This window comes from Rosa chinensis, chromosome 6, assembly GCF_002994745.2.
Source record: "Rosa chinensis cultivar Old Blush chromosome 6, RchiOBHm-V2, whole genome shotgun sequence".
Lineage (NCBI taxonomy): Eukaryota > Viridiplantae > Streptophyta > Magnoliopsida > Rosales > Rosaceae > Rosa > Rosa chinensis.
The window spans coordinates 64,033,116-64,089,783 of record NC_037093.1 but is presented as its reverse complement, the minus strand read 5'-3'; the positions used below and the strand labels follow the sequence as shown (position 1 = coordinate 64,089,783).

Below are 56,668 nucleotides of genomic sequence, written 5' to 3'. Positions count from 1 at the left end.
TCCAATTTTTCACATTTTGGGTCTCCCAAAACCCTAGGCTGTTTACATATAACTGTTTGATATTGGGGCGTCTTAGAAATAGGGATATGAATAGTGCTTTTAGGGTTCTTAAGCTAATGTGTGTGATGAGGGTTGTGAAAGAAATGTGGTTCATTTAATAATTTAGTACAGGGGCTTTGTGAGGCGGGGGAGGTTGATGAGGCTTTGGAGTGGTTCTCTCACATTGGGGAAAATGATAGGTTCTGGAATGTGAGAACATATAATGTTGTTATTGATGCATTTTATGGATTAGGAAGGAAATCGGAAGCTGTAAAATTATTTGATAGAGATGTTGTGAGCCGGATGTATGTACTTGTAATGTGCAGCGTAACATGTGTAACGGAACTATGCTGGATGACGCTAGAAAGTTGTTTGATTTGATGCTTGAGAAAGGGCTGATTTGATGCTAGAAAGCTATCCGATAATACATAGATTCATGCATATTGCAAGAAAGGAATGGTTGAGACTGCATTTGAAAATCTGGATTTGATGTAGTCGAAAGATTGTTGCCCGGATGCTAAAACGTATAGTATGTTGATTATGGTTTTGTTAAGAGGAATCAAGTACCTCAGGCAATGGGATTGCTTGATAAAATGCTTTAAAGAAAGCTCTCACCAGATGTGAATACATACACCTCATTGATACAAGGGCAGTGTAAAGCAGGTCATTTCGATAGTGCTTATAGGCTGCTTGATTTGATGAAGCATAGTGATTTGGTTCCTAACCAGTGGACTGCTAGTGTTATTATCGAAGCTTTTTGTAAGAGGGGGAGAGTAGAAGAAGCTCAAGCCTTCTTTGATTCTCTCTAGGAGAAAGGCATTAAGCCAAATAAGGTGATATATAGTTATATTATATACTGCTTTGATTGATGGTTACTGTAAGTTTGGGGAAATCGGTGATGCTCTTTCTTTCTTCCATAGAATGCTTAGTGAGGATTCTTTGCCAGACTGTCACTTACAATGCGTTTATACACGGGTTTTGCCAAAAAGGCAACACAACAGAAGCAATGTCAATGGTGGGCAAGATGTCAAGTAGTGGTGTGAAGCATTGGAGTCATGCAAGTTGCTTCTATGCGGACTTTTTGATGAACAAATGGTGGCTCCTATCCAAAATTTTCAGCCGATAGCACACATGGTGGCTCAACCTCAAGTGTCTATCACCACGAATGCTGCTGGTTCATCAAAAGTTCAAAACAGTTATTTTCTGAAACTCCTTCAATTCGGTGAAAAGGTAATGCATCCGTTCTTTAGTTAATCTCATTATTCCATAAAATTGTGCAGGTGTTGCTGGCTATTTGGAGCATAGGAAGAGGTGAAGAAGAACTAACATTGAGGTAGTTAATTATAGAGCTTTTTGTGTTCACTTATCGATTGTTGGTTGTTTACAGCATTTCACATTTTCACTATTTGATGGCAGGACTTGTTAGTGGGCAGTGTAAGCACAGTGTTCACAGAAGAAGGAATTTTCAGATTGCCCTAAGAAGCAGATGTGATAATAAGGATGATGTCAAATTGCTGTATTGCCGGTTCCTTTTCTCAGAGGTGTTAATTTCATTTTCCTTGTACTAGGACACAGATTCTTTATATAGCACACTGATGGTTATTGGCCTCTCTTTTCTTACAGTAAGCGTGTGTGGCTGAAGATGAAGGGGGTTCTTGCGATGCGAGCATAGAAATCATGTTGTCTGTGTAAACCAGTGGCTGCCGCAGCAGTAGCGTCACCCTCACCGTCACCACCGTCTCCGAAACTCTATTGTTAAGCCTTTCAGAGGAGAGATAGAGAAAGAGTACATGACTACATTCCTCTTTGTACAAACTTGCTTCTCTTCCTTCTTTCCTATTAGTTTTTACCCTTTTTTATGTACAGATGATTTCACTTTCATCTCACTGGTCAATAAACCAAGATTATTAGTTGTGAATGTTTCCGTTTGGTTGTTCAAACTTTAACGATGACCTTTCTTCTCTAGAATAAGAATTCCCATTATAGTTCACTTTTCGACTTTTACTGCGATCATTATTTTATCCAAAGGAGGTTACAAATGCCCAAAAAGGAAAGGTATACAGAGCTAGCCTGTATTTTCTCGGATAAAATTTCAGGAGTGGGGAAAGGGGTTGGGACCAAAAAGTTTCCAAATCAAAACTTGAATAGATTGACTGACTAGGTTCCGGTACAGACTGAGCATAATTCTCACGAGCCTTGGAATAGTGACGTGTGTAGGAACTAGGATGGGCATAAAGTTAAGGTTTGGTTCGATTGAAACAGGTAAACGTGGCTCTACTTTAAGGATGTCCCAAACCGTACATACGTACGATTGTGGAACATGCTGCTCATCATTCCTGCACAGCCGCCACAGAGACAGACATTAGAAACTGAGTTCACCGGAAAGATGATCAGAATCTTCAACCCGGATGTCAGAAAGGGACCCACATGTGCCAAAATGTCAACCATATGTGGGCCCCTGCTCTCCCACAATAGAAGAATCACAATCACAATTAGTGACCTGAATGTTAACAAAGCCAGTGTTAATGATAATGAATTAATGGAACCTCTCCAGATTCCGAGCTAACTAACCTAACCTGACCGTGGAAGCGGTCTCATATCTCAGAAGTCAAAGCAGAGATGAGTGCAGGTGTCATCTTCCCCGGCACAAAATGACGAGGACAGCGACGCTTACCAAGACAAGTGAGGCTAGGCTAGGCTAGGCTAGGCCAGTATCCAGCAGACACATCAAGCCCCAACATTTCGTTTTGTCTCTGCAACTCTGTTTAGTTCCATAGTCCCAAAGAACCAACAATGATATAATACAAAGAATATGCAGCATCCCAACTCTAAATTCTCTGCTTCTTATGAATCTGAAGAAGCTCCCTACCAATGGCAGAACAATTCAGACTTTAAAGAAGATGCAGAGAACTAAGCCTTGGGAACTAAAACAATTATTTTTTGTTCAAAAAGGAAAAAGAAAAAAGAATATGTCTATATACATTTATATATCACATCAATCTTCCATCATCTGTGAATCCACGGTTCCTTCTTCCACTTTCTAGAAGCCTAGGCAAGAATGTGGCTACTTTCTAACTAGCCTTCACCAGAAAATTCTATATTTTATGTAAAGAAAGAAGCAATAAATTGTAAAACAAACAGAAGATATATCATAGTTCCATTATCCAAGGACTTTCCACAGACCTGGGCAAGATATATGGTACCATAACCTATTTATAGGTACGCTTAAATGAAAATAGTTGAAACAAATCTGTATGTTATTTCCTAAAAGTTTCAAGGTTGACCACAATCAGGTTGGGCCTAGGGTCAAAACCCACTCAGAAACAACAACCCAGATACTTCTAAGCTGCAGTTCCAAGAACAGCCTATCTTTAAGCAAACAATGAAATAGAGAATAAAATAATCATAAGAAAAAAAACTGCAAGTAGAAATATGTTTACAGAGAATTGAGCTCTTCTTGCCTTATTGGTTACCATGAGAAGTTAGCACAAAACCTTGACCAAATTAATTTTTTTTCTTTATTATCAAGAAAGTTGTTTTCTTTTATCAGAAAAGCATGCTCAAGGTTCAAGCTTGAAATGTGACTCTGCTCAGACACCTAAACCTAAGCAAAAATTTAAGAAGTAGGAGAACGAGAGTAATGCATGTAAGATTATTTGCCTATACACAGATGTACAAATAAGTGATATACACAATTGTACAAACAAGTGAAGTATGTACAAAGAATTTGATCTTCATGAACATTAATACCATCATGATCAAAGTTCAAGCTTGAATTTTAACATCACTTCGACACCTTGCCCTAACCAAAAATCTAAAATTTAAGGGGGAAATGGAGGAAGAGTGAGAGTAATGCATGTGAATGAAAATTTTGGCTCATACATTATACTTTTCACATATAATTCAATACCAAAAGTATATCAGAAGCATCCTATAACATTAGACACTAAACAATGACAGTAAATCTGCATGTATATCCACTCTCAACTATATAATCCTAGTGTATATGCATGAATGTCAAACCACAAGTGCCCATCATATTTCATGGAGAGAAAGAATCTATATGTGATATTAAAGCAAATCCAAAGCTCTAATCACCTACAGAAAAGTTTCAAATTATGCAAAGAACTTGATGTGGATGTAGTAACAGTATTTGCTTATTAACAATTGTTGCTAAGTTACTTTAACTTTAGTTGTGTGTGTGTATATATGTTCTACACATTCTGTGGCTTCTTATACTTCTTATTTTGGCTCATACTCTTCTGAAGCCCAATTCACCACTATGAGTTCAACAAGCTGAGTAGTGAAACTCAAAGGCTAGTTTTTTGAAAAGAAAAAAGGTTAAATTTGTAACACATTACCAAAAAGAAGAGACCATGGGTTGGTATGAGTCATGAATAATGTGTGTGTGTGCCCGCGCGAGCGTGTACTTGCTTGCTTGCTGGCTGAAATATAACCACAGCATAATAGTGTTATTTAGTTGAAACACTAAATTCATGCTATCAAGGACAGTCCAATGATGTCAATGTGTTATTGTTATTGAAATTCCAATCAATTCTCAGATTTTAAAAATACATACAGAGCATACTGCAGCTCTTACACAAGGAATTGTACCTCACACCGAGCTACAGAACAGTATCCCTGCAAAATTTTCTTATATTTCCTCTTCCTTGGCTGCAATTACACTGAAAGCTTGAGATCTTGAGTGATTGCAAATACAGCAGCATCTATGTTAAACAACAACAGAACAACCAAACATGGGGGTTTAATTTCAAAGCACCCCTTGATTGGTTGCAGTTAGATCTGGATCGGTCCTGGCTCTATAGCAAGCAAATACAGCCATTTGATGCTTGAACAGATGATTTCATTCTGGAAGAACTGGAACTTTACCCACTTAGGAACCATCTGGTCCATCCTGACAATGTGAATGGAATTAGTTGTATCAATGATCTCGAACAACCATCGTCAGGACTTCGAACTGGAACAGACCGACCCAACCACAACTTTGGGATGAAGGGTATCTTTTAATGATGTTTCATTCCTCAAATGACTGCATACAAATCTTCTCCAGCAGCAATGGCCAGTCTTCTCCAAGTTGCTGTGGATTTAGCTCCATTGCAACCTTAAAATCAAGCAAAGATATTGAGCGCTGCAGTCTTTCCTCCTGTGAAACTTCCAAGGGCCCATTGCTGCCCTGCATATGCGGGTGATTGCTTGGCCACATGCCATTAATAACCTTTCCTTGAATCTGCTGCTTTGGTGCAGCATTCTTTCTTGGCTCTAAACCAGACTTTGATCCCACCAGCTCAACACAGGATTTGATCAATTGCTTTAAGTACACATCCAACACATTATTTAACATATTGGCACATTCCATAGAAACACCTCCAACACCTTGTGCTGCAGCAATCTGCTCCATACGGTTTCTCAGGGTCTCCGTATCAGACAAAACCCCACTGTCATAATAGCTAACAAAATCACAGCTGCTACCCACCGGAATAGCTTTGCGGGCCCCACCTACACTGGCTGAGTATAATGGGATCCCAAGTGGAGCAAGAAGAGGACTTCTGGAGAAACTCAAACGGTTTGATTGTTCCGCCTCTTCCCCATCTTCCATAACTGCAAAGTTGGCCTGATTGCTGAGTATCTGTGGTTTTCCTGTGGGTCGCCTGACTGCACCATCTCTTTCACGTTCAGGTAGCTCGGCAACTGGTTGAAGATGCTGCATTGGTCTCTGATAATCAAATGGATTTGCATCCCCATTCTCCGTGATAATCTTACTGCCACTATCCTCTGAACCTGTGGATGGATGTGACACACTGTCTACCTTCCCATTTGGTCCAAGTGGGCTAGGCCTATCCCTTAGCTTCCGCTCACGTATAGCGGACCTCCCCTTCCTTGGGGACACAGGCAAAACCCCATTAGACCAAACAGACACATTTTGATTCTGATTTGGGAAAAGGTTCCCACTTTGTTCGTGCCCATCTTCTCTACTCGGAGAACTGTTTGCAGCTTGCAACCCAGGTTTTGCAGGACCTGATGAATGAACTGGTGGCGGGATCTTGCCTTGGCATGCATTCTTCAAGATTGACAGTATAAAATGATTGTGCAGCGGCAAGTTCTCACTTCCTAACACGCGGTGGCACAACTTATCAAACTCTTTCTTGCTCAGCTTCTGACTCAACAACTTGTTCAAGTAATAAAAGTATCGTTTCGACTTCTCAGGCCCGATCCTCTTCACTAACTGAGCTCTCAAATCACCCAAATCAATCCTCGACAACTGCTGAGGTTGCATTTCTCAACAAACAGATTCATACACCATCCACAATACTTTACAAATCCCCCAGCAACCCCCAAATTACTGTTACTCCTATCTCGAAAAAAACCAGAACTTGCACTCCCCCATATCATTCATTTCAAATCAATTCCCAACACCCTGCATATCACACCAAACAGAGCCACAATCCACAAACCCCCAAAAATTAAAAAAAGTACAATAAAATATTTAAAAAAACCCCAATCTCAAATGAGACTACCGTTAACCTTATTTCCAAACAACCCCAAATTGTCCCGCCCACAATCCACACAATGCAAAACCAAATCCCATCTCCTCAATCCCAAAACCCTAAAGATCAAACCCACTACACACCTAGCTCAATTCATCCAAAACCAATACAAATCAAAAACCCTAAGTCCGAATCACCACAAATTCGGGTCCGGAGTTCCTCCCAAACTTGAATTGCACCGCCGCGCCAATGCAAACCCAGTATTGAATTCGCGCAATTGGCGAGCTCCGAACTTCAAGACTCGAAATTCGAAGTCCGGGGAATGAGATCAGTGAGTCCGGCGAAACAGAGCTCGAATTGCAGAGAGAAAATTGGGATTGCAGATAAACAAATGAAGCGCCAAAAAAAGAAAAAGAGAAATTGAAATAGTGAAAGGGTTTGGGGGGAGAGAGAGTGTGAGAGGGCTTTTGGAGATTGATTGAACTCTGACCTTAACGAGCTTGACGAATTTGCAGAGGGAAATCGAACCTCACTGACTTGCGAGCTTTGCCTTTCGCTTTCTCGCTCTTCCTCTTTTTTTTTTTTCTTTTTTTGAAATTTTGGGTTTTTTTTTTTATCTAATTTTGTTTTTTTGGTGCTGCTGATTTATATTCGAAGTTTCGAACACAGGCTCTCTCACCTCTCTCTCTCTGTAGCTCGATCGCTGCTCTATTTCTTCCTTCTTTCTTTTGTTTTTCTCTCTCTTCCTTCTCTTCTTTCTCGGTTGCTCTCACAAGGTTTCTTTTTTCATTCCATTGATGAACATAATACCATGTTCATTTACACTTCATTTTTTGTATTCTTTTTTTTGCCAACAAAAATCGATAAGCTAATCAAGTGATTCACGGTTTATAATTTAAAGTTTATGAACTTTAACGTGACTCGATTGATAGCGGACCGTATAAATTAAGTTGGTTGGATTTTTTTATTGCCATTAGGGTGGAAGTCATCTCTTGCGCTCTTGTACTAGTGTCACGTGCGATTGTTGTTTAGGGGGGTGTATTCAATTCAAATTTTAGAAGACTTTGTTTGAGTTTTTATAATTTTTTTTTTTTTTGACTTTGTCAAGGGGAACCCAAAGGCTTCCTAGGCCCAAGATAAACCCCTTCGGCGCATAATTTATAATTTATGGATTTACTTAATTCACGGATTGTTTGAATTCTGTATGGACTCTGATTGATTCTAATGGATTAATTTACTAGTATTTGTTTAGATTTTACAACTCTTTATGATGTTTTCGGTAGGTTAATTTTTTTTTTCTTCTTCTTCTTCTTTAATTTTGCAATGGATGTATGGATCCAACTATAATGTTATATCAATGACAAGAAAGTATGGCAATCTACCATTTTTTATGTTGTGTATAATGATATATGAACAATAAGAGAAAACTAACCAGCCAAAATGTTACACAAAAAATAAAGTAGTAAACTAATGACATAATTTGTTTCATATCTAATTTACAAAAAAATCATGTGTGTATGTATCATCTTAATAATACCATTGAAAGTGAGCTTCATTAGCCAGAAGAGGGATTAAGGCTTCTAGAGCTATAGTGATAAAAATAAAATAAAAAATTATTAGATGAGAGCAGGGGCAGAGGAAGATAGTGGGAAAATAGATCTAAAATGGATGAGTGTCACCTATTGAGACCTGTTTTTTTTTTGGTGAAGAGGTTCTTCATTTTTTGAGTGAGAAAGAATCCATCAAAATCTTTTGGGAAGTGGTTGGATTGTTTTTGAGTTTTGATATGTATAAAAAGCACTATAAAATCCTCCAAAATCTAGCATTTAATAAAATCTTTAAAAATCCGTATACTTTTGAATATCAGCAGATTTGAATGGATAATTTTAAATCTTAATTGAATACATCAAGTCATCAAGATTTTAAAGGACTGTTTAAAATCTCAGTTAAATACCCATAGACTTCTAAAATACAAAAAAATATTATAGACTCTTAATTGAATACACCCCCATTAGTTTTGTCAGTAATAAAATATTTTTTAACCAAGGCTCTATAGCTTGAGAGGTTAAAAAACGCGGTTGGATTGTTACAATGAGACTTTCCGCCGGTGCCTAATATGGTTGATGGCTCATAGGTGGCTATGATTATCAGCATTTGGAACGGTTGGTGGCTTTTTGAGTTTTTGTGTGGTGTATTGGTGGAGTACACCAGCTCTTGGGTTAGTACGACCATATGAATTTCGACCGAATGTATGTTTTTGCTATTGAGTAGCAAAAATGTATATCGCTTTTCATGGTTGGTGTGACTAGAGTTTGTTTGTGTTATTCTTGATCACTATGGCGGTGTGACTAGAATTCGTTAATGATATTATTGATCATTGATCAATATGGTGGTCTGCATGATTTGTGTTGAGCCATTACCATGTTGATAAATGATGACTCGTTTGTGCACGTTGTAGATCACTTATTTTGTTCGTATTGTTAGCTCAATTTTGAATTCTTAGTGTATAAAAGTATTTTCACAGTGCATCGCTTAATACAATGGAATTTGATTGTCTCTAGTTACATCTCTACATGGGTATAGAAGAAATATAGGTTGTACTAGTTTCAATATTTGTAACTTATAGTTTCCGATTGTTCAACTTGTTTTACAAAACAATTTAGAGTTAATTACATATAAGTGCACCTTTGAATATTTTTTTAGCCATAAGGCCACCAACTAATTTTTTCCCTCATAAGGCCACTAGATTAAAAATAGTGTTATATTTTGGATATAAAAACTAACATATTTACATAAATGCCACTAGAGTAAAAAGTCAACAACTATTCTCTCTATTTTCTCCGGCGAGGTCTCCGGTCAACTCTGGCCGACCTCCGGCGGGTCTCCGGCCAACTTCCGGTGGGTCTCCAGCCGACTTCAGGCCAACTTCCGGTGGGTCTCCGGCGACTACAAAAGCTACTGTCACTAACACTAAAAGCTACTGTCACTAGCAACAAAAGCTACTCTGGTGAGATTTCCGGCAATCTCCCGCGAGGTCACAAAAACTACTATCACTAGCAATAAAAGCTACTGTTACTAGCAACAAAAGCTACGCTGGTGAGATTTCCGGTAAGGTCACAAAAGCTACTATCACCAGTAACAAAAGCTATTGTCACTAATAAAAGATACGCTCCAAAAAATCAAAAAACACTAACACGATTAACAAAAGCTACTGTCACCGACACAAAAAGATACTCTCACAAGCAACAAATGGTTATTGTCACCATCACTAGTAATAAAAGCAACTCTCACCATCATCACAAGCTACTATCAAGCAAAACAAAAACTACACTAACCAACACCAAGACCTACTCTCACAAAAAACCAAAAACCAAGTAGGAAAAAAAGCTACTCTCATAGGCTGATAAAGCTATGATCAAAAGTCTAACAAAGCTATGAAAATAAAAAGCTACTTTCAATGTGCTAAAAAGCCATTATAACAAAAGCTACTAACATCAATTTAAAAAGATACTAACAGAGACATTGAAAGCTACTATCATCTTGTTGAAAATCCACTATAACAGTTATAAAGAGCTACTAACGTGAAATCTATCGATATTGAATGCTTCAATTAAAACAAAAGAAAATTTTCGTTTCTTCTTTAAGATCACTCAAACTCATACGAGGAAAAACATTCAAATGAATATCCAAATGAATCTAAATCTACACAAACATATGAACATCCAAATGAATCTGAATCCACCATAAACCAAATGAACACATAAAATAAAAAACTCAATCACCACAAAATATATGAATTCGTACCAGGAAGAACATTCATCATCAACCAAAGAAGAAGAGATCACCAATCCTCATACAAAACAAAACAAATCTTAAACAAAAATAAAAGAATCAAGGACATGTTCGTGTTGTCAATTATTCCCAAAAAAAAAAAGAAAAAAAAAAAGGATCATATGGCAAGTTTCTTGCCAGAGAAGAGCAAGGAGGCTCAAATCCGCCATAAGGTCAAGAAATGAACAGTGTTGTCGCCGCCGCCACTGAAGGATAATAGGAGAGGTCGAGGCCTCCAGCGCTCAGCAACTTTGACCACTAGAATTCCAGATTTTAACCGGATCTGCGAAGCAGTTAAAGAAGAAAAGCTCCGGCATGCTTTGACGGCGATCGGAACTCAGCTTCGGCTTCGACCTGCTTCGACTCCAACAATTGGACCTGCTTCCCCGGCCTTGCCAATCAGACCTCCGTGAGCCGTCGAATTCAATTGTTGTTGCGGCGATTCGAAATCAGCTCCGATTCCGGCCTACTTCGACTCAGAGAGCTGCACCTGCTCCGACTCAGCAATCGGACCTCAGTGCTTCGTTGTTTGATTTTCCGACGCAGCAATCGGACCTCAGATCCCTCACCGGACGGCTCAAATTGAAGAAAACCCTAGAAATTTAGAACGAGGAAAAGAAGACGGCTCTGAAGGAGAGAGATGATTTCGCAAGTGAGAGAGAGAGAGAGAGAGAGAGAGAGAGGGGTCGAGCGGTTAGTTTAGGTGGAAGGGTAAAATCGTCAGAAAAGAGACAATTTGAACATTCAAGTGGCCTTATGTGTACAAGATAAATTAGGTGGCCTTATGACCAATTAAAGTTTCAAAATGACACTTGTGTGTAATTTTCTAAGCAATTTATAGCTGAAAGTGATGTTACATGGTTACTAATCTCCTTTCCGGTTTTCCCAAACAAGAACGAGTTATTGTGTACATAATTCGTTTACTTACATTTGTTATGAATATAATTACCGTTCATAAAAGCTTATTTGAAGTAAAATATGAAGTTAGGAGAAATAAATTCCAATTTTTAAGAAAATAGTCGAAAATTTTCTCTTGAAACTGTTATGTTGTCCAAAAAGAAATACAAATAAAAAAAATTTGGTATTGTTTTAGGGAATCAGAAATTGAGAGATAATCGCTGTGTATTCTCATTGATAATAGGGGCCTCTTTATATAGAGGATTACAATGCATAGAGTTAGAATCATACAAGGAAAGAGAATCTCTAGATTCTTCTAGTTGAACCCTATTACCACTAGGTCAAGTAACCTAGAGTTTGGATTAAACACAAATAGAGATATCCTTAAACACTCCCCCTTGTGTTGTCCAAAGGCGGTGCTTCTCTTGTTGCCTCGTTAAAAAACCTTGCCGAGTAACAAAAACCCAATGGGACAAAAATAACCTCAGTTGAAGGGAAAAAAGAGCACAACACACCCTTCACTATTCGAGGTGAACATGTAGACATCTCCCCCTGATGTCTGCGCCTCCCCCTGATGTCTGCGATCATGGGAGTTCAGATAATTTCCGCAAGTCAATTCTTGCCACATGTTTCTCGAACGTGGATTTGGGCAATGAATTAGTAAACAAGTCTGCCTCACTGTCATCAGATCGAACCTAGTTGACTTTGATCTCGAGGAGAGTCTGTTGTTGCTGATTATGCTTGGTGTTATCACTTTTGATGTAGCCTTGCTTCATTTGTTCAAAACAAGCAGCATTATCCTAAATACTCGTAGTCTCATCTATGATAGACTTCAAACCACAATTGTTCGAACATGCGTAATTATGAATCCAATCCATATTCATTCACGAACCACTTCATGAAGAGCAATGATCTCTGCATTGTTCGAAGATATAGCGATTAGAGTCTATTCTGTAGACCTCCAAGATGTCACGGTCTTTTCCCATGGTGAACACTTGACCGGATTGGGAATGACCATTGTGTGGGTCAGAGAGATACCCAACATCAGCAAAACCTTCCAAAACACATGTCGTTTTGGGATGGGGATAGTGGACGCAGGCCAGTGTTGGCAGCGTACCTGGTGTGTGATGGGTCCGAATCCATCATTTCTTTGTAGGGATAAAACATATCCATATCAATCATACATCTCAAATATCGAAAGATATCTTTTACACCAATCAAATGGCGTCGCGTTGGCGCACAGAGCCGTCTCAAACTCTTCGGAGGCCCTGTACGAAAGTTTAAAATGCGGCCCTCCCAACTTCAGTCTTATATGAAATTTATACTTAAACAAACTCACATATAAAATCAAATAATCAATGAATGATCAATATCATTAGAAGAGCCTACAAGAGGCTAAATATTCAATACAAACGTAAAGTTTGCAGCAAAAAATAATTACAGAAAGATACTTGATCTGAAACCCTCAAAATAACACATTCTAGCAGGGTTGATTGATATTCATTTGAAAATCCATCTCCTTGCCTTCTTACCTGCAAACTGATCAATTAGCATATCACAATTGATTTTTCCAAGATATTCGTTCTCAATTGAAATCAAAGCAAGTCCATTTAACCTTTCTTGTGACATAGTTGATCGCAAATAAGATTTGGTCGAGAGGATAAGCTTTGGTCAAGAACTGAGGAGGGGAGAGAGAGAGAACACTCAAAACGAAGGAGATGATAACTTTTGGTCGGATGGGGCTTCTTTGAGTGAGATCGATGATAACTGAGGAGGGAGAGAGACAGAACACATGGGTCTTCTTTGAGTGAGATCGATGATAACTGAGGAGGGGAGAGAGACAGAACACATAAAAAGAAGGAAAGGATAAGTTTTGGTTGGATGGAGCCTTTTTCTTATTATTTTAGTTTTTAATATTTATTTATTTAAAACAAAGCCATAAAAAAATGAAAACTAGGCCCTCTCATTCTCTCAATCAAAAAAATGTGAACGCAGAAAGAAGAGTATGTTCAACATCCGGGGCCCTATTTTACATTCTTTACAGTTTTTAATACTTATTTTAATACACATAAAACCTTTAAAAAAAAAATTTTGGGCCCTCTCAAATTTGAGGCCCTGTGCTTGTGCACTTGTTGCACATGTTCAGAGCTGGCTCTGTTGGCTCAGAACTATATCTAGCTAACGAGTTCACAACATATGAGATGTCTGGTCTTGTGCATTGGGATAAGTACAATAATGCGCCTATTGTACTAAGTAAGACATTTCTGCCTCTAGCACATCTTCGTCATCATCCTTTCGACGAAGAGGATCCTTTTCAGGATCAAGACTATGGACGATCATGGGGGTGCTTGAAGGCTTGACCTTGTCAAAATGCCTAAGCATCTATCGACACGATGCTCAAGTTCTAAACCGAGACATAATCGTGTTCTCCCAAAATCCTTCATCTCAAACTACGGATTTCAAGTGTTCAGCGGTTTCCCTTAACTCTTTAAGGGCTTCTAATGAAGATCATGTCCAACATGAACCTCGATAGAATCCGAAACTTGTCATAGAAACGCGTGGGCATATCCCTTCCCAATCAAGTAGTCACTTTAGTGAGCGTTTCAACCTTATTGTAAACGCGCTCTGTGGTCTAGAACCTCTTGACTTGGGTAAATGAAGTTCGCCATGAACCTTCATGTATATTCCGTATCTAGATCCTTAGAGAGATACGTAGTGACCACATTTGTAAGCTGCATGTTCAGTTATTCGGAAACTATCAAACTGATAGGGTAGTGGAGTATAATGACATCCAATACGAGAGAATCTGTCTCATCGTAGTCGATTTCAGGGCGTTTTATGAGAAGCCTTGCTCCATAAGGCGAGATTACCATATCTTTTTCTCACTATGCTTTCTAACGAAGACCCATTATTCAATAGGTTTTATGTTAGGAGGTGTTGGCATCACTAGCTCAAAACCTTCCTCTTCGTTAGATAATCCATCTTAACCTGGATCGCATCTTTCCATTTAGTCCAAAAACTCTCTACGTTGGCATTCATTCATCAACGGAGCGTGGTTCAATATCATTGAACTCAACAAACTCATGCGCAATGAAATACGCAGCTACATCATCAATTATGATGGAGTTTCTATCCCACGTCTCATGTACACTAGTGTAAGTTTCATAGAACTCTGTATTCTCAGGAATAGGTTCTGACGTTGAGGTGTCCCCCAACGATAACCATAACCCGGAAGATACTCATGATACAGATTTTGAGTCTTGATGATCAAAGGATTGGAATGTGCCAAAGTATCATTCGAACCCACGGGCCTCCCACCCATCCTAGCTGGGGCCATGGCCTGTAACGCCAGAGTGTCACTCTCTTTGGCATTGATGCCATGCCTACCTCCGTGTAGGGTGGCGCTACGTCCTCTCATAGGGACGACCTTCCTTGCAGGTATGTTTGCAGCATATTTATGTGATCTCGTCACTTTAATAGGGATCAAGATGAGACATAGTGGGGACAGACCACGACAATTCCTGTCGTTTCTGTTGAACATATGTGTTCTTATCTCCCCCGAACGACTGGAAGACTGTCTCATCAAAGTGACAACCCGCAAATCTAGCGGTAATGAGATTGCCTGGCAAGGGCATTAAGTGGCGGACGATTGTTGGAGTCTCAAATCCAACGTAGTTGCCCATTCGTCTGTAAGGACCCATCATAGAGCGTTGTGGCGGCGCAATTGGCACATAAATGGCTCACTCAAATATGCGTAAGTGTGATACTTGTACCCAGTCACTAGCTGTAACGTAGAGGTACATTGAGTGGCGGTAGGTCGTAGACGAATTAGCATAGCTGGATTTTGCATCACCCCAAGCAGATATAAGGAGATTTGTGCGCATTACCAATGTCCGGACCATCATCGTAGTCGTTTCCGCAAGACCATTTGGGTGTGTACATGGGAATGTGATGTCCAACATCAAGCCCATTATAGTATCCATCGAAAGTCTTTCGATGTAAACTTTCTAGCATAGTCAAATCCAATTGACTGAATAAAATGATCTGGGGAGTGAGCCCGTTGTCATATGATATGTGCTAGGAGTGTAGCGTAAGCAGCATTTATAGGTGGACAATGGCACAACACGTGATCAGCGTGTTTGCGTGTCAACAAATATCATGAAATATTTAAGAGTCCGCAAGTTGGTTGAATCAATCCACAAAATCCCTACGGATTCTTTGTAAGAACATAATGAGTATTGTCATATCCTCTGCATAGGACTGTCTCAGTCCTAGTTTCCCTAAGGAACTGGCTTTGTAAAACGAGCGAGAGGCCTTAGAAGCAACCATTGAGTATTTTGGTTAGGCCTGAGCGTCTAAAACGCTATTTGAAGCAAGTTGGTGATTGTAGCATCACCGGGGGCGCCATCACCATTATGGACGCCATCCATGGCGTTATGGATAGGGACTGCGCCAGCCTTAGGCTGGTGGTGGACGGAGGCAGCTGCGTCGGTTACACTTAGTCCTGAAATCAACTTTTGATTCATGCTTCATTTCGCTCGAGAGAAAGGATGTCCATGTGAAGTCTGTATAGACGGATCATCATATCATGACCAAGATGATCTATCCCTTCTTGACAAAGCCAATATGTGTCTAAATCCAAGAGATCTTCTCTCATAACTGTATTGGATTAATAACTCGAATAGTGATATAGAATCCACTTGAGAGACACATAAACTTCTCTAAGATGCGTCTTTGTTCGCAATCATTAGAGGTAATGAAAAGGAACTCATTTCCGTTCTCTACATGCATTTTCGCATGGAATTCGTTCGCTATTCATAGGGTACGATTTGCCCTAAGAGCGTAGAGAGTTTTTGTGACAGCTGTAATCAAGGTGCCATTTGGCAAGTGAAACTTGGGCTATTCCATGTCCTTGAATTAATATTGATAGCCCAGCCATCGTAGTCACAAAATAATATGCTCATAATCAAAATTGAGTCATAATGAAAAGAACTCGAAATTTTATTCATAAGCCAACAGAGTACATCATTATTTCTTTGATCAAAGAAAATCTAATCCAATAAAAAGTAATATAGCAATCGCCTACATCTCTTGGAAAATAAAAAGACTTAATCAAAATCGCCAGTTTTTGGGTCTTGATCCTTATAGTCTTCCACCCTTAGATCTAGATCGCCATCTTGATCTTCTTGTTCCATGTAATTTGCTTCCCTTGCTTCACGATACGTCTTGTATGCGTTTGCAACATTCTGGGGTGCTGTACATGCTTTGGCCCAATGTTCAGTTGATCCACATCGAAAACAAACATCATTATGGTTAGGCTCCCTTGATCGAGGCGCCATTGGGGCGCGATTTGGATGACCTATGCTTTTGGTGGCGTTACCACTATGGTCGAAGGCTCTGCCTCTTTCTCTCTTCACACGTTGACCTCCACGGTTCTGTGCACGCCTCTCTCGGCGATTTCCTTCCTCTTTAGGGCGAACATATGGACCAGAATGTCTAGAATTGTCCCTACTGTTAGGGTTTCGCTCCTTGCGTCCTCCATTGGGGGCGCGACTATGGTTAGATTCCGGAATAGGCTTAGTTCCCACGGGTCTAGCATTATAGTTCTTCACAAGAATATTGTTGTGCTTTTCAGCTACGTTCATGGCGCCAATGAGCTCATGAAACCTTGTGATACGTCATGCATTTACATCAATTCGATAATTCTTTGAAATCATCAGTGCAGAGACGGGGACGGTAGAGAGAGTCTTCTCGATCAACATCGTATCAGTTATGGCTTGGCCACAAAACTCCATCAAAAACTTGATACGAAGAGCTTCCGAGTTATAATCAAGTACAGACTTGAAATCACAAAAGCGGAGGCTATGCCATCGCACTTCTAAATCAGGAAGCAGAGAGTCACGAATGTTGCCAAATCGCTGCTCAAGTTCTACCCATAGCTTTCTTGGGTCTTCCTCATTGAGGTATTCATTTTGGAGCGCGTCATTCATGTGCCTTGTCATGAGAATTATGGCTTTAGCTTGTTTTGCTTCAAAAGCAGTAGCTTGCTCAATGGAAAGCACGTTCTGACTAGGCTCTTGGATGGCTTCCAGAAGTCCATCACCTTAAGATGTTGGCGCACATCTCGGACCCACCTATGGTATCCTGCGCCAGCTGTCTCTAGTGGAACAAAGTTCAACTTGTTCAGGTAACACATCCTGAAAAACAACACAAGATTAGGGTTAGTTTCGGAGCGAAAAAGGCTACCATGAAAAACTATTAAATTTCTGAACGTAGTCGCTTCCAAGAAATTAAGAATTTTCTGAGCGTAGTCGCTTCCAAGAAAATCCGATTCCAAGAGGGGTTTTGGATTAGATCGAAACAACGATGTATGTGGTCGATCGTTTTCTTCTCAACAAACTCTAAGTTTGGAGGAGTCTACAAGCTCCAAGCTTGGAGTGAGCACGAACCTCCACAGTTCGGTTTTTGGTCTCCCCTATGTAGAGAAAGGGGGTAGAAGAAGGGATGTTGGAAGTCCCCGAAAAAGAAGAGAAATTCAATTTAAAACTCTAAAAAAAGGGGAACGTTTAATAAAAAATACATCGAAATAGGTCGCCGGAAAATTTGACCTGAAAAATGTCGCCGGAAAAGTCTCCTGAAAAGCGTTGACCGGCTTTGACTGACTGTTGACCGGGGTGCTGACGTGGCAGATCGGAGCTGAGTGGCAATGAGGCGCTGACGTGGTAGGGCTGACTGGATGCTGACGTATGCTTGCGTGGTAGCTGACGTCAGTGGGCCGCGTTGCTGGGCTTCTTCTGCTTCTGGGCTTCAGGGCTGCGGCTTGGGCTGCCTCTTCCCCCCCTTTTTTTTTTTCCTTCTTTTTTTGCCTGTTTTTTCTGCCGGACCTTTAGTCGGCCGGTTCAGGCGTTCAGCAAGTTTTAAGTCGGTTTTCAGGGAATTTCTTCCGGTTCCGGTAATCTGGGATCAGGTTGTAGCTTTTGGGAGTATGGCTGCAGGAGGCTGGGAAGAAAGCTTTGAACCGGGCAGAGGGACTTTCGCTACTTCCGGTGGCCGGTTCGGTGGTTTTCCGACCGGTTCTGGACTCCTGGAGTTGAGATCTTGAAGGTGGGCGGCAGTGGTTTCTGGGATTTGAAAGCTACGAATTTAGGATTTCAGGGTTAGGGGTTCGTGCTGATAACGTGTTTTAGGGAATCAGAAATTGAGAGATAATCGCTATGTATTCTCATTGATAATAGGGGCATCTTTATATAGAGGATTACAATGCATAGAGTTAGAATCATACAAGGAAAGAGAATCTCTAGATTCTTCTAATTGAACCCTATTACCACTAGGTCAAGTAACCTAGAGTTTGGATTAAACACAAATAGAGATATCCTTAAACAGGTATTTATTTTCTTGCAGAAATTTATTTATTTTTTATTTACCTTGTTTTTTGGCAATAATTTTTAATTAAAGGAAATAAAAGTAAGAAAATAAGGTGGTTCTTCTGTTGCTACTAATTTGCCTCGTATGGGCCCAGAGAGAGACATAGACCAGTTTCACTTGGCGGCCCTTTCATCTCAGTTTCGGATTCGGGTCAAAGTCAAATCACCCGACTGCAAAAAAGCCCTAATTTCCGACCAAAAAAAAACACAAAGCCCTAATTTTGAATAGGACCCGTTTCTGAGCAATCGGCAATGGATTACAGCGACACAGACGATTCGCTGCGCCGGAGGTCCAGGAAAATCGCTTATCTCGGCGAATCCGCTCGCAGGGTCAGTTTCTCATTCGTAATGAATCGCCTTCGTTCACAAATTTTCCGACTGTTTCAATTTGATTCATATATCAATTTATCGATCATTGCTTTCGTATCGCTACGAACCTGAGTTGTTATGGACTGAGGAGCTCAATCTGTGTTGAATAATGCAGCAATTTGAATCGCCAAGTGGACGTTCCTATGGATTAATGGGAGAATTGGTAACTTGTTATTGCTTTTGAATGTGTTTCTGTGCTTCGTAGTCTGAAATGTGTTATTGTGATCTTGTTGCTATTGGTATTCTGCAGGTATATTTTGATAATTTTAGTGTAATTTTTTTTTTTTTTGTGTTGCTTGTAACAGAACTATATGCAGGAGGAAGACATTCGGCTAGAGGCGACACGATCTAGATGTAAAACCAATCTCTTTTCGTGTTTTATTTATCTTCGCTTTGCGTTTACCGCCTGTGTTTTGTGCCTCTTCCTAGTGTCTGAAGCTTTTTCTGTACTTGGCAGTGTCGAATGCTTTGAAGAGGCATGGTGATTTAGCCGAGCGTATGTCTAGGTAAAACCTTTTCGGAAATTTTTTTACTCTTCCTCATGTATTTTTGGTTGATAGTTTGCATTTTATGGAGCTGTCATTGCCTAAAATCTTTATTCAAGTTATCTTGTTTTGAAATTTGTTTTTGAGGGACTTCAATACCGGCTGTTCTCTTGTATCTCCTGGCACAGTAATATATCTTCAATTTTTGTATACTGTAGTTACCCTTGTTTTCCTTTTATGTGTCATACATGTGTCCATAAAATGAATGCTAAAGTCGTTTCTTTGAGTCCTTCAAACTAGTATTAAAGATATATCATCCAAATATCAGTAAGGGTATGTTATTATCACGGATGGATTTTGCCAGTACAATTTTGCTGGCTGCAAAAGGAATTCAAATTGAAGACCTCGGGAGTTGTACTTCTTGGCCTCGAGGTTATTAAGAAGTTATGTGCATCATTTTCAAGAGGATGCATTCATTGAAATAGGAGAAAAATGTTGTGGAGTAGTGGAAGAAGTCAATGGCTTTAATAAATTATCTTGTATTACCAGCATCTATATATGCAGAAATAATTATGTGTCCAGTTGACTGTATTGGTTTAACAGGGATTCTGACAAGACAATTTACGAGCGTCTACATAAGGAATTTGAAGCTGCACGGGCTTTGCAAACTCAAGGTAGCTCTGAATAGATTTTATAATGCTTCATTTTAAAGGTATAGTTGCATCTAGCTTTAGGTCATCATGGCAATTGGCAAGTTTCTCTTTCTCTGCTTCACTTGTTTCTAAAGTTGGAGGTAAATCCTTGGGTGTGGAAACTTGAGTCCTGCATCTTCTGTGAACTGCAGTGGTATTAAGTCTATATAAGTCTAAGGAACCCAACCATGATTAGGTTGTGATATCTAAGTTGACGATGAGTCTTGTGGGTTACTGTGTGATTGTATAATATAACCCTCTCTGAGGATTACTGTACAATGCCCCCCTGGGTCATTCAATGGGTTACCATGCAGTGCATATGTGGGTCTAGGGATTGAATCATCAACTTCGGGCTAGTTGCTCTTGGTACATGTCACGAAGAGAACTACAAGAATTAATAATAAACATTTAGAAATGACTGGGCAGAATTTCATTTTTCTTCAGTAGTTGTGTGCTTGTGCATCTGCTTTTGACTTGCAACACTAATTGATAACACCAATTTACAACTAATTTGAATTAGTTGGGTGTGTAGAGCTCTAGTGGTTGATATCATTAATCATTCACCAAAGGCCCAAGTATGAATACTGAATACTCTCTCCCTCACTCTATCATTTGTCAGAAATAAGTGATTTGAAGTAGTAACCAGTTGTCTGATTTACAAGTAAAGGGGAAAAAGAGCTGAGAAGAAAATCCGTAAAGCAAAATTTGGTTCACTCAAATTTTTGCTGGGAGGCGCAAGTTTATTGATTGCTTGTTTAATGGCTCACCTGTGTTGGAATTACTTTTGGTGCTCACACTCTTTTGATGAAAGCCTGTCTACTGGCATTTTATTTGCCAACAAAATTATGGTTCTAAGTGCTATGAATCTTGAAAGTAATTAAGCTGAACGTATGAAAACCAAGTTTGTTATTATGCTGGATTTTAAGCTTAGAACAAATAAGTCATCTTATCTAAATTCTTTTTCGCCAAGCCTTTCTATTCTTTCAGGAGAGCAAGCTTTGTTTCTATTTGACTATGAACTAATTTTTTATTTTCTTTTTCTTTCTTTCTTGTAGAGATTTATTTAGATGGCGAACAATGGAATGATGGACTGCTAGCCACAATAAGAGAACGGGTATGGTTCTGTTGGATATTTTAAAGTGATTGAGATTTGTGGCTCTCATTATTAGTTAAATGTTAGAATTCAATGATTGAGTTTTTATCTGATTTTCCTTGTGCTGTTCCATGTCTCATGGTAAGCATGAATACATGCCTAATCTAATTGATTTAGACTTTAATCAGGTTCACATGGAGGTAGACAGAAAGGCGATGGCGAGAGATGTAAGCACGTTGCACAGTCCTCATTTCCAAGAGAGAATCACTTACAAAGTTGGGGATAAGGTAATTTTCAGAAGATTTGTATTTAATTAGTAATAGGGGTGGAAGTCATTATGCCATATCATAGCCTGGTTAGAAAATTAGGACATATTGTCCCAATGCAACCAAGATCCTTTCTAGTCCAAGAATAATTATGCACTTGTGCAGGTAGTTAATCAGGTCATTAGGACTGTACTAACCTCTTGCTGACTTAGTTTCCAAGAACATAAATACAATTTATTATAATTAAATAATAAATGCAAATATACGGGAGGTTGATGACATAAAATTGGTTATATTTATTTTATTGGATATTGGTTGTAGTGTAGGGGAGAAGTTTCCTGACTATTGGCCAAATTATTATGTGAACAGGTGATATGTTGTTTGGAAGGAGCAAGAATTGGCATACTGTATGAGACATCTTATGCGGGTATGCTTTGTATTGTATTTTCAACCAATTACTAATTTTAGTGTTAGCTATAGTTCATGACATGTTTCTATGCTAACAAAGTAGAAGTTTGATGTTAGCAAGAAGGGACTTTTTTTTTTTGGAGGATTGAAATTGGCACACCCCCACCCCCCCTTTTTTTCACAAAACACCCCACCCACCCCCCGGCTCTCTCTCTTTCCAATGTGGTTTGTAAAAAGGGTGTGCCAATTTTACCAACCTCTTTTCTGTTGGTGACATTAGCAGACCGAGGTTGAAAGGTAAACAAGATTAAGGGGTCATCTCTCTCTTTTTGTGGCCTTATAGGTTTGCTTAGGGCTTATATAGATTGTCAAAATATTTAGCGGTTGAACACTCACGGGCCTTTTGCCTTTAGTACTGGTAAAGCTAAATTGTTTCTGTACTGGTGCAGGAGAACCTTGTGATATATACCATTTAGTACTTGAGAGCAAGTCATTTCTAGAGAAGATGACCGTCCTTGAACACACCATTCCATTTTTTTTGCCACTAAGAGAAGCGGAAAATGATCTTCTTTCCTCCAATGCTATGGTAAGGTTTGTTTCCTGCATTGGCGTTGCTGACTCGATATTATTACCTGGTCTCATATTTTATCCTGGATGATCTGCTTTCAGAAATTTATAGATCATGTTGGAGAGCTTTTGCAGGCTTATGTGGACAGAAAGGAACAGGTACTTTACTGGCATAGCTCAACATTAAAGGGGAATCAAATGACTTTAGAATCCAAGATGTGTGTGCACATAGAGAAGGCAAATTGTAACTATCAAAATATAAAGAGGATTATTATATAAGCATACTCGACCTGCTCTGAACCTGAACTAGGTTAAACCAAGTCCCATTCCTTGTGGTTCAAGCCCAATTCTGCTCCATTAGATTTGGGTGGAGGATGGGTTACCTGTACCATCCGTACATCCATGAAATGATGATAGTATGAATATATGTGGAACTCAGAGTAAAATTGAAGTGTTCAAAAGATAAAAGAATTGCTGGAAGTAACATGCAATGTGTGATGGATTTGTGTTATTAGGTTTCTCATATTCAATTTAGATATTAATAACAGGATTTAATTTGATACTGCTGCTACTTCACTGATTTTGCATGCAGGTTCGGCTCGTCAAGGAGTTATATGGGAACCAGATTAAAGAAATTCACTGTAGCCTGACCTACCATTTGATTTTGTTTGCAATTGCTGATTTTGGCTGGTTGGTATTTTCCTTTCTGCGTAATGCTTTTGTTTTTTTGTGTTGCTTTCGATATAGTATTGCATTACATTTCGATATACTAAACACGTTAGTAGTCATCTGTCAGGATTTTTTTCTTTTGGTGACCACATATAATTTGTAGGTCACATGGTTTTACATAGAGTCTTTTCCTTATGAAGGTTATCCTTTGAGATCAGCAGTTTGTTTTTGTTGCTGATCTGCAAATATCCTAAGTTGCAATCATAAACTCGCCACTTCTTTTATTTCTTTGAGAGACAAATGTAGCTGGTACTATCTGTTGCTTTTGATATCCGTTGTCACGTGATAATAGATTGTTTTCCAAGTCATGAAACTAAATTACACATGATTTTTCTAGAATGTGGTAAGCATGAATAGATTTATCTTCTGAGTAAAGATGTTTATCATCACGCTGAAGGGTGTAATTTTTTTTTTTTGCAGCAAGGTAATTGTTAAGCTTAAATATGCAGATCTTGTTTCCGTACTTCCAACTAATGTCAGTGTGGTAGCATGGCCCATTCAAATCCGGAGATTCAGTCTAAATACATCAACCATGAATACACTGGAAGGTCCAACTTGTCTCCTCTATGCAGAGGATGCCTTGCGAACTATGAGCTTACCTGAAGGTATACTTGTAATGTATGATGTTTTTCCTTGCATAGTACTGTCAATAACAAACTGTTTCCTGATGATATGAACCCGTGACCTCCATGATGTTCATGTATAGTCTTCATATGCATCTGCATTTTCTAATATAATTCTGAGTTTGTGTTTTTGGCTCCTACACCAGCATATGCAGAGATTGTCTTGAATTTGCCACAAGCTCTTCGGGAAATGCACGAGGAGTCCCCTTAATATCACACCTGTGAATGCATCTGGATTTGTACAAAGCCATAGCAAAAATTGGTTTCGGGAAAAGGATAGCTCTAGTTGTTTAGTTATAGGCCAAAATCAGTAGATTTTTTTTTTGTTCATCTCATCATTGTATATATGAGACCACCTGCCCATTATGACCTTGAAATATTTTTATCAGGAGTCTGGTGTATCCAATTTGTCCATCACTATAATCCAGACCTGTTTATACTTGAATAAATTTTGTAGCAACTTGCATTAATTTATTTACTTCGTAAATTGAGAAATCTTCCTATAAAGATCAATTACACTGTCAAACAATCCAAAAATTGGTAATATTTAGGGTTTCTCAAATTTAGGTTTCAGACAGTAAATTGCGAAAGTGTTGGTTTCTCAAATTTGAGGGCCCTTCTAAAATTTGGGAATGCAGGTTGTTGGTTTCTCGTAGTGTTTGGTAGTGTTCGTTTCAGCTGCCAACAATAAGGATTGGTCCATATCCAAGGATATATTTCCCCTCCCGCGCAATTCAAAATCAAGCACTTGAATCATACACTCTGGAATGGGCTCCGAGTCCTTGTAGCGGCAGCAGAAAATGCGTATATATTCATGTCCCAGATTCTAAGAGTGCTAGTTCAGTTTTGTCTAACTTCCATGCCCAATTTGATTGCTTGCAGAGGAGGAGAGAGAATAGTCCTTTCTATTCTAAAGCAAAGCAAAGAAAGAAAAGCATAGCAAAGAAAAGAAAAGTGTTCTGAAGAATCTAAACTTTGGAAAGAAGGCAAGTTTAGAATGAAAGGGAGTGTGGCAAACGAAAGGGATCAATCCCATTCTAAATTGTCCATAATGTGTGCTCTGTTAGTTTTCTTGTGTTGTGTCTAATTTTCTCCGTGCTCCAAAGATCTTTGCATTTTGTTTCTCAATCTGGTTTACAAACATTTCAACAGATCGATAGAGAAAGAGAGGTACGCCTTGCACTTGCAATATTATTAATCAATCTCACTTTCGTTGCTTTCTTTCTTTCTTTCAGTCCCTTCGTAACATATTGATCCTGTATTGCTTCACTTATTGGTCCTGTATTCGTGACAAAATTCGAAAAAACAAAAAGAAACTCTGTTTTGAGTTCATTATCTGCACTCTTCTTTCCATTCTTTCTTTCAACGTGTTATTGCTTCATCAGTTGCATCCGTGAATCATTCACTCTCTGTTCGACTTCATTACCTGCATTCTTCTTTCCATTCTTTCTTTCAACGTGTTATTGCTTCATCTGTAGCATCTGTGAATTATTCACCCCACGCAAAACCGAAAAAAAAAAAAAAGGTTAGTGCTTCCTTTGGTTGTTTCTCTCTTTCTCGTCTTTGGTATATTGCTTCATTTATCATTACATTATCAATCTATTCTATTCATCCAGAAAACAAGAAGAAGAAAAAAAAAACAAAAAAGCAATAAGAACAGTGGTCCTTCATTTTTCTTTAGTTGTCTCTTTCCTTAGTTTCGTTTCTTCATCTTTGAAACGTTGTTATTCCAGTCAAAAAAAAAAAACCAAAAAACACAAAAGATTAGTAGTGAAAGAAATGGACGTTATTCTGGCATTGGTACAACCATTGGCACAACCATTGGCAGAATGGGCAGTGAAACCAATTCGGCGACGCTTGAGTTATGTGTTTCACTACAAGAGCAACATTGAGCATCTCAACGAACAGGTTGTGCAGCTGCGTGAAAAGAGAGAAGGAGTGGACCTGGAGGTGAAACCTGCGCAAGATGCTTTAATGACTATTGATCCCAGAGTTGATCGCTGGCTGGGCGAGGTACACAGAGTCTTAGAAGAAAAGGACAAGGAGACGTGTTTCAGTGAAGAAAATGTAGCGGCAAAGGCAGCGTGCTGTAATGGGTGGCTTCCAAATATCAAGTGCCGTTATTCTTTGGGAAAGAAAGCTAAAAAGATGACTGAGAAAGTGGATAATCTTCTTGCTGAAAATCTCGGGACTATAGCGCATCCTGCTTCTCACCCAGAGGTGGAATTCCAACCCGGAAGCAACTTCCATGAAGGTGCCAGCTCCTCTGCAGGAACATCAACCCAAGAACAGCCACCTGCATCTGTAGGAAAGATTATTAATTTTGATTCGAGGATAACAACCATTAGAGATGTGACGGAAGCTCTCAAGGGGGATCAATTCAATCCGATTATCATTTGCGGCATGGGCGGCATCGGGAAGACAACATTGATGGGGCAAGTCTTTGACAAAGCAAAGGAAGAAGGTCTGTTCGATGAGTATACAAAGGCAACCTTATCTCTTGACAAAGCTCCTGACGTGATTCAGATTCAAGGCGAACTTGCAGAATATCTAGGCAAGAACATCTTTGAGGATGAAAAAGAGAGAGGTCCAAGAGCAAGTAAGCTACGTGCAAGATTATCCCAAGGCAGCAAGAAGATCCTTGTAATGTTAGACAATGTTTCCACAACAACCCCAGACTTTTTGTGGGACATAGGGATTCCCCTTAGTTGTAAACTTTTGGTGACATCAAGACAACAAGATCTATTCAAGGACATGGACACAAGAAAGAATTTCCCCATTCATGGTTTGCCGGATACTGATGCATGGAGTCTATTTAAGAAGACAGCAGGAAGTTCTATCGAATCTGATCGAGAGTTAGAAGTTGTAGCAAAAGAGGTTTTGAAGGAATGTGCTGGGTTGCCCATTGCAATTTCAACTGTTGGAACGGCACTAAAAGGTGAAAACATTGCAGTTTGGACGAATGCACTGAGTGAACTGAAGAAGGCTAGCCCAGAAAACGTTCCAGGAGTGATAGAACATGTGTATGGCAAAATCAAGTTCAGCTATGAATGTTTACCAAGCAAGGAAGCCAAATCATGCTTTTTGCTGTGTTGCATATTTGAAGAAAGCGCTTATATAGAGATAGAAGATTTGGTTAGATATGGGCTCGGTCTCAAGCTCTTTAAAGGCATTGATTCAATGGTTGAAGGAAGAAACCGTATGGAGACATTGGTTCAGATACTCAAAAATCGCTTTTTCTTGTTAGAGAGCGATGTGCCAGAGTGTGTGAGAATGCATGATGTGGTGCGTGATGTTGCCATGCATATAGCTTCTGAAGAGTTTGTAGAAAAGAAAAATGATGGGGTTGAAAAGAGAATTGTGGTGAGAGACAAAGCAGTAACTTTGAAGTTGATGGATTGGCCTAAGGATAGTGCTTCTGAGCGATCTATTTATTGCAGTTCACTGAGTATCAGTGGGCATTGTCAGCTTTTATTGTTGAGAAATCTATCTAGAGTTAAATCTCCATTGGAGCCTCCATCCTCAATTTTCAATAGAATGGAAGATCTCAAGGTTCTAGCAATAATTGAGGAGGACAAGTGGTCTAGTTTTTTTCAAGAAACCAGCAAAATGCTTATGTTGTCACTAGTGTCATCAGTTACAGTTTTGAAAAACTTTCAAACACTGCGTCTGGAGGGGTGCGATCTGGAGTGTGATGTATCTGTCATTGGTGAGCTAAGGACACTCATGATACTCAGTTTGCGAGAATCCAACATCAAGCAATTGCCTGATACATTTAAAAATTTGTCTAATCTGAGATTGCTTGATTTGTCCGAATGTAGGAAGCTTCAAATAATCCCACCAGGTGTGATATCAAGTTTATCCCGACTAGAAGAATTGTACATGTCGGAAAGCTTTTACAATTGGGTGGTTGATAAACTAGTCTCGACCGAAACAACCAATTGGATATCTCAATTGGATGCTGAAGAAAGAGCTGGATCCGAAGAAGTGGACAAGTGGAAGAGAACCAACACATTGGCGGTTGAACAACCAGCCAACCAAGAGGAGATTAATGGGCTTCTTGAAGAATGTGAAGAGAGGAGAAGGTGGGCCAAGTCCATGGACTGGACAAGTGGGATACTTTCAGAACTACTTTCCTTGTCCGGTTTGACTCGTTTAACTGTTTTTCTACCACCGCTTGATATTCTGCTGACAACCGATGTACTGGGCAAGAAGCTGGAAAGATTTCAGATCTCTTTAGGATGGACTAATCCATGGACTAATCTATGGAGATTTGAAGTCCCGCCGCCTTCTGAGAACTACTTGAGAGTTGCCGATCTTGATGCAAGCTCACTCGTGGGTAGTAATATCAGTTGGTTGCTAAACAAAACTAACGAGTTTGTGTTAAGCATGAAGAATTTGACAGATCCTCTGAATGTCTTCGATTTTGCAAACTTGAATTGTCTTGAACTCTACGGCTGTGATGCTCTGGAATATCTGATTGACGTGACACGTGTAAACCCCGCTACTCCACGCAGTACCGTCTTTCCCGGCTTGGAGTCACTGGTAGTCATTGGTGCAACAAGGCTCAAGGAGATTTGTCATGGTGAGCTGCTCCACACCAAGGTACGTTTTTGTCCTCTTTTTACTCTCTTGGTCATAATCTTTCTTCAGTTTCTCTTTACTCCTGCTTGTCGGTTACACTTCAACTCTTGCTTCATTTAGGCCATCAATTTCTTTCGAGACCGAGAAACACATTAGTTCACCTAGAAAGGCCCATATTAAATATTAGTGTCATGATACACAGCATTATTTGCTGATCACATTACATTAGTTTAGTTATATATATATATATGTTTCTATCAAAAGAAAGAGAAAAGACAAATGACTATATACTTCACCAGACTAACAGACTTCGATATACGTACTTGCAGATTCCAGTCTTAAGAAGTCTAGTAGCGATGTCAATTGGGGGTTGTCATAGTTTGAGAACTCTGCTCTCTCCTTCAATCGCCAGAGGTCTTGTGAAGCTCAAAGCACTAAGTATCTTTGGCTGCGAGAAGATTGAAGAGATAGTAGCAGCAGCAGCAGAGGGTGATGAAGAAACAGAGGATGACAACATCTTCCCTCAGCTGACAGAATTGTCGCTTAAAAATCTACCTAATCTCAGAACTCTGCTCTCCCCTTCAATCGCCAGAGGTCTTGTCAAGCTCGAAACACTAGAGATTGAAAACTGCGAGAAGATTGAAGAGATAGTAGCAGCAGCAGCAGAGGGTGATGAAGAAACAGAGGATGACAACATCTTCCCTCAGCTGACAGAATTGTCGCTTCACAATCTACCCAATCTCAGAAGCTTTTCGCAAGGCAAATGTAATTTCAAATGGCCGCTAGTGAAATTTATAAGAATCAGGGGATGCTGCAATATGAAGAAGTTTTGTTTCGGATCCGTCAGCATACCATGGGAAGTGCGATTGGACGTCAGCGATGTTGGTGAGAATGTTTTGCAGGAGCTGAAGAACAGTAGAAAAGAAAAATGATGGATCAGGTATGCGATTGCGTTTCTACTCTTAATTGTTTGTGTTTTTAATTGACGGAGCATATATATATATGGCCATGAATGAATGTGTAATGTTATGTAATCTATTAAATGTTTGTGTTTAGGGCCCTCTAAAATCTAACTAGTTCAATAAGGATTGGCCCATTTCCAGCCTTCCCGCGCAGACAGGGACGCCTGCTTCTCCTTCTTCAAAATCACGACTCACCAACCGGAGTGTAGACATTGCCCACCAGGTGTTCGATGAAATGGCGCTTAGGGACTACTTCAACTCTCATGGATGGGCCATCATGATAGTTGCTTATGCCCAAAATGCCAATTCATTCCCCAGAGGCCTTGCCGCACCAACACCAATACCATGTCAGTATCCAATTTCTTCTTTTACTTGATTCACTTTTATCAACACCGCTTTAGACTTGAATCAACTTTCCCTAACTTGCATTTTAGGGCTCATCAACAAACTCCTTTGCTAGACAATTGCTCTGCTGCATTTTTTGCAACTTTGGTTTTTTGAGTTTTGATTATTAGTATTTCAAAGTTTCGATTTTGGATTTCAACATATAAATCTCCCAGGACTGCTATAAAAAATTTGTTTTGATCGTTTAGGCTCTTGATACCATAAAGGGTTTGAATAAAGTGTTGTCAAGCACACCCAGAATAGTGGCTGACGATTGTATATATATTGATGAATAACTTACAAAGTAAAATTGTATTAGGAGTGAGACTCTACCTATAGGAAAGATAAACAGAACCTATCTACTTGTACGTCTAGGATAAGAGAGAATAATTACAATGATGAATATCATGCAACAGAAGATAAGACATGCAACAGAAGATAAGCCATGCAGCTTGATCAATTGATGTTTGGTTTATCACTCCCCCGCAAGCTGAGTGCTCTAGGAAGAACGGGAAGCTTGGAGACAAGAAAATGAAATCTGGATGAGGACAGACCTTTGGTAAAGATATCCGCTACCTGATCTGTAGTAGAAACAAACAAGACTTGAAGTTCCTTATTGACAACTTTTTCCCGAACGTAATGGTAATCAACCTCAACATGCTTTGTGCGAGCATGAAAGACGGGATTCGAAGCTATAGCAATTGCGGAGAGATTATCACACCAAATAGTAGGACACTGGAGGAATAAACTAAGATCACAAAACATGGAACGAAGCCATGAAATCTCAGCTGCAGTAAATGATAGTTGACGGTACTCTGCTTCGGCACTCGATCGAGAAACAGTTTTATGAGTCTTTGAACTCCATGAAATCAAATTCGAACCCAAATAGACACAATAACCACTTCTAGATTGGTGATTATCGGGATCACCGGCATAATCCGCATCAGAGTAGGCACTAATGAATAGGGACCCAGGTTGATATTTTAAACCATGATGAATGGAGTACTTCAAATAACGAAGAATACGCTTCACAGCCGCCCAATGAACAGTGGTTGGGCAATGCATGAACTTACAAACTTGATTCACCGAGTAGGAAATGTCAGGGCGGGTTAAAGTAAGATACTGGAGAGCACCCACAATACTTCGATATTCACTAGGATCAGAGAGCTTTTCACCATCATAAAGGCTCAGTTTTTGTCCAGAAGGAGCTGGAGTTGTACAAGGTTTGACTTCATGCATATTTGTGCGACGAAGCAAATCAACAATGTATTTCTTTTGGGTCAAATATAGAACAGGGCCATCATATGAAGCTTCAACACCAAGAAAATAGTGAATAGAACCAAGATCCTTCATTGAGAACATCATCCCCAAATCAGTAATAAGCTTGAACAAGTGAGTTGTGCTATTACTTGTGATGAGGATATCGTCCACGTAAATTAAGAGAATGAGGAAGACACCAGCATTACTATAAGTGAACATAGAATAGTCAGAACGTGATTCTTGAAAACCCAAGCTCTCTATGTAATCCGCAAAGCACTGGAACCAAGCCTGTGGAGCTTGTTTGAGACCATAAAGTGACCGTCGGAGTTTGCAGACGTGATGTGGAAACTGAGGATCAGTGAAGCCTACTGGTTGCCGCATATAAACCTCATCACTGAGATGACCATGAAGAAAGGCATTGTGCACATCCAATTGACGAACATGCCAACGATTACTGACAGCCAAAGCAAGAATCAATCGGATGGTGGAATGTTTAACCACTGGGGAAAAGGTCTCAGAGAAATCAATGCCCTCTTGTTGGTGAAAGTCGTTGGCGACAAGTCTCGCCTTATATCGTTCAATGGAACCATCTGCTTTCTTTTTGATCTTGAAGATCCACTTGTTGGGAAGGACATTCATGGAAGGATTGGGGGGAACAAGTTCCCATGTTTTGTTCTGTTGTAAGGCTCCAAATTCCTCTTGCATTGCAATGCGCCAAGAGGCATGTGTAACTGCTTTCCGAAAGGATGTAGGCTCTGTCAAGTCATTAGTTAAGGAAGAGTGGAGAGCATATTTGGGATTGGGCTTCTTAATGCCATCCTTTAGTCTAGTAACCATGGAATGGGAACGAGGAGCAGCTTGTGTGGCATGGGAGTTCTCAGCAGGTTCCAAAAGTTGTAATGATTCTGAATGTGATGGTATAGGTGTACTAGGGAGTGACACAATAGAGGTAGGGTTGGATAAGGAGACTGGGCTAGGGGACGTGGCTGTTAAGGAAGAGTTAGATGGGATTAAATGAGGGCAAGAGTTTTTTGGTGGAGGTTGACTAGATGAAGGAAGAGGCGGTGAGATACTTGAAGGGGGAGACAAAGATGATGTAATCAAAGGTGGAGAGAATTGTGGGTTTTGGGGTGGATGTGGACTAGATGGAGGAATAGACGAAGGTGGTAGACTAGAAGTAGGAGACGAAGAGTGTGGAATTAAAATAGGAGATAATTGTGGGATTTGTGATGGACCTTGATTTGAGGAAGGGAGTAGTGTAGTTGAAGTAGGAGTAGTTAACGGAAAGAAAATAGGAAGAGAATATTCAGTACCTTGTGATGAAGAGGCGCTGGTGGAAGAAGTAATAACAGTCTCTGCAAAGGGAAAACAATCTTCATCGAAAAGCACATGTTTGGATAGATAAACACATCCCGTATTTAAATCTAGACAACGATATCCTAAATGGTTCAAAGAATAACCCAGAAAAACACATCGTTTTGAACGAAATTGTAATTTAGAATTAGTATAAGGGCGAAGGTATGGAAAACATGCACAACCAAAAACACGTAAGAACGCATATTGTGGAGCTCGATGAAATAGTTTTTGATACGGGGAGAGATGATCAAGAATTTTGGTTGGAAGACGATTAATAATATAAACAGCAGCATTAAAGGCTTCAACCCAATAGCATGTTGGCATTTTAGAATGAGCCAAAAGGGTAAGACCAGTGTCAATAATGTGACGATGCTTTCGTTCTGCAAGTCCATTCTGTTCAGGATGTTTTGGGCATGAAAAGCGATGATGAATACCATTGGAAAGTAAGTAGTTACGAAAATTATGAGAAGTATATTCACCACCTTCATCAGATTGGAACATTTTAATTTTCCTTGAAAATAAATTTTCAACAGATGTACGAAATGTGACAAAGAGAGAAAGAACATCACTTTTAGCTTTCATAGGCAAAATCCATGAATATCGAGAATAGTCATCGACAAAGAGTACATAATACTTGAAACCTTGAACTGAAAAGGTAGAACATGACCAAACATCCGAATGAATAAGATCCAAAGGATAATTTGATACAGAGTCTGACAATTGAAATGGTAACTTCATACTTTTTCCTAAAGGACAGGACTGACAAAAAGACATGGATGAAGTGCCAGATAATGGCACAGTTTTATTTTCTAAAACTCTAGATAAAATTTTGGGTGATGCATGACCAAGGCGAAAATGCCAAATCTGGGCTGTCACTCGTGCACCAACAAAAGCAAAATGTCCTCCGGGATCAAGACCATGTTATTGATGAAAGCGCAGTGGGTACAGACCATTATTACTTCGTCCTCTAAAGAGCGTCCTCCCCGAAGTGAGGTCCTTCACAAGAAAGTGAGTGGGATATATTAGAAGATAACAATTATTATCATTTGTGAATTTATAAATGGAGAGGAGATTAGTAGAAGCAGAAGGACAATATAAGATATTGTTTAAGGCAAAGGAATGAGAGTCAGTGTTGAGAGTAGAGGAACCAATATGAGAAATAGATAAACCTGTGGTGGTACCTATACCATTAATATGATCGGAACCCTGATATTCCTTAGAAGTCTGCAAGTTGCTCAAATTGGAGGTGATATGAGCGTTGGCACCACTGTCTAGAAGCCAAGTAGATGAGGATGGAGAAGAGGTAGAAGCTGCCATAGCACTAAGCTTCTTTGTTGGAACACGTCCTTCAAAGGAGAGGTTTAGACGATTGTAACAGTCAAGAGCAGAGTGACCCATACGATTACAAATTTGACATGTAGGGCGACCTTGAGGAGAGGCATTGGTTGAAGAGGGATGAGGGCCTAAAATAGATGAGCCACCAGGGAATCCACGAGGAGAGCCAGAGAAGGAATGAGACCCACGAGGATTAGAGACACCACGGCCAAACATAGATGGAGAGGGACGGGTGCCAACATGGGACATATAAGACCGACCACGACCACGACCGCGGGTAGAGATCTGAGTAGCATGGAAAGCAGTGGTCATGGAGCTGACATCAAGAGAAGCTTGTTGTTGATCCTAGAGTCTGCGCTCAGCAGAAAGTAAGAGGGCCTCAAGAGAGTCATATGTGATAGGGGTATCCCGAGCCTGAGCAGAACTAACAGTAGTCTCGTACAGTGGACCAACATTATTCATAATTATTGAGACCAAATCATTATCATTCATGGGATTGCCAGCAAGAGCTAGGTTATCGGCAATAGAGTTGATTTTATCCAAAAAATCTGAAATACTCATATTACCCCTCATAGTACGAAGAAGATCACCTCGAAGCTACAGAATTCTATTCTGGGACTGAGAAGCAAACCACTTGGCCAAGGAAGACCAGGTGAAGGAAGATGTAGTAGAGCGAGCAACGGTAGCAAGCACTGCCGGGGTGAGCGAGTTGTTAATCCATCCAAGCACCATCTGATCTTGGGCCATCCAAAGATCATATGCAGGGTTGATTTCATCGGTGAGTTGACCGGCAGCATCAGTTTTGAAGCAAGGAGGACAACGAGAAGTGCCGTCGACATAGCCCATCAGTTTTCGACCCTTAAGGGTGGGCAAAATCTGAGCCAACCAGAGGGCATAATTGGTGCGGTCTAATTTGATGGACATAAAGTTGGTAACAGAGGGAGAGGGGTCAGTGGAGTAAGTGGTGGACATGGTGGAGGCGGAAATGGTGGAGGATTGAGAGGAGGAAGTGACCCCAGCAGAGGTGGAAGAGATTATGGGATTAGTAGCCATGAGAAGGGTTGGTGGGAGGGAAAAAAAAAATTTGTTTTGATCGTTTAGGCTCTTGATACCATAAAGGGTTTGAATAAAGTGTTGTCAAGCACACCCAGAATAGTGGCTGACGATTGTATATATATTGATGAATAACTTACAAAGTACAATTGTATTAGGAGTGAGACTCTACCTATAGGAAAGATAAACAGAACCTATCTACTTGTACGTCTAGGATAAGAGAGAATAATTACAATGATGAATATCATGCAACAGAAGATAAGACATGCAACAGAAGATAAGCCATGCAGCTTGATCAATTGATGTTTGGTTTATCAAATATATCTTATTTATGATACAGTTGATACTTTAAAGGATTGTATGGTGCTACAACAAGGGGTTTTGGCTCAAAAAGGGAAAATTTATTGATTAAAAAAGGTGAAAATTACCGAAAAACTCATGTGCAATTTGAAGATGGGTTCAAAATGCAATTTTGTTGGAAAATGAGTTATAATTGCCCATATAACACAATTGAAACATCTCTCAACCTTGAAAATTCACTCGATAACTTCAAAAGGAGTATAATTTTGGCCTTTGATTAGATCACTATGAGTTATTTAACGTATCCACACAGAGTATATTTTTGGCTTTTTATTTGATCAGTATGAGTTATTGAACTTATTCACAAAGAGTTACTGAACGTAATACACAGAAAGGAGAAATTTCGCATAACATCTCCTCAATGAATTCAAAAGTTTTCATAATAAAATCTGCAAGAAGCCTACTTCAGCTACTCACATTATCGAAGAGCTTTGCTTCTGGAGCCCTACGCTGGTTCATAGAGGCCTAACATGTGCCCATCAATACATCGCAGGGCAGCAACCTGAAAACATGGTCACAATGTTAGATTGCTTCATTCGCCACTAAAATGCGTGAACGAGGTGTCCTTAGAAATCTAGCAGTCATCACCTTCCCATGGATTTCGTATTTGATAGGACCATCTAGCTCAGCTCCTAATGCCATTAGCTTCGTCACTGTTTGGTTAATGTCCAACACTGTGAAAGATACAAGGGAAGAGTAGCCCTTCTGCATGGCATGGTCACTGTGAAGCTTGATTAGCAGCTGCCAGTTTAAGTCATAGGCAAACCCCATATAGTTTAAATCAAAAACAATAATCAAATAGAGGCCAATGTACACAAGCAAAAACAATGCCACCATGTTAACAGATCAAACACCAACAACTATGAGACGTCGAGTTTCGAATCGACTCCAACCATTAATCTGATTCAGAAACTGGAACATGGGTCTGTTCAAATCATGAGTTTTTCCTCAAAATACAAAACACAGAGACAAAATGTAGTAGGGTGTGGTGTGTGAAGAGCTCTCACAGACATTTCGTCGAACATATGGTGTGCATTGAGAGCGAGTCTTGGAGAGAAGAGAATGAGGGAATTACTTGGGGGATTGCATGAGGGCAAGTTTGAGTGGGCCGGACTGAAGCTCGGCCCAGCGGAAAGTGCAAACGTTGACGGTGAAATCCAAGCCTTCGGAGTAGAACCGAGCGGCTTTTGGGACGTCCTTGTGCAATTGCAGTATCCACCTAAACGACGCCGCTGCCATTTCTCTCCATCTGTTGGTGGTTTTGGAGACTTGAATAATATTGGCATAGCCTCACCAGCTGAAACGACATTGTTCTGGCCGTCGCATGTAGCTAAGCTCTAAACTCAAACGACAACTAAAGATAAAGCGTTGGCATTGGGCTAAAGCCTTAAATGTGGATCTGGCTCTATTGCAATGGATATTGGGTTATTGATAATGGTCTCCGCCTCTCTGCCTGGTAACATGTAATGGGGCGGGTTCATCCTAAATGGGCCGAGTCAAATGTAGTTCGTAACTATGGGTCGAGTTAGTGGACCGAAACGATTCACATATTAGCGTGAGTGCATGCCTTAGAAATGATCATATCTAATTTCTTGTTATAGTTTTTTCTTACTAAAAGAAAAATCAATAACAATTGAGTAAGCACGATGGAAAAGGAAATAAATTTGAGGTGGCAGTTGAGTCATTGCACAACAATTAACAAGATGCGGACTACAACCAATATAGAGTCTAGCTTTTGGACTTTAATCTAATTAACTCTATAATATACAAGACATTACATGTATTCAACAATCAATTGAAAGTATTCTTGATGATGATGTGAGGGTGAATCCTCAAACATGTTCTTTATTGTCCCGGTTAACTTGATGTGCATTATTGCTTTAAATCTCATTTTTGATTTTTCAAACAAGAAAGGAAAGCGATTGCTTTTGGCAAGACCTTTTCAATCTGGTTGAAATTGAACCATGTGAGAAGACTGGCGCTCTTCAAAGTTCAAACTTCAAACAAAGCAATACATACTACACAAAATAGTCTACACTCTCAATCTTATTTTATATTCTGGGTCACCCATATTCCATCTGGCAATGCTTGGGGTTGCCACATTACAATAATGTGTCCCCTTGAAAATGAACTTTAGTTAGTAGGCACTGCTTCTCAGTTCTCACTTTTTGAACATAACTAATTAAGTCATCATTGTAATCAGTATACTTTAATTTGTTCCTTAAACCCCACATGGCACCAGAACATTACCTGCAATAGCAAATTTGGATTTTAGCTTCAAACCATGTTCCTTTAGAGCGATTATGGGCTTTATGGATTTCTAAATCCTATCTGCTTCATGTCGCAGGCATAAATATAGATACAGAAATCCAAAATGGATTTGAGTCACAGTCCCACTAAAGCAAAGGAGCAATTACTTTAATGTGACCATGACGAAGAGTCTAGGAGACCCTAAAACCAGCCAAACATCTTAATCAGTAGTAGCTACTAGCTAAGTAGCTAGGCCAGGCATGCTCGCCAAATGCCAATTGTCACGGCCTGTTTTTCAAACTTCACCCCCCCTTTTCACCCAGACATTCCTTTATGGGTCTTATTTTACTATTCCCTTGCTTACTCCATGCCTCACTTACTATCCCAATGCCTCTCCAAAGGTTCTTTACAGATAGATAGAACCAACCCAACCCACCTCCCATCATGCTTTAATATTCAAACATAACAATTGCAATCAAGAAAAACCCCAACTTCTTCAAGTTTTAATTACAGTAACAATGAATGCTCATCTTCTTCCTTTGCTCTCTCTTCTTCTTCTTCTTATTCTGAGCACAACTAGTGCTCAGCTTCGAGTCGATCATTACAGAAAGACATGCCCAAATGTCGAATCAATTGTCCATGCCGCAGTTAAACAGAAGTTTGAGCAGACATTTACGACTGCACCAGGCACTCTCAGACTCTTCTTCCACGATTGTTTCGTCCGGGTAATTCCCTCTTTTACTTTGCTTATTTTGCAACTCTGTGATCATATATATCAAAGATAATAAATGAAACTGAGTGTGGAAGTTTTGGATGTGTGTATTTATAGGGTTGTGATGCTTCAGTGATACTAGCTTTTAGGAACCACTCGGCGGAGAAGGATAACCCGGACGATATGTCACTCGCCGGAGACGGGTTTGACACGGTGATCAAAGCCAAGGCCGCTGTTGATAGAGTGGCTGGATGCAGGAACAAGGTTTCTTGTGCTGACATTCTTGCCATGGCCACAAGAGATGTCGTATCACTGGTAAACAGAAAGTTATATTTCCTCTTGATTTTGTTAGCTCGGCCTACACATGATCATTCATTTCCGTAAAATTTTCTTGAGATTCAGTGATCGTCTATATTAGCATCGTATCATAGTTTTAATTTAAAAATTGACTCCATTTCTCATTCCTCACATTAGGATTGTATACATATTAGGATTGTTGTCAGTAATAGTTCATGACATTTTAGTTTTGAGACTATATTACAAGGTTCTGGGTTCACAACCGCAAATACTTCGTGTTAATTCAATTTGACACCATTTTTCAACACTCTAAACAAGGTTTTAGGGGGATGAAGGTGATTGTTGGTGCTTTCAGTTTTAGGGGCACAGAATGAATGTGCTAGGGTCCAAAGTGATAATTGTTTGTGAACTGTCTGCCAATTCACATGTAGTGCGGCAATTCACAGACCTCGCTCTCCACCATTGCAGAGAAATTTGTCTTCTTTCATACCTTGAAAAGTGAAATGCTGCTTTTCCAATACACTGCATCATCATTAATTCAATCACTATTTTTAACACTCCAAGACCATTAAACGTTTTTAGCTACTTTGTGGTGCAGAGTGGAGGACCATATTATGGAGTTGAATTGGGGAGACTTGATGGGAGGGTGTCCACAAAAACCAGTGTGAGGAAGCATCTTCCTCATCCTGATTTTAAAGTGGACCAACTGAAAGCTATGTTTGCCAAACATGGTCTCTCTCTAACCGATCTCATTGCTCTCTCGGGGGCTCATACGATCGGGTTCTCACACTGCAACCGATTCAACCACCGGATACACAACTTCAAGAGCAAGAACAGAATTGATCCGACGATGAATGTGGATTACGCAATGAGTCTCAGGAAACAGTGTCCGAAGAATGTAGACCCAAGAAATGCAATTACTTTGGACCCAACCACGCCGCAGAGATTCGATAACATGTACTACAAGAACCTTCAGCAAGGAAGAGGATTGCTTACTTCTGATCAGTGTTTGTTTACTGACACCAGAACAAGGCACATTGTCAACTTCTTTGCAGCAAACAACACAGCCTTTAAACATGCCTTCGTGGATGCTATTACAAAGCTTGGTAGAGTTGGGGTTAAGACCGGAACGCAGGGTGAAATTAGACGGGATTGTACCGCTGTAAACTAATGCATCATAAGTAATATGTAGTTTTCCGAAAAAAAGAAAAAAAAAAGTAATATGTAGTTTACTACCTAAGGATTTTCAAGCAACCTCTAATGTCAATCTTGAAAACAAGAACTCAGAAAATCGGGTACCTCTATAGTTTTCAAGCTAAGGATTTTCAAGGAACCTCTTGTGTCAATCTTGAAAACAAGAACTCAGAAAATCGGGTACCTCTAATTCGAAGCAAGAGAACTACTAAAATTTCTAATGAAATCCAGTAGGAATTCCCAATTTCATTATGAACCATCCAAAGTGAAGCCCTTAGCATATGTACAATAAAAATGCAAAGCATGCAGCACTGATATGAAAGACAATCGATGAGCAAAAACGATAACTGTAATTTATGTTATTTGGCTTGCCAAATAGGTAACCATAAAAACATAAACTAGTACACTAGTTTAGCTCTCATACGGTTATTACTTTAGCTCTAATCTAGACACAAGGTTACTAAAGTCTTGATTCATCATCATCATCGAAGCATTTAGCATCGTTGTTCCCTACAGAAAGCTCCTCTCCTCAAACTGTATAATGCTGTTGGATATTATCTATGTCGAGCCCTTTCAGCTTCACAACAGACTCAACATGACCCTTCAATGTAGTCAACTCCCTAAGCCTGCAATAACAGTAGGATAAATTCTCTTAGCAACTCCACAACAACTTCTATGTCACAAATAGGATTTATGTGAGTCATCTTAAACATGATAAACAGTATCTTTATCAGAGACCTGCACCACAGTCAAGGCAAGCCTCTTGGCTCAAGTCTCCGAACAAGTTTGCTCCCATTGAAATATATTCATTACTAGAACCCACAAACAAGCAGAGTATATATTTGGTGCTTACCTTGCAACCTCAGCCCTTCTCTTGGCTTGTTCTGCAATCTCTGACAGTTCCCGGTAACTGCTCTTGTCACTGAAGATATTGCTGCTTTCAGGTGGTTGAAGACCATGTAGTGTCCTTTGTGCGGTAGCCCACTGTGCTTCTCTCTCCTCTTTTCCATAGTCTTTCTTTGTAGTAAACGCAGTCTGTTAATGGGAAGAGAGAATGGATGGAATAATGTTAAAGAAACTTGCAGGAACTGAACAATCAACAAACTATTGGGGTACCTATAATTCTAAAACGTTAAATCATAACATATACCTTGTTCTCCAAAAGGTTATCCCAAGCTTTTCCACTAAGGATGTAGCGGATTGCAAACTTCAGAAAATCAAGAGGAATATATGTCAACACACTGAAAAGCCAGATAACACCAGCCCATCCCCAGCCACATCCCTTTATCCGTGCAAAACCCCAGCTGGCATACACCGCTATCAGAGTCGCCACCTGCCATACTCAAAACGTGAATTCTCTTGTTTTGTACATCCAACATCAAAATTTAAAGATGTCATAGCAACAATCAATAAAATTGGGTCTTTAACTACCCACTAAAATTTGTTATGCTTATTTCAAACAAATGCTCTCGACACGATACTTGTTGTATTTCGGATAAAAACAATACAACAAGTGATAGTAATAGTCTTTGTAAGTGTTTTTAGCAGCGGAAGTCGCAAAGGAAAACTGCACTATGTAAGGTAATCAGGCAGTAAAAAGCTTACCAATTGAGCAATGATGAAAGCTCCAAGCAAGAGAAGTCCAGGGCGATCCGCAAAGGAAAATCCTCGGGACCTTGTGACAAAGATAAGGGCTTGGCTAATAATACTCACTTGTAAGTATAACGCTGCCATCATTTCACTATCGCTATTCCTCAAAGATCGCACACCAAACGTCTCCTGCATAATTGAATGAGAGATTGTAAATGGTAATAAAATTGGGGAATATGCCTTTCTGAACGAATCTGAGCAAATTTATTCCCACCGAGAAGAAGTCTGTATCTTTCATCAACCAAAAGAACACTACTGTCATCAAGGCCATGTAACCTCCAAGAACAATGCCAGTAGCAAAAATTTCTTTCAGTTTCCAGCTGTCTGGCATTGGAGATGGTTTCACTCGGTCCTTGGATATTGTCATGATCGTTCCTAAGAAAATGGAAACCACAAGGTCAGACCAAATATCACTCTAATTTAGTAGGGTGAACTATATAAAAGCGCTTAAATCTTACCATCATTTAGTATAGCAATGATCAATACCATGAAGGGTGCAAAGTCAAACTGCCATATCAAAGCGATGAGCATAAAGCCAAACTGCCAGAAAGTATAGCATAATGAGAACAAATACACAGAGCATAAAATACAAAAAGCAACACTAACATCTCAAAACCTATTATTGCTTCACTTACCACTATACGTATGGTAATTGAAACGGCGTAGATCTGCAAAACAGAGTAGAAGAAGTTGAGTGGCATGAAACAGAGCACTTATTGAAATCTATTTTTACAGTTCAAAAAAGACTATTAAGGTTACTAACAGTATAGTTCTTCATCCTCTGAAATATGGCCCGGCTTGTAAGTACTGCGCTTATTATCACACTTAATCCAGGTTCAGTCAGAACAATATCTGAAGCACCTCTAGCAGCATCAGTAGCATCAGCTACAGCAATTCCAATGTCTGCTTTTTTCAAAGCAGGAGCATCGTTGACACCATCTCCAGTCATTCCACAGATGTGCTTCCTCTCTTGCAGCCTCCTTACAATTTCATATTTGTGCTCTATAATATGCAAAAGTGGTGTTAGAAAAAAGGGAGGCATTGTAAAATGTGGACTACTAATAGAAAACAAAGGACTAAATGGTGAAGCTGTTACCAAGTCCACTAGACAAATTTAAATGACCAAGGAAGTTGAGTAGTTCAGGACAGGAAAGAAATAAAGTACCAGAAGAACACACCTGGAAATACTCCAGCAAATCCATCAGCCTTCTCAATCAATTCGTCAATGGGGAGGGCAGAAATGGACGCATCCTTGTCTTGGCCGAGCAATGCAGAAGATGGATACATGTTTGTTCCCATACCAAGCCGCCGTCCAGTTTCCTTGCCAATGGCGAGCTGATCCCCTGCACAATGAGGGGCAAAAATTATACGTAATGACCAAAACACCATAGTACCCGGACATGGGAAAAAAATTAAAAAATAAAAACTACTGGGGAGGGACTGTGATGGTATAATACAGAGATTAAGGAGAAATGAACTTACCAGTGATCATCTTCACATTCACACCAAGATTGAGAGCTCTGCGAATAGTTTCTGCACTGTCATGCCTGGGAGGATCAAATAATGGCAACAAACCAACAAACTGCCATGGTGCACCTGGACTCTCTTTTGTTTTCTCAGGAATTTGCTGGAGACATTAACAACCTCAATGAGATCAGGAAATTAGTTGTGACTCAGCAGCAAGTACATAATAAAGGTAACATATATCAAACCTGTCTTGCAACCCCAAGAGATCGAAGCCCACGTTCAGCAAATTTATCAATCACGGCATGAACCTTTTTCTTGAAATCTTCCTTGCAGTTGCATAGGGTTAATATCTGTCATGAAGGGTAAGAAAAATTGGAGTTTGTCATCTAGGGGAACATTTTGCTCAATACCAAAAATTGAGGCCTTACGTTACCTGCTCAGGGGCACCTTTGCTAGATCGATGCCAATTCCCATCAGAATCAATGTAGGTCAAAGCAGTCCTCTTGTCAACAGGGTTGAATGGAAGGAAATGGATTTCTCTGACACCAGCTCGCGCCTGCCAAATTATGTCAAGTATCAAATAAAAGTATCTTAAAGTCAAGGAGTTGGAGAGGTTGGAAGCCTGTAGGGAATGGGAGAAAAAAAATACCTCCTTTGGATCAGCAAGCATATTTACTATGGCAGCATCAATAGCATCCTGATTTTCAGTTCTAGAAGCCCTTGCTGCAAGAAGGATAACATGCTCTTTCTCCACACCCTTGGGGAACACTTCAATCAGATTTCTATCAACTGTCAGCTTGTTCAGGGTCAAGGTCCCAGTCTTATCACTGCACAGTACATCCATGCCAGCCATTTCCTCAATGGCAGTCATTCTCTTAGTAATAGCACCTTGCTGAGAAAGCCTGTGAGAACCTATAGCCATTGTGACAGATAAAACAGTCGGCATAGCAATTGGGATTCCACCAATCAAGAGAACCAGCAAATTATCAATCCCATCCCTGTACTTGCGCTTCTGAATTGGGTACATGACAACAATTTCAATAAGTATTCCGACACCAATTGAACAAATGCAGAAGTTTCCAATTGCTGTGAGAACTTGCTGAAAATGCCCAACATTGTTGGTGCTGTCCACAAGATGTGCAGCTTTACCAAAGAAGGTGTGCACACCAGTTGCAATGACCACTGCTTCAATTTCACCCTGTTTACATGTTGAGCCAGAAAACACTTCATCTCCAGGATTTTTAGTGACAGCAAGGGACTCGCCGGTTAGGGCAGACTGGTCAATCTTCAGAGGATCACCCTCAAGAAGGCGAGCATCAGCAGGCACTATATCTCCCAACTTAATGCTGATTATGTCTCCTGGAACCAAAATTGAAGCCTCTTGCTCTGTCCATCGACCATCTCTGAGGACCTATATCATGACACCACCAAAAAAGATCAAAAACATACTAAGCAGAATGTTCATTAAACACATAAACAATGAAGTTCATCACTTTCATTCTTCACCTTAGTCTTAGGAGCAAGACCAGCCATAAGTGCAGCAGCCGCATTACCAGCATTGTTTTCCTCAATAAAACTGATGGTAGAGTTAACGACCAGCAGGACCATAATTCCGACAAAATCCTGCCAATCTGGAGGCCTTCCACCACCATTTGCCAGGGCAATAGCCATCACAGCAGCGGCTTCCATGACCCATGACAAGGGATTCCACATGAACCCCAAAAACTTCAGTAGCTTGTTTTCCTGTTCACAGAGATACAATTATCATATGCTATAACCAGACTTTAAATGGTTAAAAGACATATACAGGAGAACGTTTGTCTGTTAAAATCTACAAAACATACCTTTTTCTCCTCTAACTTGTTTGGTCCAAAGACTTGGAGCCTGTTCTGACCCTCCTCGGAGGTAAGACCTTCCCTTGCACATTTCAACTGCTCAAAGACTTCCTCAATTGGAATCCGTTCCTGTGAACCAAAAAAATGAACACTCATAAGTGAGCTATATTGCAAAGTTCAGAAGTAACTGCATGCAACCAAAAGACTTGTTACTATTTTTTATTTTCACGCATGCCACTCCGAGATGTAAGATATTTCAGTTAAATTGGTTACAGTTAAACTCGTTGCAACCACAATACACATTTACAACAGAATTAAAACAGTTCCCCATTAACCAAGTCACCAAGAGAAAAAACCAAATGATCGGTCAATATCAACAGGTCATTGTCAACGTTTAATTCAAGACTTTGCTTTCGGTAAACAGAAAATTACGCTTCCACATGAAAGCAATCAATATATTCACAAGAAAGACGAGAAGATCTGATTTCGCTCACTGCTGAAATTTAGAAAAACACCCATGCCCAAACAAATTGCATGGACAAAAAGTCAAGCATGACTGTTACCTTATTGACTAAAACGACAATAGGAAGTAAATGAAAATTAAATAACCTTGATATATTGGGACTGCCAATAAATACTGCGACTACCTAATTTATCCAATCACACATCAAGTACAAGCAAGGTACTCACCCAAAACATTCAAATCCCAAAACAAGACAGGAATTATAACAGAGGAAATCACAGACCCAGGTCATAAATGGAAATATACAACAGAATAATGAATATTATAAACAAAAATTAAAAAAATTAAATCTGGGTACGTATGAAACACGGGTTTGAAGGAGGCGCGTTTAATATTCCCCATAGTCAGCCATGTGCGTTGTCAAGCCGCTGATTCCATGTGATTTTCGGGTGCGTATCACAACCACACTCCTCCAAAAAGCGCAGACCAATATGAATAATGATTTTTCTTTTCTTTTTTGGTTACAAATATGAATAATAATTTTTCCAAAAACAAAATCAGAACCTTTTTTTTTTTCTTTTGTGATTTCTGTTGATTTGTTTGGACGGTGGGGGGATTCGGAACCAAAATAATAACGCTTGGAATTTAAGCCAAAGAGGGGGACGACCAGAGGCATCCGGGCCGTACACGCAGGCATCCCGGCCCACCATAATAAAGAGTCCAAAATGCCACAACGTTTCCGATGAAACGCAATTTCTGTGACCTGAAAAAGGTCCTTGGTGTGTGTGTGACCGTACTCTGTCTCACTCTCTCTACGGTCACCGCCGAAATGACAGACCACAAAAAACTAAAACAGTCACCGCCGCAGTGAGTAACAAAAAAATAAAATAAAATAAAATAAAAAATCACGGATAATCTAAATCTAAATTTCCGTTTGGTGAGGCGAGAAAATATAGTAGAAAATTAGAAAGAAGAAAAGCATAAAATAAAATATCCACCGGACTGAAAATCAACGAAGAGTGTACTGATCATCACCATCATCAACGAAAAGCGAAAAAACAACACACAGTATTAAACCAAAAGCAATATGATCGAATTTCCATCAATTTCACATAGATCGAAAATTCTCACGGCGTTTGGTTTCGCTTTCTTCTGAGCAAACCAAACGCATGCAGCAGAGTCAGAGAGACAAAAAGAGAGAGAGAGTATTGTATACCAGATCGACGGACTCGTTTTTGATCTCCTCGAGGCTGATGGCCTTGGCGCCGCTCATGGTTGCAGAGTGGGTGAAGCGCTGAGCTCAGAGGGAGCTCAAAGGCTGAAGAGAGGACTGGGATTGTTTTGGTTGTGAACGAAAGAAGAAAACGAAGCGATTGAGGATTTTATAGTGCGGAAACCCTAGAGAGAGTCATTGTGGGAGAACGACGTCTAAGGATCGGGTCAGGATTCGGGTCCGGGTTTTCGGGGCCGCGAGAGATAGGGAGAGGGGGGTGAAATGTGAATGAGAAATACGAGAGAGGGATGAAGATTGAAGAGTCTGAGTAGCGTGATTTATATACCCGCATTTTCGCTGGTGTTTGGGGGTGTGTGGGACCCCGGTCCGACGCAGACCCAAACACTTGGCCCGTTTGACCTGGCCACGCGCGCGTGGGGATTGGTTGGGGAGGCGAGCTCCCGTGGTTTTGAGCCGGGGGAGGAGGGGAATTGACGGTTTTAGCCTTTGCGTGGTAAAATGAGATGAGGTTTGGTGGTTTAAATATAGTTGACTAATTAATTGGCATCAGCCTTTTGGGTTTCGTTGGGATTCTCAATATTTTCTTTTTCGGATGCTGCCGTAGGATTCATTTAAAACGGTCCAAAACTCCAAACTGACTGAGATTTTCTAGCAAGAAAATACTCATCCGCATTAATTTTGTTGAAATTATAAATAAATGAATTTTAACATTGAGGTTTTGGTTTTACCGTTCTCCTCATGCGCCGGTTCAACAGAGTCCACTGATGAGAGTGACGTTGTATTAGATAACGATCGACTTTTGACGTAATTTAGATTTTTAGTCGTTTACAAACTTTCGCCATCTGGCTTTCAACCAAACGAGTCATAAATTTTACGCCGTCATGTATGCACTTTTTATCGTGTACTAATTTCTAAAAAGATTGACAAATTCTTTTGCTATGTTTTTATTAAATTTTTTTTTTATACCAATTGTTATGTAAATTTTATTTTAAAATTCACTTGACGACCTTTAGTATCTTTTCGTTTTTACATGTAATATAATGCTTGTAGGCTTATAACAATTTTATTATTTGGCTTCGATTATTATAAGGCGAGCCAAGAAAGATCAGCTCTAGGATTTAAAAGAGCAAATGTTGTGCGTCCTTTAAACAATAGGTTTATCATAACCCTCACTAACCTAACCAAATTTTCCTTCATTTCTCATCAAGCGAGTCATAGACCTCATACACTACAATGCTATGCTAGTCTATGTTATTAAAGTTTGTATATAGGTAGCAAAAATTTATCAAGGGGCGCTTAATTATCATAATTATAATAAAATAAAGTTAAATCCGACAATATAGTGACAGAATCATATCAATTTCTCTCTAAGCCAGTAATCTATACCGATACAAACATAAGTTTCCACCCTCGCCATCCACTCCTATCCAAACTTTTTTTGTTTTTGTTTTTTTTTTTTTTATGGATTAAATGTGTAGCCTTCTTAAACAAACTCATATCCACGGCATTGGTTGAGTCGGAATCATCATATTTGGAGTTCTAGTGTTCCACTACGAAAGTGCAGCCTTTATTGGGGTTAGGTGGCACAGTTTCCCAAGTGATTTCCAGAGACTTTTATTTTTTTCAAATAAATACTTAAAAAATAATCAGGTAGCTTCAGTTAAATCTCTCTCAAAAAAACAAAAAACAAAAAAGGAGCTTCCGTTTTATACTTTGAGTACTTTCAGTAGGAGTTACAATGTTATCAAAAAAAGTAGAAGTTAACCCACATGGTCCAGTTCAGTTGGCAAGTTGACTGTGCTCCTTAAGCAAGTTGAGGGACTTGAGGCAGAGGTCTCAAGTTCGAGCCTTGTGTATGGAAAAGACTATGCGGGGAGGGCAAGCCCACTTATTTGGTGTACTCGATGCCCGGAGGGGGGGTGTCGCTGCGTCTTTGGCGCGGCACTGTGCTGGATTTCGGGTAAAAAAGGTCATTGCGTGCCTCCTTGTGGTCCTTCCCAGTACCTCCTTTTAATAAAAATAAAAAATAAAAAATAAAAAAAAAAAAAAAGTAGAAGTTAAGACTTAAAACATCCCACTGACGCAAAATGGTAAATTAGCTGTATAATTGTTGGATGTTAATCATTGAAGTTGAAAAATACTAATCACTCCACTACGCGTGAAATTAAAAAATTTAAGCAGTTGTAGTAAGTTGTGCATCAATTTTGTAGAGCAGACATTTTTGCAAATTAATATTTCTATCCCTTTTCAACTCATTTAGAAATAATGGAGTTTCTTTTTAATTTTTTATACCCTATTACTATTCCATATTCTCCCCAAAAGGTTTAAATTATTGAAACCAACAATAAATTTATTAACAAATACAATCTATTATACTAAGCAAACTCCTTGAGAATTGTTAAATTTTTGAACTTCTTATAATATCAATACTCTCTTTTTGAAACGAAGAAGAGGATGAGAGGGCCTCCGTTTTCTGCTGAGCGACCCGGAAGAGCGAAACCTAAGTTTCGTGATGGCGGCGGAGAGCGTCGTGGTTTCCAAACCAGGCAGAGGTGAGTGAAGGGCGGCGTGGGCTTAGAGAGGCTGTGGTCTCTTCTACAACGGCGTCGCGATCTCGACCAAGCTTTTCCAGGGCTCCGGTTGAGTCCATGCTCGACTGAGGGTGTTTATGAGGAACGGGGTTGTTGGATCGAGCCAGAGCCGAGGTGTTGCTGTCAACGCCGTCGGCTTTCAGGGCGACTGGGATCTGCATCATTGTGGCAGCCTCCACTGACCAAGACGGGATTTAAGTCCAGGTTGCCGGAGATACTGGAGACGATGGATTCGGTGGTGCTGGGCTATGGGGTTGTGCCGTGCTTCCTAGCGGCGGCAGGAGGGCCGACGATGACCGAGACGGTGGCTTGGATTGGTATGCCGGAAATCACTGCGGCGGCTGGTCACGGGCAAGAAGACGGGCTGGAAAAATTCATGAGAAACCTAGGCCCTAGTTTGGAACTAGGGTTGACTGTTTGGTTGAATGGGCTATTTTCTGGGCCTATGATGAATGGGCCTTGGGCACAAACTGGGCTGCAGACAGGGACTGGGCCTATTGGGCTCCAATCTGAAAATGGGGGCTATATGCTGCAAACTCTCAAGATGAGCCCGATGAGCAACCTGATGCCAAGGTTGTCGGCTATGGAGGAGGCTGCATATGGTGCTGGTTCCAACCCTACGGGGAAGGGACTCGCGCTTTCTTAAGTCCTCGAAGCTTCTAGTTATTTTGGACTCAAGCCTTTTGCTGTAGGGGTGATTTCTATATGCTTTTCTAGGATGTTTCTAGTTGATATTTGTACCACAATTGAGTGTTTGGCAGATTAGACTGGATGAATATTTTTCCTTAGAGAGCAAGATTATTCTTGCATAGATTAGACTTGTTGTTCAGCGAGCGTCCCTTTAGATTTTAATGAGTTTAGTTGTAGCTTAGATAGGTTACCTGGTTTATCCCAAGATTTCTTATGTAAGTTCTGTTAGACTCTGGCCTGTTTTTTATGGCTTGATTACTAATGCAATCATTCCTTTTCAAAAAAAAAAACTCTCTTTTTGAACTTCTTATAATATCAATACTCTCTTAATATGTATGCAATTCTCTCATCAATCTCTCTCAAATCAACGTTAAAAATGTAATTACCCTAAAGCTTTGCGGCGGCGAAGGCATCGCCAGCCTTATCCGGTGGCTCTCCGGCATCTCCCTGACGTCGTGGGGATGCTACCGGACGAGTGACACATGGTCTAGTCCTATGGGGTCTTTGCTTAAGGTTTTGATGGTGGTAGTTGTACCTATTCGGATCGAGGCACCTTGGGGCTGGAGGTTCATGACGAGGAGGCGGCTGGTTTTTGCTCCTAACGGCGTCGGCTAGGTTTCGCTCCAGACGACAGCTTTGTGCTGCCCGTGCCGGGTATCGAGTGGTCGAACTATGGAGTAGATCCTACCTCACTTCTGGGTTGGGAGTGAGATCAGAAGCGATGGCGTCGGACGGCAAGGAAGTCGGGAGGTTCTCGTGTCCGGCGGTGCTAGCATCAGGCAGCGATGGCCTTGTGAGGCTCGATGGCTCTGCGCCGTGGAGAGATGATGGGCTGGGCTTCACTGTTGGGCCTTGGCTGCATATCCTGTAGTGCTGCGGTTTATAGGCTCGGACCTTCACTTTGTCTTTTGGGCTAAGTGTTGGTCCTAGGGCTACTATTGGGTCTATTTGGACTCCAAATTAGATAGATTTTTCTTTCTAAGTTATACCCTATTTTTTTAGGGACCTATGCACTTTTGTTTTGTTTTTGTGCCTATTTACTATGTATGTTCATAGTTCATAGACTCGCTGAATAAGTGAGCACTGGTTGTCGAATGGGTGATGCTAGCATACCACGTCCTAAACTTGCCCTAGAGTTGGCAAGGGAATGTATGTATCCGTGTCATTCTGGCTTGAGATGAATGAATGATTTTGGTTCAAAAAAAAATACTCTTAATATGTAGAAGAAGAAAAAAATTATCATAAGAAAGTAAAACACGAAAAAATTGTCATTTACCGCACAACAGGAAAAAAAAATTTATCTTCTTCATTTGTTATAATTCATTGTTTATTTAGAGTGTGTTTGGATGAGGAAAAAAATGATGGAATTTAATTAAAAGTGAGGATTTCATAATTCCTAAAAGTCAATTCCCTTGTTTGGCATGATCAGATTGAAAATTTTAAATTTCTCTGTGGAAAAAAACGAATGAATTCGTTATTTAAATTCCTCACTTCAATTTCCATCAAAATATGTGTCATTTACGAATTCTTTTGCAGTATTCAATTTTTATTTCCAAAACAAGACTTTTTTCTATTTTATCTTTTCATTTTTTTAAAACTTTTTTAATTTATTACACATTCCAAATCCTAAATAGATGCAACCAAACAATAGAAATTGCAATTAATGAAATTTTAAATTGATGGAGTTAAAGATTCCATCATTTATAAATTATTACGAATTTGATAATTTTCTCATCTAAACACACCGTTACTGTTACCATATGACACATGCTGTGTGTGTTAAGACGCTACTACAAAATTATTTTCTTAAAAAAAAAAAAAAAAAAGAACCTAACCCAATACTATTGTTCCCAGGATTGGAGCGTCAAGATGACGCGCCTTTGCATGCGTGGACGGGTGGCAGATTCTACCTAACAGAAATCTCTCTCTATCGCAATCTTTTCCATTGAGCCTCTGATATGGTTTTCAAAGTGAACACGTGTCGATCTCTGGTGGATCGAGGCAGGAAGCTTCCGTACCCTTGCTGGTCCCTCAAGGCGGACTGGCGGAGAATATATATATTCATAATAATATTTAATTTTTTATTGCAAAATATTATAATGGTTGTTCAACCCAGGCGTTTCGGTCGGTCGGACCAACAAAAAAAAAAAAACGCAGGCGTTTCGGAGTGATTGGTGTGGGATTGGATCCCTTTTTGTGGCAAAAAATTAGGAAAGACAAAAATTATATTATAATATTTGATAAATTATTAATTATCCCAACATTTTAATGTAAATTTTGATTAAAAGTACACCCGCTACTTCAGCCGTACAATAATTTTGTCCCCTGAAGAAATGATTATAAATTTGGGGAGATTTAGGATTAAAAATAAAAAATTGTATGGTTAAATTTGTCTCATATGAAATCCGTATAGAAGAATGAAGAGTCCGGGTTAATGGTATACATATTAATACGAGGCAACCAAATCCACAACCAAATGAAGCCATGCCAAATGGTGGGATTTCATACGTAATTTAGTTAGGAAAAGTCATTTCATTTCTTATAATACGAATGATTTTGGAGTGAGATTAATAATGACAGGTCTTCATTATGTATGAAATGTGAAATCTGGGTACAGGTGAAATGTAAGATTTGGGTGCTGGGTGGATTTGTTATAATTCTTTTACCCAATATTAGGATTGAAATGTATCTATATGTGAGACAAAAATAAGGAATAATTAAAATCTGAAAGAGGGTAGAAGTTGTTATATCATTGCAATTCCCTTCGTACCAATACTCTAACATTTGAAACTCCGAGAAATTAAACATGTCAAAACTCAAATGTCACAAAATTAGGTCAAAAGTATCCGGTTAAAAGCTATATTACCTATGAATGCTTAAACTTTGATTTGATTATGACATTCTATTGTCATGCATGAATGACATTAATTTTTATCTTAAAGAGAGATTATAACATATTTGTCTCTTGCTAAAATATCTAATTAGTTCCTTAATGCCTTGCCAAGGTGTAAATTTGCTTCTTGGAGTATAAAGTGTTTCGTACTAAACAAAATGTAACGTTTATTGTGTCATCTATACCCCAACTAATGTTTCTTTTTAACTTTTACTTCATGATCCTATATGTAGTAAAGCATATAAACCATGACTATGAGGGGAGTCCATGACCTCATTGATAGAAGCGTTACCAAAGAAAAAAATGTCATAGACTTTTGATTTTGCACGAGGCAGAGTAGACGACCATACACACAAGCAATATGCTTTTTGGATAGATAGTAAGATTTAGACTAATATGCTGCCGTAATTGGCTTTGGTTTTTCCTCAAAACAGTTGTGTGCATTTTGAGTTGTAATTGTTTGGTTATTGCGGAAGAGATTTCAAAAGCTAATTGATCCCCACATTTGTGGTACCTACACCAGATAATGATTCCCATCTTTATAGGCTAAGACTGTTTGAAACTTGAAATATCAAAGTCGCCAAAGCCTATCACATACAACTGCCACATTAAAACTTTTGGACCCTCATATTAGAATTACCTATGGATGTTAACGTTCGGATGTTAAGGTGATAAAATCACTAAATTGGGGAATTTAGGAGGTTAGTGTTTTACTGTATCTGTTAACGAAATTCAACACTTTCAACAACAAAAAAGAGAGAAGGGTGGTGGGTTTAAACCTATCTCTTTCATTAAGATTTGCTACGATTGTTGTTTTATTGGTCCGTGTTTAGGGTTTGTATCTCATAAGGGTCTAAGTCTCTAACCCTATGCTTTGGACCTTTAGACTGTCAAAATGATTTTCCTCTTGTATGGAAGTGATGATCCAAGTTTTTCAGATGAATATCGTACCAAAAAGGGTCTAAAGAGAGTAGAATAACTTTGATAATTTGGGTTATGTGAGTATTTTTTTTTTTTTTTTGGTCTAAGGGCTATGTGAGTACTTAATTAGAGGCTTTTGGTCAAAATAAAACGCGTACCTTCACACAAATCTTCACACGTGGAGAAGGAAAATCGATCTAAACCAGCAGGATAGATATAGCGTCATTAATTTGTAATGGTGATTACTAAAGAGACTCTGACAGGGACGAGCTATATTATAAGCCTGCCTGAAAAGAAAAAACAAATTGCAGTCAAGATGAAGCTTCTAAGTGACTTTTACCACTTTTTTCTTTTCTCTGCCATTTTCTTAATCTTAATCTGCAGAATCTTCTCCTGTGAATTATATTCATATGGGTATATGTATACAAAAACAAACACTTTACTTTGCATTTCTTGACTATCAATCTAAACCAGTAGAGTACGTATTGAAACAGTGCCAGTGAACTTGCTGAGAAGTTGCATTGTTCAGCAACTCATTTCCAAAAACCACTACTTGACTTTGAATTCCGACCATTCGAATAATCCTAAAAGTCTGTACGGATTGAACGAAACTTGTACCACACCAGAACCAGAAGAAAAAGAAGAAGAAGAAGAAGAAGGAACTTTCCACAGGAAAAGTGGGTTCGTTAGGCGAACATGTTTTTTTACCTACTTTAATTAGGACTAAAATCTCATTGTGCGATTAGCAAAACCAGATTATTATGAGTTCAATAACAGCGACCATTTTAGGCAGCATCTTTCCCATTCATAATAAACCCTAGAATAGTGAAACTGGTCCAGGGTTTTGGTTCCAGAGGGCCCACCTACTTCATTTAGGTCCCTTCAAATTGGAAGCCCTACCCTTTACGACCAAATAAGAAGAGAATTAAGATTTACACAGAAATGAAAAGCAGACAATGTCATTGTGAGAAAAGAAAGGCAGAGAGCAAAGATGCCATGAGAGAATAATTGCTAGATGCTACTGCTGCTAAACATGAGGCTGCTCTATTCTATTATGGCCGCCAATTTTATTGGCACCCATGCTTTTGCGCACATCACTAGGACAAGAAGATTCTCATGAGGGGTATGGGCATGGACTTTCCGATTGTGTGTGTGTGTCTTCAAAATCGCTAAGTACTTGTATACCCTATAAACTGCAAAAGGTTTTACTAAGATATCAGCTATGTTCTTGCTTTTGTACGGTAGAAATGATGGAAGTCCCTACATGATGGGGATTAGACAACCCACTTAGCAAGTGGATGAGCATTTCATTTGTGAGAGTATTCCTTGTGACCCTTTCTCTTTATCATGTTACACATAATTACTGTATGTGCTAATAGTTTTTAGGATTATGATGTATGCTGTTTAATATGGTATCAAGAGTTTAGGTTCTAAGAGTTGAAATAATTATCGTATCGGAACTTTAATTCTAAAGGATTTTAGCTCCGAAAACATAAGTTCTAAGAGGTTTTAGATTAGAAATTTCCAATCTCTCACTCACTTGTTTCTTGCATCATGGGATTAAGCTTTTGGAGGCTAGTTATTGTTTAACTCAGCCAACCTTCATTGAAGTTACTTTTGATCTTTCCCTCCCTCCCCACATTCAAATTGAGATCGAGCGTATGTGAATAAAAATGGTAACTTTATTTACATTATTGATCGATTAAAGGGTTAGTGTGTTATATATTATCAATTCTTTTTTTCGACCACTAAAAAATTCCGGAGTTCCCTACACTTTTGAGGGAATTGAGAGCTCCCTTGGTATAACCTCCCCCAGAAATTCACAGCAACGTGAGTCTGTGAGAATAATTAAACAAGAGAAAGAAAGAAAGTAGGGCTTTGCTTTTTAGTGCAGTGCATGACCAGACTTTGAACTTGATCATTCATTATAGTTTTTTTGTTAGAAAATAATGTCCAACGAAAGACCTAGTGACCCTCCTCAAGACATGTAGTAATGAGTGTGATGCCCAAAATCAAATTTGGGGTCCTCACATCTTGAATTTGACTTTGTAATAGGAGAGGGATCTAATTGAGAATTTTGCCTACCATATAAAATATTAATACATTTTCCCAAATATGAAAGACCTATTTCCCTAATAAAGTGCATGGAGAGAGAGGTGGAAATCAACCTCTTCTTCAGATTTCATTTTCACTAAGATTACTTGATTCGGCCATCTCATTCCTGTTTAGATTATGCTGAAATAAAACAAGTAAAGAAAACAAAGAATGAATGATGTTGGATTCTTGGGCATCTCCCTATCCTTTATGCAAATTGTTATATAGGAAAATTGTACACCAAGACATGGAGAAGCCTCAAAGTGTAACTACGCATAAAAGAAGCTAATTAAGTTGGGCACGACGGATCACATGATATGAAAACACAAATTAAACTTGTCCACAACTTATAGTGGAAAATGCCTAAGCTTATGAAATGTCCCCAACTATTTGAGCTATACATACAACCTAAACACAATGCATCTAATTAGGGCTCTATCTAGGTTAGTGGTGGAGGCTTATTGTCATGTGAAGTTGTCACAAGTGCTGGAAAGTTATATACACAAACAAGGTTAGCTAGCTAGCTTAGCTAAAATTGAAAGAGGACCATTGCCTGTGAACCAAACCTTTTTGTTATCTTGTAAGAATCTAATCCTAGCTAGCAAAATGGTGGGGAGAGAGAGACAGAGAGAGAGATAGAGAAGGAAGAGGAAGTTGGGGGAAAGTCATGAAGGGCATGATTTGCTTGGAGAGTCCACACAAAACCCACTAAAGATAAAAAGTGAGGAGATTTGGTGAAGGCTTTTTCTCTAGAGTGGGATGGTGATAGGTGAAAAAGATGGGCATTGGTGACGACAGGTCCCAACTTAAACTTTCCGGCATCTGCATATAATCTCTGCAGAAGAAGAGGAGGAGGAGAGAAGCTGCAGAAGGAAGGAAAAAGACCCACGAGGGTTTTGCTTCTCTTTGCATGTGAAAGCCACTAATGCATCGAACCTGCACCTTTCATCCTTCATATCACCGTCCATTTTTTGTTGCCAACCATATGTTTCTTTTTCTTTTTAGCTTTGTATCACCTAGTTTTGCATTTGGTATCAGTCTATCAGATTGTGCCTTGGATTTATTTTCATGTGTTTCGGACCCTTCTCTATTTCTACTCAAACATGCTGATGCTACAAACACGTCTGTTAGAATTTCTAGCTAGAACGGGCAAT

General features: G+C 39.5%; 5 protein-coding genes across 8 annotated transcripts; 2 read left to right on the top strand and 3 right to left on the bottom strand.

Annotated features, from left to right (window-relative positions):
* Window positions 1-4,556: 4,556 nt before the first annotated feature.
* On the bottom strand, window positions 4,557-7,307 carry LOC112173149. Its single transcript, XM_024310719.2, has one exon. It carries the CDS (start codon window positions 6,332-6,334, stop codon window positions 5,075-5,077), a length of 1,260 nt encoding a protein of 419 aa, XP_024166487.1. The 5' UTR covers window positions 6,335-7,307; the 3' UTR covers window positions 4,557-5,074.
* Window positions 7,308-18,848: 11,541 nt separating this feature from the next.
* On the top strand, window positions 18,849-24,389 carry LOC112174581 (centromere protein O). The gene is made up of 13 exons (XM_024312381.2): window positions 18,849-19,027; window positions 19,182-19,229; window positions 19,372-19,420; window positions 19,524-19,572; window positions 20,155-20,225; window positions 21,299-21,357; window positions 21,525-21,623; window positions 21,972-22,029; window positions 22,460-22,596; window positions 22,680-22,736; window positions 23,170-23,267; window positions 23,727-23,911; window positions 24,076-24,389. The coding sequence occupies exons 1-13, from the start codon at window positions 18,950-18,952 to the stop codon at window positions 24,138-24,140; spliced, it is 1,053 nt and encodes a 350-aa protein (XP_024168149.1). The 5' UTR covers window positions 18,849-18,949; the 3' UTR covers window positions 24,141-24,389.
* A 1,215-nt stretch (window positions 24,390-25,604) lies between these two features.
* On the top strand, window positions 25,605-39,773 carry LOC112172101 (peroxidase 16). Of its 3 annotated transcripts, none has more exons than XM_024309283.2 (4): window positions 25,605-28,534; window positions 28,843-29,453; window positions 29,617-29,822; window positions 37,571-37,987. In XM_024309283.2, the coding sequence occupies exons 1-2, from the start codon at window positions 25,709-25,711 to the stop codon at window positions 29,443-29,445; spliced, it is 3,429 nt and encodes a 1,142-aa protein (XP_024165051.1). In that variant the 5' UTR covers window positions 25,605-25,708; the 3' UTR covers window positions 29,446-29,453; window positions 29,617-29,822; window positions 37,571-37,987. The 3 variants fall into 3 exon arrangements, with proteins under 3 accessions (XP_024165051.1, XP_024165050.1, XP_024165053.1); XM_024309282.2 differs by having other exon boundaries at window positions 25,617-28,534; window positions 29,570-29,822; window positions 37,571-37,983; XM_024309285.2 differs by lacking the exons at window positions 25,605-28,534; window positions 28,843-29,453 and adding exons at window positions 38,303-38,500; window positions 39,081-39,773 and having other exon boundaries at window positions 29,570-29,822; window positions 37,571-38,198.
* Window positions 33,159-36,913, bottom strand: LOC112172102. 2 transcript variants are annotated; one of them, XM_040509151.1, is made up of 4 exons: window positions 36,299-36,913; window positions 35,812-35,944; window positions 35,641-35,725; window positions 33,159-33,471 (listed from the first exon to the last, which is right to left on the bottom strand). In XM_040509151.1, exons 1-3 carry the CDS (start codon window positions 36,460-36,462, stop codon window positions 35,669-35,671), a joined length of 354 nt encoding a protein of 117 aa, XP_040365085.1. In that variant the 5' UTR covers window positions 36,463-36,913; the 3' UTR covers window positions 33,159-33,471; window positions 35,641-35,668. The 2 variants fall into 2 exon arrangements, with proteins under 2 accessions (XP_040365085.1, XP_024165054.1); XM_024309286.2 differs by lacking the exon at window positions 33,159-33,471 and having other exon boundaries at window positions 35,472-35,725; window positions 36,299-36,909.
* Window positions 39,774-39,890: 117 nt separating the features above from the next.
* On the bottom strand, window positions 39,891-46,616 carry LOC112172100 (plasma membrane ATPase 4). Its single transcript, XM_024309284.2, has 16 exons — window positions 46,308-46,616; window positions 44,638-44,757; window positions 44,300-44,536; window positions 43,443-44,204; window positions 43,227-43,349; window positions 43,039-43,143; window positions 42,809-42,953; window positions 42,505-42,669; window positions 42,090-42,328; window positions 41,962-41,994; window positions 41,785-41,866; window positions 41,541-41,701; window positions 41,282-41,455; window positions 40,827-41,009; window positions 40,530-40,711; window positions 39,891-40,302 (listed from the first exon to the last, which is right to left on the bottom strand). The coding sequence occupies exons 1-16, from the start codon at window positions 46,362-46,364 to the stop codon at window positions 40,206-40,208; spliced, it is 2,865 nt and encodes a 954-aa protein (XP_024165052.1). The 5' UTR covers window positions 46,365-46,616; the 3' UTR covers window positions 39,891-40,205.
* Between the last annotated feature and the right edge of the window lie 10,052 nt (window positions 46,617-56,668).

Coding starts and splice junctions, on each gene's coding strand:
- LOC112173149 (XM_024310719.2), bottom strand. CDS start 6,334: ATGCAACCTCAGCAGTTGTCGAGGATTGATTTGGGTGATTTGAGAGCT.
- LOC112174581 (XM_024312381.2), top strand. CDS start 18,950: ATGGATTACAGCGACACAGACGATTCGCTGCGCCGGAGGTCCAGGAAA. Junction 19,230..19,371: donor ATGGATTAATGGGAGAATTG/GTAACTTGTTAT, acceptor TGCTTGTAACAG/AACTATATGCAGGAGGAAGA. Junction 19,421..19,523: donor AGAGGCGACACGATCTAGAT/GTAAAACCAATC, acceptor TGTACTTGGCAG/TGTCGAATGCTTTGAAGAGG.
- LOC112172101 (XM_024309283.2), top strand. CDS start 25,709: ATGGACGTTATTCTGGCATTGGTACAACCATTGGCACAACCATTGGCA. Junction 28,535..28,842: donor GTGAGCTGCTCCACACCAAG/GTACGTTTTTGT, acceptor ACGTACTTGCAG/ATTCCAGTCTTAAGAAGTCT.
- LOC112172102 (XM_040509151.1), bottom strand. CDS start 36,462: ATGGCAGCGGCGTCGTTTAGGTGGATACTGCAATTGCACAAGGACGTC. Junction 35,945..36,298: donor GCCCTCATGCAATCCCCCAA/GTAATTCCCTCA, acceptor CAAGCTTCACAG/TGACCATGCCATGCAGAAGG. Junction 35,726..35,811: donor AATACGAAATCCATGGGAAG/GTGATGACTGCT, acceptor CCATGTTTTCAG/GTTGCTGCCCTGCGATGTAT.
- LOC112172100 (XM_024309284.2), bottom strand. CDS start 46,364: ATGAGCGGCGCCAAGGCCATCAGCCTCGAGGAGATCAAAAACGAGTCC. Junction 44,205..44,299: donor GTCTTGCTCCTAAGACTAAG/GTGAAGAATGAA, acceptor GTCATGATATAG/GTCCTCAGAGATGGTCGATG. Junction 42,329..42,504: donor ATTTGCTGGAGTATTTCCAG/GTGTGTTCTTCT, acceptor TGCATATTATAG/AGCACAAATATGAAATTGTA.